This window comes from Brassica napus, chromosome C9 (genome assembly GCF_020379485.1).
Source record: "Brassica napus cultivar Da-Ae chromosome C9, Da-Ae, whole genome shotgun sequence".
NCBI lineage: Eukaryota > Viridiplantae > Streptophyta > Magnoliopsida > Brassicales > Brassicaceae > Brassica > Brassica napus.
In genome coordinates this window covers 12,531,050-12,601,376 of record NC_063452.1, presented here as the reverse complement: position 1 = coordinate 12,601,376, position 70,327 = coordinate 12,531,050, and the positions used below count along the sequence as shown (strand labels likewise).

The window sequence follows — 70,327 nt, the reverse complement described above, 5'->3', positions numbered from 1 at the left end:
TCAATCTTGTGTGAATGAATGTTTGGTCATGTCTCGAATATTAGATGATATAACTTTTCGGAGCTGGCCACACAAAATTGTAGCCTGATATTAATATTTTTAATCTTTTACGCAAAGTTTAGTCGTCTAAGGAAATATGTTGGCAACGTTTAGGAATAATGGCATATGCAATAAATTAAGCCAGCTAAAATCATACTTATCAAGATAATGAATATATTACACATCTATCTCAAACTCTAGCCGTATATTATATACTAGATTATTAGGAAGGATCATAGTTGCACAGCTATGTTGAACTTTAAGGGTATAGGGAGTGGGGGTTATGATATAGGCATATGGTTTTAGGGTTTGGTGTAATGGTTGAGAAATTAATTTAGCCAGCTAACGCTATAGTTATCCATATAATAACGACATTGTACATCTATGTTAAACTCTAGACGGCTAATAATCGGACGACATCATATACTGTATGATTAGCCCCATATGCGTTAGGGTTTAGGGTTTCTAGGTTTACATTTAGGGTTTCGGAATCCTATAAGGGTTAAGGGTTTAGGATTTAGGGGTTAGGCTTTAGATTGTATGGGTTAGGGTTTAGGGTTTCTTTAGGGTTTAGGGTAAGAGTTTACAAGTCCTATAAGTGTTTAGGGTTTAGGGTTTAGGAATTAGAGATAGGGTTTAGAGTTTATGGTTTACTGATTTGGGCTTTTTGATTCTTCAAGAGCTTAGGGATTAGCTTGTAGGGTTTAAGGTATAGTTCTTTATGTGGAATAAGTTGTTAGGGTAAGGCAATCAGTTTAGCCAGATAATAAAATTCCACTGATTTGCTATTCAATAAGTTAGCCGGTTACATAATTGGCAATCCAATCTTTTATATAGACGGTCCACAAATAGGAGAATAACATATAATTATTAATTAAATTAATTTCTAAATAAAATCCCACCGAAATCATTTTAGGATGCACCTGCACCTTTTACGTCAGAGTTATCCTCTTGCCACTGTATATTTTGGTTTACCGATGCAAATCCATCTAATGTGAACGCAATATTTTTACTATCTTGCTAAATCTAACTACAAATCTTGTGTCAGGTACAAATCCTAGAAACCTAAAATCAGGAAGCCAAAATTTCAAACGTCGAGGGTAAGTGCGTCTTTCTTTTTTTTTTTGTTGCCACATCAGCTGAAGTTTTAGGTCTTTGGTATTTTGCTAATATCACTATCTTCCTTGGTTTTTCACCTAAATTGCTCTACTATCTAACTCTTGATAAAAGAGTAAAATAGATGACAACATGTGGCAATTTGTGACAATAACAAAAGTTTGATATATACAGTAAACCTCTATAAATTAATAATATTGGAACTTTGAAATTTTATTAATTTATAGAGATATTAATTTACAAAAAATTTCTTATTTAGAATTCTTATTTTAAGATATATATTTATTGTAAGATAAGAAAAATATTTGATTTTAGTGTATAGACATTAATTGTTAGTTTTTGACATTTATATTAATTATATTATATTATTTAGTGTATTTAATATATATATATTGCATAGATTATAAATGTGGTTTTAGATATAATATTACTAAATCTCATCAAAAATATATTAAGTGTTAAGAAAATATAAAGATAATTTCATTGTGAATATAAAACAAACAATATAATAATAGGTTCTTACTTATATAAAATATGTATAGAAATAAATTATTAATTTATAATTTTAATGGGGTCATGTATTTATATAGAATTTCCTAAAAATATATTATCTTACTATTTTATCGATTTGTGTCAAATTTTGAACCGGTCTAAGTTGGACCGGCGAAATTTATTAATTTATAGAGATTATTAATTTATTGAGTATTAATTTATAGAGGTTCTGTTGTATACTGCAAGCTTGTTATTACATAGGAGGTTTGCGACAGTAACAATGATCTAAAGCACAAACATAAAACCCAACTTCTTCGCCTTTTGACTTGCATAAAGCAGCGCAAGCAGCAGGGTCACACCTCGTTTGAAGGGGTAAATCCACGTTTCCATCTTTAACGCATTGACATGAATTATACCTTCACACGTGATCTTTGTACAATCAGAATCGGTGTTGCAAGACTTCGAAAGAATTTGAGTGCCTGTGAGAATTGAAATGGTGTGTAACGTGTGTTGATCATGCTTATTGAGAGGAGGAGGCTAGTAATGAATTAATTAAACATAAGACGCAAGTGAAAAAGTAATCTTACATGTTGAGAAAAGTAGAAGACCGATGAATATCAAAGCTACTTTCTCCATTTTTACTGAATATAAGTTTGTATTTTCTTTTATCAGTTTGAGTTGTTAGTGGAACTATAGTGGAGAATTTGGAGACTATTTATAATTGTAAGACAGCAATTTGTTTTAAGACATTTTGTACAGGTTAATGTTTGCATTTCTTTCCGTAAATACCTTTTTGCAACGATATATTATACCAAAACCTGTAAAACGGTATATATTTTATACCTAAACATATAAGATATTACATATTTTATACCAAAATAAAAATTATATGATACGATAAGGCAGAAAAAGAATAACATGATACGATAAATTAAATTAAGGGAAATTTGCTAAACCAGAACAGAAAAACAAATACATTGTCCTTTTGCCATAAATTTTTTTTGGTTCATATTTTTGGAATAAATTGATAAGACAAGGCAGAAAATGAATAAATACGATAAATTAAATTAAGAGAAATTTGTTAAAATAGAACAGGAAAACAAATATATTGTCTATTTGGCATAAATCTCTTTTTAGTCTATTTTGGACTTAAGATATCCAAGGCCTACTTTAACAATTCATATAAATTATTTTAGAAACAGAAAATATGAAAAATTATACAAAACTTAGATAAGCAAGGAACAATCATATGAAAAATATTTTGGTTGAGTAATTATTAGTATAACAAAATTTTATTTTTTGATGTACGGATAGGAAAAAACTCAATCTATTGTCTACCAGCTCCTAGATTGTAGTTTCAGATAACTATATAGATATATGCAGCTCTTAGACCGTAATATCTACTTAATAGTCAATATTTTACAAGAGGATAATGAATTATCTGCTATTATAAAAAAATAAAAACAAATCATTATTTGACACTAAATCATTATTTTCTTCATATTTAAGCGTAAATAAAAACAACACAATAAAAATACCGAAGATGCAATCCAATCATTTTATATTATTATCTTCAAACCTAATACAAAGATAATATATAATTTGTGGTTTTGATGCTGATGTATGAGATTCATATTCTTGTATTTTATTTTTAGTTGTGCCTTTATTTATTTAAAAGTAAAATGTACAAATTATGTTTAATTGTTTAGGCTAAATGGTCAAGTATCTTAAATCTTAATATTATTAATATATTTAGCTAGTCTAATTAAGGAAACACTTCTGTTTTCAGTTTGGTTCAGTTTAAAAAACTGAACAAAACCGAACCATTTTGGTTGATAAAATCTTAAACCAAATAGTTTAGACATATACTTTGGTTTGGTTTGGCTCGGTCTGAGTTTGGATGGATCGATTTGGTTTGGCTCGGGTTTTTTCCACCCATTTACCAACATCCTCCAATTTATCTATACTATTAAAACACCTACCATGTTTTCTTATTTTCTTGCTATTTAATTCCTTATTAATACTTGTTAAAATAAACAATCTTACTATAAATCGTGGTTAGCAAGATTTTAGGAGCCTAACAAGATTTAGAATATTGTTTCTTCTCGATTTTATAAGAAATAATTTATACAAAAATCCATATAATTGTTTACGCATTAAATATATTTAAGATCTTTATATCTACAAAGTGTAAACATCCAACATCGAAATTTTGTGAAACTCATCAACAAGAATGATTACTATAAATATAGCATGCTCTTTCGGTTGGTTGAGTAAAATTAAATGGGCTGTAGTAAACACAAAGCCTATATTTTTGATTGGCTTAAAAAAATAAATTTTGCTATTCTTCGGTAATTATTCCGCGTAATAGAGCTTATTTTGTTAAATTCGCCATTTGAATCTTTACTGATTTATTGTGCTGAGCAGCCAAAATGGCGGCGGTTGGCTTTCGTTAAGCATTTTACCGGCTATAAAACGGGTAATTCGGTCGAGTTTTTAAATTTAAAATGGGGAATATTGTCACCATATGAAAAACATGAACAACTTTCTAAAACATTAAACTGTAAATTCCTTCCCGCATTTTGAATGAAAGTCTAAAAATAGATATAAAAAATATTTTCGCTTAGAAACGTTTAATAAATCACATTAAAACGAAGTTAATATTAAATGGTGATTCAACATTCCTAAACAAATACAGAAATATCAAAACAATTAATATGTTTTATCTATATTGAATAATCTACATAAACTAGCTAGCTGAATATGGTTGCATAATTTTAAAAAATTAAAATTAATATTCACCAAAACCTGACAAATATCAAAATAACTGTTTATTATTTATGATTTAGTATTTAAATAATTATATTAAGATATGTCAATCGAATATATGTTGCAATCAAATCATGGGTATCTTTTTATTTATTATCAATATTTAACATTTAAATAATTTATTATATTCAAATTATTATATCCAAAAATGTTGTAGTCTACTCCCTAGATTTTTTGTCTTATATATATTTTATATTTAAATATATGTAGTAGAACATCTCAATCAAAAAGTTTTTGCAATCAACTAACTAGATATATTCTCTTCTAATTTCATGCATTTAATATTTAAATTTTTATATTGAAATCTTTTAACCAAAATTCGGATGAAATCCACTCACGAGATATTCTCTTTTCTTTACTAACAAGCTATTCCAAAAATAATATTAAATTATAAACATAAAAATGTTTAGAGAATTTATTAAAAAATATTCTTTTCCAAAGTTTATCGTGAAAGGTAGGTCATTTAAAAACGTTACCGATCTACTATATATATGACATTCGCAGCAGAAAAGCGAAGCCACTGAATTTTTATGATGTTAATTTTTTTATGCTTTCAACTTAGTAATTTTTTTTAGAATATAAAGATATTATGTATATACATATATTTTTGGTTTGATGATTCTGGTTTTTGTTTATGTGCTGATGAACTATTATAATGATTCTTCATTTGAAGCCACATATGATTCGATCATTCTTCATTTTCTTTTGTACTGCTCATTTATTTCAATCATGTTATTTAACATGTCGACCTTTTGTGATGTAAACTATGATAAATATTTGTAAGTTTAAAACGTAGAGAATATTATGATAAGTATTCACATCGACTTTGTTATGAATAGAATGACAAATTAACTTATTGTACTTATGTAACATGAAAGTTCAATAATATATATATATATATATATATATATATATATAAAACATGAACTTACAAATATTTGATACATTTATGAGACTCGCAAAGGAAAAAATATCGGCGTTTTGAAAACGCGGGTCAAAATCTAATTTTTAGTTAAAATTAAAAACTCTTAATTAATTTTATACAACATAGCTTTATTGTACAGTATATTAAATTAAAGACATTGTTAACGAACTTTGGGAACTTTGCAACATGGAAGTAGTGCTTTCGTCCTTTATTACATAGATTTAGGGAAAAACATAAATTAGCAAATAACACATACATCCATACATACATACATTCACACCATCTCCTCATGAACAATTTATAACACTCATTACAACATCATACTGAAAGTAAAAACATCCGAAAACAACCTCTAAGAAACAAAATTAAAGAAGTAAACATATAGACAATTTAGCGTGAGTTGCTCTCCTGAGATTTATACAATAATTTAAAAAGAAGAGGGAAAAGAAGAAGACAAGGCAGAGGATTCCAAGGTCATTGATGGATCTTGGTTTCCAACAAGAGATGAACCTTCCACGTTTATGTTAAGGTTATCCCACAAGAAAAAATTAGAGCACTGTTGTGAATCTATCCATTGATCATAGCTTAGTTCTTGCTTCTTTAAACATTCGATTGTGGAAGCCATATCTCCATCTTGAGCGCTGTTGCCAAGTGGGGAGATGTTATCAACATTTCCCTCTACTAACGCCGGTAGATTGTAACTTATAACCGTCTCGGTATTTGAACTGGTAGAGTTGTTGAACAAATGTGACACCATTGTTGGAACTTGAAACGGTTCTTGTTGAGAAAGATTCATATCCCATTCTTCCGTGTTATTTGTCAGAAATGATTGCTCAAGAACGCCTCCTCTTCCTCCTCTTCGTGTGTCGTGATAATTGTTCTTCTTGTTATTGTTTGTGATGATGTTTTGAGAGAACATTCCTTCAAGGACAGGAAGTGTTTGGTCTACCATGAAGAGAGGAGTTTTATGGGAGAAAAGGGTTTCTTGAATCTTTGTATTAGCTTCTTGATCATTGGTGAAATTTAGTTGGTTAGGAGAATTCATAAAGCTATCAAAATGTAAGTTATCGATAGTCGATGTATTGGTGGTGGTAGATGGGACAGCAGTACCAGTTGATGTAGCGTCCACGTTCATTGTCACAGTAGTTATTGATGGTTGATGACGATTATAATGGTGGTGCGGTTTTCGTATCTTTTTCTTGATCCATGAATTCCAATAATTTTTTATCTCGTTATCTGTTCTCCCGGGTAAATGACTCGCAATGTGAGCCCACCTGAAACACGTATACAAGCTTTATAAGAGAAACATCAACCATTAAGCACGTACATGTGCAAATATGTGTCTATGTGTACGCTTTTCTTTTTGCTAAATATGTATACATGTGGACGCTTGTATTATATTTTGTGGATGTTCGATTAACTTGAAATGTACACTACTTAACAGCTCGAGCAAGTAAACAAAATTATAAAGATATGAATGAAACTACACGTTAAAGATTCTTTAGCCATCGACCGTATGCTAGTCATTGCTTCAGCCGTGCCAAACTAAAACATATAACAAGTTGATGTTTTTTTTAACTGATTATATAACGCTCTAATACACAATAATACAATGTTTTAAATATGTATATAACTGTGGTTAAAATTAGAAAAAATGGAAACCTGTTTCCTACAACTCCATGAAGGCTTATGATCAATTTTTCTTCTTCAGGAGAGAATCTTCCTCTTCTTATATCAGGTCGAAGATAATTTATCCATCGCAATCGACAACTTTTTCCGCATCTTTGAAGCCCTAATGTATCAAATATATATGCATTGTAAATAGTAGATTGAATCTATAAGTTAAATAGAAAAAGACCAATGTAATTGATTAGAGACAAAATGTAAGAAACCAAAATGAATATATAATAAGTACCTGCTTTTTCAGGGACTTCACTCCAACATCCATAGCCATGAGTCGTGATATATCTAATAAGCTTCTCATCTTCTTCTGGCGACCAAAGCCCTCTCTTCACCTTTTGCTGGTTGCAACATGAGTGATGACCCATGATTTAGCTCCAAATATTAATTAAATTAATTATAATTAAACACTTAACCACAATAATTATCTTAAATAATTTTTTTTATGGATATGTATACCACCCTTTCTTTCTTTCTTTCTTGTGTTGTGTTTTTGAGGGTTTGTAGCTATAGAAGAGGGGATAAGAAGAAGAAAAGATGGGGAGTTTTTAAAGGGGAGGACACAAAGGTCGGGTCGGGTCTGGTCCCAGGGGTGGGGTCTGAGATGCTTCTTCATCGATCTAACCTTAAAACGACGTCTCATCAACTTACTATTTTCATGTGTTATTACTCGTTGTACGTAGAGAGTTTTTGTTGTAGTATTATTACGTTAAGCCCTTATCACTTTATATGTTTTTTTCTTCACGTACCCTTTTGTCTCCCGTCAAAGTTTTTGCTTGCTTTTCTCGATGACTTTACGACGAATATTAGATTAATACGTAGATCGCCATTATACATAATAGATTTAAGGATTTTTACTAATTAAACCCCTCGGCTAAAGATAAATAGTAAAAAAAACTTCAGCTAAATATCATGTGAAATAAATCCTCAACTTTACTTGCGTTAACATATGTTACCCTCCGTCTAAAAAACCGCGACGGAAAGTGACATATGCTAACGGTTTATAAGTTGAGGGTTTATAATGTTGAAAACTTAGTTGAAGGTTTTTTTACGATTCAAAAATAGTTGAGGAGTTTTATCACAAAATATCATTAAATATTATTAAATTATTTATTATCATTTATAGATTGTTTTAGATAGATTTATAAGCCTTTAAAACTAATTTATAAATTTTAATACATTAATCTATTATAAAATTAATTTATACATCTTAAATTAATAATTTTCAACACTATTTACAACTTATTATAACTTCAAAATATTAAATTATTTGATATTTGGCAATAGTGATATAAAAAATTGTGTGTTTATATCGTCATTGTCAAATATCAAATAATTTAAAATTTTAAGTTATATTAAGTCTTAAGTAGTGTCGAGGATAATTCATCTATGAAGTCAATTTTTCTATTTAGAGTAGGAAGCACTTTTCCCTTTTAGAGTAGGACGCATTTTTTCCTATTTTCATGATTTCCGTCCTCCGGCTCATACTTTCCCCCTATCCCCAAAAATAATGCATGATTATTTTTATTCTCATTGATTTCTGAATAAATACGTTATATTTTTATTTATTTGATCAATAATATATTTGATATATTGTTCTTGATTTATTGTATTACTTTATGTTTTAGTAGTATCACGAATAATGTTAGATTATTTTATTCTAACAAGTAGCAGAAATTGTAAAAACTTATAAAATCATTGTGAAAACGTATTAATCATACGTAAAAGTATTAAAATATTTATGAAGCTTTATTATAAAGTAATGTATTAAAATTTATAAATTAGTTTAAAGGCTTATATCAATTTAAAATAATGTATAAATGATAATAAATATTTTAAAACATTTAGTAACTTTTAGTGATAAAACCCCTCAACTATTTTTGAATCGTAAAAAAAAATCAACTAAGTTTTCAACATTATAAACTCTAACTTATAACGTATGTCACTTTCCGTTACAGTTTTTTAGACGGAGAGTAACATATGTTAACGGAATTAAAGTTGATGGTTTATTTCACAGGATTTTTATTTGAGAGTTTTTTTTTACGATTAATCTTTACTTGAGGGGTTTAATTACTAAAAATCCTAGATTTAACGATGACATATAAGTTCCTCTTTGCTCTTTACAAAATGAGACCAAAGACCATTTGTTATTGTCTTGTGATTTCTAAGGAGAGATATGGAGGCAAATATTTGATCGCCTAGGGCCATCTACGCTCATCCTTTATACTTGGAGTGAGCTTATGTCTTGGATTAGAGGATCACATTCATCACCATTGGTAATCCTTCGTATACTCACTTCCCAATGAACTGTTTTTCATCTGTGGAAGCAGTGCAATAACGTCATTTATAACCAAATCTCCCTCTCCACAGCTGAGGTCTTCCGGTCTATCGACAGAGACATCCGGACTATAATCACTGCCAAGAAGAAAAGAAAGCACTTCAGTTCTCTTATGCCTCGTTGGTTTAGATAAAGATCTTTGGTCTTTCCTTAGCTCCACTTTGTTTTTCACCTTTATTTTGCCATGGTGGTTCTGTAAATGATTTTGTAAATCTAACTCTTTCATCAATATGAATATTAACCTTTTAGCAAAAAAGAAAAAAAAATCCTAATATTAAATGCTGAAAACATATCACATTGCTAATTAGAGAAAATCTTCATTTCATAATTAATATCCATATTGAGATAACTGGGCCAATAATAAGAAGAAACCAGTCTAAAATAAGTTAATTGAATTCTGAAATTTGTAATTATCGTCGTCGGACCAAAAACATACTTATATAATTGTATCAACCTGTAAATTTTGTTGACCCCACATAACACATGTATCTCTGTAAAAATAGATACGATTGCTGATTTAGAGAAGTGATATGGAATTTTAGCCGAGGATGAAATTTTAAGAAAACTCCTGAAGCCGACCGGATCTGGTGATAGAGTTTATTAAAAGAAAAACAAAGTCTCAGAAAAGTTAGTTTTGTGCCGTTCATTTATTATAAGATAAACATGTAGAACTTGATGGTCAGTTGGTCACACAACTCACAAGCCGCCGATCCCACCAGAAAAAAAAGAAGAAGCCAAAATAATTTTCTTTCTTAATCGCTTTTCGTAATGTTTGGTTCGCACTCTAATTGAAACTGTACGCAACTAATTAATAACCGTTTGCTTAGAACATTGTTTATCCTCATTTTCCAAACACGTGCAATACGAATATCTAAAGTATTTTTAAATTTGAGGACTAGAAAATTTATTTATCTGACATATCAAAGTAAAATTTGTATTGAATAATAGACAAATTCGACGAAAGTACTAGCGGAAACTTAAAGCGATATTAAATTATTAAAACTTACAGAGATAGGTGTTTTAAGTTATATAAACTAAAAGGAATAATACAGTAATAAATAAAAGTAATTTCATAAATTACTATTCTTTTACAACTTTGTGAACTTAGCTGATTTTTTTATTAGTTCGTCTCTCAAATTTTTTAACTCAGTCTCGGTTGAATTTCTCGACTCTCAATAAATTAATTTCTAGGAAAATTAGAATTCATATAAACTCTTTAAATAGGTTTAAAAATATTTTAAGTACAGTAAAACTCTATAAATTAATAATGTTAACAATTTAATATTCTATTGAAATTAGTAATTCACAAATTTTATTTTTAGATTTCTTTATTTTACAATATATTTTGTTTTGTAAAATAAGAAAATACTTAATTTCACAGGTAAAATATTATAAATTCGAGCTTCATATCATTTATTATATTATTTGGTGCATGTAAGATATATATCACATAATTTAATATAATTTATTGAATCATCAAAATATTTTGAAGTGCTAAAATAGAGATAAACCCATTGTTAATATAAAATAAATTTTACAATCTTTTGTTTGTACTTATATAAATTGTATATATATTATTATGTTATAATTTTAATGAAATCATATATTTACGTTAAATTAGTTTTACAAAAGTGTGATATTTTGAACCGGTCTAACTCGGAATCAACAAAATGTATTAGTTTTTCGTGTTTTTAATTTATATACTTCTCGCTGTATATGGACATAACCGTATCATCCTTCAGTGTTAAAAATGTAGTTTAAATTAACGTACGTCCATTACCACAAGTGTTTTTTCAACGATATTTGGAATGGTAATCATTGCAAATTACAATTACAAGGCTTCAATTAGTTAAGAGACATATCGGGAGACCTAGCCGAAAATGAAATCGCTTCGTTTGTAAATCTCCCCTTTATTGTTTTTCGTTTCGTATTGATAACTTGTAAAGATAGTCATGCAATACTATATAATAATTTATTACATTTATATGTCATATCAGGTTCGTTCCATCAAAGTAATAATCTATTAAACAATGAGATTTCGTATACATTTTTTGAATTACATTCAAGTGTGTCTAAAAATTATTGCATTATATTTTGCCTAGGTCACCTATATTTAAGCTTAATTCCATTCATCGTACTTCTAACATGCCCAAATATTTTATCATGAACGAAATCATCAGTTCGTCATTGATTAGACATTTTGTCAAATAGGATCCTAACGAAAGAAGTGTAGACGAAGGTAATACCCAAAAAAAGTGTAGACGAAGGTTTACATATAAATTTATTTCATTACACAAAAATTTGAGATGCATATATATATACTTAATATTAATTTAGGCAAATCGTCAAAATAACACATTTATAATTTTATATCACAAAAATAGCACTCAAAAACTAAAATGACCAAATAGCATCTTTGTAAGTTTATCCATTGAAAATTTTAATTTTTTTATTTTTCAAAATTTGAAATCTTATCCCCAAAACCTCATTTCTCAACTTTAAACCCTAAACCCTAAACTCTAAACCCTAAACCCTAAACCCTAAACCCTAAACCCTAAACTCTAAACCCTAAACTCTAAACCCTAAACCCTAAACCCTAAATTCTAAACCCCACTCTTTAACTCTAAACCCTAAGTTTGTGACTTTTGATAAAATATTAAGTGCTATTTTTGTGACTTTTGACCTTGAGTGCTAGTTTGGGAACGAAAACTTGATTTAGTGCTATTTTTGTCTTTTTCTCTGTTAATTTTGTACCGAAGGTGTAAAACACTCGCCGGTCACCATACATCTTTACACCATTGTTCATTTTATTTTTATTATGCTTATTTGCTTCGTTGATTCCGACTGTTCTATTCACTGGATACAACAAATTTATAACGTCGATGAACTGAAGATTCACTTATATTCATTAACGACGTCAAACTAACAATTTAAAACACTACATATATTATTAAACTCTTATTCCATGATTACTGTTATTTTTTTAATTTCATTCGTCCGTTCCGCTCAATATTTTATACAACTTTTTCTAAACACTCATTTCATACAACTTATTCCGCTCTTTAAACATTAAATTTTCTGGTTGAATCAAAGATAATTCGATGTTCCAAATGATAGCCTTAAAGTTCAAAAACTATATTACACACAAGTATGGCGAGACCCTATGTACGTAGATGAAATTGATGGAGAAGTGGGACCGTTGGACTGAAGCAAATCATGTACCAAACATCGATGTGAATATGATCACATAGAAATATGACTTTTGCTTCTATATATCGCAATCTTTTCTCCGCTATTTTTTATTCTACTCAATTTACCCGATTTAAAAAAAAAGAAGTGAAACAAACAAATATTAGCATTTAGCTACGTTTGAAACTGGGGAAAAACTTGCATATATGTATTTTATTTTAAACATTAATGCATTCAAGGAAACATCATGTCTCGATCGGAACGTAATAAATAACTAGGAACTTTCGTAGTTTTGGAAGAAAAGGATCATTTATTGGCACTCAACGATTCTGAACTTACATACATAACTTTTAAACGACATAACATATACTCCTTCCGTTTTTTAATATAAGTCGTTTTAGAATTTTGCACATAAATTAAGAAATCAATAAATTTTTATATTTTCTAAACAAAAACATCATTAATTATTTACCTAACCACAAATCAACCAATAATAAAATAGAAAGTATATTATCATTGGTCGTATGACATTAAGTGTTAATAAATTTTACATAGAAAACCGAAAACGTCATATAATTTGGAACAAATTTTTTTTTCTAAAACGACTTTTATTAAAAAACGGATGGAGTAATAAAAAAAAATAAAACTTGATAATCCAACTTAAGCATAGGTTTATATCTATCAGTGAAATCATTAAGGGCTTACCTTTAAGGAGGAGCAATGAAATGACCCTTTTAGTTTGGGTCCGCTATGTTTGATTTAACATTATATTTTTTGTTAAATAAGGTAATGTTTTGTTAACATAAATAATAGTTCTGGTGATTATTTAATTATTGATGCTAATGAAGCAAATGTGTTAATTAATTAAAATAATAGCCTTTCAAGGGGTAGTTGGTCGAGTTAATGATAATCATTAGACAGAGATGTCTCTACCATACATAGTTAGGTTTTCTTCTCCTTTATGATTTCATTTATTTTTAAAAACACAAGCATGTTTTTCTTACTACACGCAATTGTTTTTTTTTTAATTTGTTAAATTTATCATTTTTACCTTTATGTTTATGTGATACATTGTATTATTTAATCTTAAATTTATCACTACAAGAAAACATATTTTTTACGAGGGTAGTATTCGTTGTAAATTCGTCGTAAACGGGGTGTTACAATGAATTAACGTCGAAAGACGTTTCGTTGTTAAACGTCCGTCGTAACGGAGGTTTCGTCGTAAACGACTCGTTACGTTTACGACGAAATATATTCCTCATAAAGCGCAGGGAAAGAATTCGTCATAAACGACAAGTAAGATTTTGTGGTAAAGCCCACGTAATGATTTCGATGTAAAGCACACGTAAATACTTTCGTTGTAAATCACTCGTAAACATTTCGATGTAAAACCCTCGTAAATATTTCGATGTTAATCATTCGTAAACATTCGATGTAAACTACATGTAATGTTTACGAGGAGCATACATCGATTCTTATTATATTATTATTAATTAGTATATAATAATTTTTAATTTATATTTAATATTCAGAATTTAAAATATTTTAAATTTTAAAACAAAATATGAAATTGAAAAACATATTTTAAAAAGGCATTTAAAAGTCATACAATAATATTTAAATTCATAATACAAACATAAATATAAAAAAACTACATATCCTCGAAGTAGTTGGTGGGGTTGCACGGCTGTTGACGGTTTGGATCGGACTCTTCGGGATCTCGTACTGGCAACCCAGGAGCGGCTCGTCTCTCACTCAACATTCTCTGCATAGTCGGGTTTTCCACCGCCATCACGTCTAGCATATCCTCAAGAGAGTCTAAACGAACCTGCTGGCTATCAATTCGAGCTTTAATCTGAGAAGTCTCTTCATCCCGTCTCGAAGTGTATGACGAAGTTGTCCTTACAACTTCGTTAACAGAGCCTATGCCGACTGTCCGTCCCTTCTTTTTAGGAGCCACCTATACAATTAAAACATATATTAATATAGTTAATTATGTTAAAATATTAAAAATAATGTAAACAAAAATTTTGAGTTGTACCTCTTCGAAGATTATGTCGGCCTCTTCGGTGGTCAATGTGCTGGGTTAGTTGCGTCTCCTGTTCTTCAATCCGAGTAGCCACTGCATGGAATAGTTTCTCAGATGCAGGATCCACAAAAACTCCGTCGGATGTGGCGTGAGTCATCTTGAATAGCTCAGACAGAGATGGTAAGACTCTCGTCTTCTCTAACTACAAAAAAAAAAAATTAAATTAAATATTAAAATTTAAATTAATTGAAAATTTTAAAATAAATATTAAAAACAAAACTTACAGCTTCTAGACGGACTCATGCATGAGGTTTTTGTCCGGTTCTGTGAAGCATGGGCAAATGACCATCTTTATCCTTCGTCCTTCGAGAAGCCGAGCACGAATTGGCCTTTTTGATCGAAGAGGGGTGCTCCCAATAGGCGATGAGGCCATCCCACACATCCTTCGTGAGCTCAGTGGGCTTTCCCTCATACCCGTAGATCTCCCCACTTGTCCTTCCAATCGGAGACTGTGTTGCAGAGGCGGATCTTTGCCTTTGCAACGAATTCCGCCTTCACCCTCTCGGTGATTCCCAAAGACCAATGCCACTTTTGCTGAAACACAAAAATTTTGAAAAAATTGCAATTAGTAATAAATATTAAATATATATATATATATATATATATATTTTTTTTTAAAGTGAAATTTAATTAATTTAAAAATCTTACCGCAAAACATTTAAACCAAGTGATCTTAACGTGATTTGGTGTCTTGCTCCAGTTCGGATATGCCCCGTCATAGTAACCCTTAATCGTCGCCGAAACGCTCCGGCTAACACGGTTATTAGCCCCAAACCTGAAAAAAAAAAATTTAACCGTTAGAAAATAAAAAAAATTTAAATTTTAATGTAATAAAAATTAATAACTTACCAATAAGTTCATCGGGGTCTATCGGGGTCTAGAACATCCAAACCCTCCCGTCCAGGCTGGGCAAGCAAATCCTCCACCGTATATCTCGCGAATGGAGCATATGAAGGCACACGCAAATCCGGATGAACTGCACCTTCTGGGACAGGCTGAGGTGCAGCCGCTGGAAGAGGAGGTGGAGACATCTGCGGTGGAAGAGTAGGACTCGAAGAAACTCTCTGAGAAGTCTGAGAGTCTGGAACTGCATCGGAAGACGATGGACCGGAAGAAGATGTACCGGAACCATCGCCAAACAACTGGGCATAAGTAGGTGCTGCTGGTTTCCTCGTAGGAGCCATCTAAAAAAAATTAAAATAAATTTAATCAATTACGACATAATTTAAAAATTATTCTGTTACCTAACTAATCACCTAAACTATAGTATTCCGTCACCTAACTAATCACCTAAACTAATTACCTAACTAATTAATCACCTAAACTAACTTTAAAAAAAATAGAAGAGGAAAGGGAGTTTACCTTAGAGGGAGAGCAAAGGAATTTGGGAGGAATGAACGAGGCAGCCTCGCTCTCGGCGTCTCAATATATAGAAAACGTTTCGTCGTAAACGCGACGTAATATTACGACGAAGTTACCAGGCCCGCGTTTTTCCATTTACGACGAAGTTACCAGGCCCGCGTCTGTTTACGACGAAATTAAGTCGAATCGATTTACCAAGCTTTTCTGTTTACGACGAAGTTACCAGACCCGTCTTTTTCCATTTACGATGAAATTACGTCGAATCGATTTACCAGGCTTTTCCGTTTACGACGAAGTTACCAGGCCCGTCTTTTTCCATTTACGACGAAATTACGTGGAATCGATTTAACCATTTACGACGAAGTTACCATGTCCGTGTTATTTTTACAACGATTTTACAACGCTTAGCCCTAAACACCGAGAATGAAATCCCTAAACCCCAAAGTCACATATCATCTAACATCATATCTTCTTCTCTACTACTTCTTGCTCTTTCTCCAACTTAAACTCTAAAACCCTAAAACTCCAAATAATTTTTTAAAAACTAAAGAAATACATATTATATAAAACAACATTTGTTACACGCATACATTAAGATGGTAAAAAATAATATTTCTTTAAACATACGTTACAATAGAGAAATACAACATTTGTTACATATATTACATCACTTTAAATCATTTTCGTTCTCATCAATATTACATCACTCTAAATCGTTTTCGTTCTCATCACTATCATTACAATCATCATCGTCGCTTCTCTCGAACTTGTCTTCACGTGCTTCATCTGTCCCATTTCCGACAGGGGCAGAACATCTTACCGCTTTCCTGCGTGATCGGTGTACAGCCCGCCTGGTGCATGAATGTCTCTAGCCCGCTCAGAAATGCGTTCGTCACCCTCCCGTTGGAATCTTTGTGCAAATACATCCAACTCCATAACTCGTAAATACTACCGCCACCGGCCATTTTTTTCTTAGATTTTTTTTTGAATTTTTTTTTTCTAATTTTTTTTTTCCGTTTGTGTGTTGTGAGGAAGAGAGTTGTGGGAAATGACATATATATAGAGAAATTTTCGAGTTGGGTAGTTGAAATTTAATAACGATTTTACAAGGAATGTTTTACATGAATTTTACATGGTTTTAACATAATATTTACAACAACTTTACGACGAAATTAGGTAAGTTAAAGCACATTGAATATATATTTTCACCTAAATATAACGGTAACATGTTTCGTTGTAATGTCGATGTAACGATTACGACGTATTTCTCATTCCACGTATACTTTCGTCGTAAACTTACATGGACTTTACGACGAAAATATTTCCTCGTAAATTTACATGGAGTTTACGACGAAATTTGGTCTCCTCGTAACTGCGTTGTAAACACCATGTAAATTTACGAGGAAATATTTTCATCGTAAATCTTCGTTGTTATGGGGACGTTTTTTTGTAGTGTATAATAATCACTATTTTTACTGGTTTGAAATGAACAGCTCCTTAATGTTTCTCTTCAATTAGCTAACTTAAATGATAATTTGAATTCTAATTTATTCAGTTGAATGAAGATTTTGCTATTTAAAAATAGATTTACAGTTAATGAAACAATAAATAGAAATATTAGCACTAGATTTGGGTATTCGGATCCCTGAGTCGAGTTTAATTGGTTCTCATCGAATCCAGGTTTTTGGATATCAGATATTTGGAGTCTTATAGAGAAATGTAGTTTTGTCGACAAAAAGAAGGTGATGCAGCATCATGATACCTTCACCGCCAAGCAACTGTTTTTCTATTTCGGTTTTTAGAAGATTTCCTTTTCTAATTATGAATTCCTTTTATTAGATTTTGTATTTTTAACAGAGTTAGGTTATTATAAACCGTCTCTAGGATCCTATATAAGGGATTGTAAGTTGGCTTTGATAAGTAGTTTTTGAAAGATAATAAACTAGAGTTTCTCTAAAGCCTTGCATTGATTCGATTATGTCGTCAATACGAGAGCCTTGTATCGAATTTGATTAAGTTCTTCGATTCAAGAAGTCAGGTCTCTAAAGATTTAACCTAAATCTTTAGATTTGAGCTGAGTTACCGTTGATACGCTGCGCCAGGTTGGTATCAGAGCTTTGCTACGCTCCTCGAAAATTTTTCCATTCACCATGGCAAGACCTCGACGAGCACCTGTTCGAACCGAAGCAGAAATCACCCGTGATGCAATCGCAGAGCTTCAGGCTCAGATGCAAACTATCGCCGCCGCCCTCCACAACCTTAATGTTCAACAACAACCACCAGTTCGCGATAATGTTGAACGTGCGAGCAACAACGATGCAGAAGACGATGAAGAAGCAAACCTATTTGCCGCCGCAGCAGCAGAACATGCGAACCCCTTCGCTCCTCTCAACGACCGTGTACTCGGTCAAGATAACATTCGCGGTGCAGAAGCTGTTGTTCCATGGGAAACAGGATTCAAAACAGAGATTCCAGAGTTCCATGGCAACTCATCCGCCGAAGAACTTCTCGATTGGATAGACACAGTTGAAGAAATTCTTGAATTCAAGATAGCACCAATGGAACGTTGTGTTCCGTTGTTAACAATGTGATTCCGCAACAGAGCAGCAGCATGGTGGATACAACTAAAAACTACACGAGCCCGTCTTGGAAAACCCAAGATCATGTCATGGGATAAGCTTAAATCAAAACTTAAAAAGACATTCTTGCCTTACAACTATGATCAGCTAATGTTCCAACGACTACATCATATTCGTCAAGGAACTCGTTCAGTTGCTGAATATTCCCAAGAATTTTTTTTGCTGCTTACAAGAGTTGATATTCAAGATTCAGAACGACAGTTGGTTGCTCGATTCACTGCCGGCCTGCGTCAACAGATCCAGCACACTATCAACTTGTTTAATCCACTGACCTTATCAGAAGCTCACCAACAGGCACTCGCCATTGAATCTCAAACTAAAAGCAATTACTCTTGGTCTGCGTCTCGTACTACCCGACCTGTTCAGCAACAGCAGTCTACAAATTTAGCCGATGATTCGCTTCCTCAACAAGCTGAAACTGCCCTCGTGCCTTTGACGGATAAGACAACAACTCGACCATCTTCACTACGATGTTTCGCTTGCGGAGAGATTGGTCATCGACAAGCCAATTGTCCGAAAAGAAATCGCAGGGGACTTCTTCTTGATGCCGCTGGCAAGGACGTAGAGGTTATTTATGATGAGGAAATTGCAGAAAATCTAGAAAAAACAGAGGACCTGATCGCAGACACTGGTCCTTGTTTGATGATGCGACGTGTTTGCCTTGCTCCACGCCATATTGATGACAATCCACAACGCCATAACCTGTTCCACTCGAAGTGTACTATTGCCGGCAAGGTTTGCAAATTTATTATTGACTCGGGAAGTAGTGAAAACGTAGTGAAAACGTAGTGGCAGAGGACGTTGTCAACAAACTCAATCTGACAACAGAACTTCATCCATATCCATATAAACTCGCATGGCTAGACAAGAAGACAGACTTGACCATTACTCGACGTGCTCTCATATCATATTCAGTTGGTGGCACATTCCAGGATCAAATTTATTATGATGTAGCACCGATGGACGCTTGTCATCTTCTCTTAGGACGCCCTTGGCTATTTGATCATCGAGTAAAACACGATGGTTATCACAATACCTATAGCTTCCGTTTCAACGATAAAAACTTCACACTGCAACCCTCTTTACCTGAGAAGCAGAGTTTACCGTCCACACCAGTCCTTATTCTCCAACGCAAACCTTTTGAGCAAGAGATGCGAGAAGAGGGACGTGTTCTGATCCTGCTGAACTCACCAGTCAACACATCTTTACCGCAAATTCCGGATAGCTTTAAAGGTCTGTTGACCAAGTTTCAGGACGTCTTCCACGACGAGTTACCAACTGGCCTTCCTCCTCTAAGAGATATTCAACACCGTATTGATCTAGTTCCAGATGCTATCCTACCTAATCGAGCTCATTACCGTATGAGTCCAAGTGAGCATAAAGAACTGCGACGACAAGTTGAGGATCTTATCACGAAAGGATACTTGCGTGAGAGTTTGAGTCCGTGTGTAGTTCCAGCTTTGCTCATACCAAAAAAAGATGGATCATGGAGAATGTGTGTCGATAGCCGTGCTATTAATAAGATTACAGTCCGCTATCGATTTCCAATACCACGTCTTGATGATCTATTAGACCAAATTGGTGCTGCAACAACCTTTTCTAAACTCGATCTTCGCAGTGGATACCATCAAATCCATATTCAACCGGGTGATGAGTGGAAGACAGCATTCAAAACCAGAGAAGGGCTGTTTGAATGGCTTGTTATGCCTTTCGGGCTTTCCAATGCCCCTAGTACCTTCATGCGGGTTATGAATCAGTCTCTTCGGCCGTTTATTGGTAAATTTGTGGTGGTTTACTTTGATGATATTCTGATATTCAGTAAGTCATTAGCCGAGCATCTAGAACACTTGGAAGCAGTCCTTCTTATCCTTCGTCGTGATCAATTATATGCGACGATGAAGAAGTGTGAGTTCGTCTCTCCTAAAGTCCACTTTCTCGGCTACATTGTTTCCGCAGAAGGACTCGCCGTGGATCCTAGTAAAGTGGATGCAATTAAAACGTGGCCAACTCCATCTACATTGTCTGAGACACGAAGCTTTCATGGTCTCACATCTTTTTATCGAAGATTTGTGCCACAGTTTAGCAGCTTAATGGCGCCTCTCACGGATTGTATTCGACGGGATGGTGTCTTCGCATGGACTCCCGCCGCAGCCACCGCGTTTGAGATTATCAAATCAAAGTTGATTTCAGCTCCTATACTTTCTCTACCTGATTTTACCCAGGTCTTTGAACTCCATTGTGATGCTTCTAAGTTGGGAATCGGTGCTGTCTTGAGTCAGCGAAACCGGCCTATCGCCTTCTTCAGTGAAAAGCTGGCAGGAGCTCGTTTACGTTATAGTACTTATGATGTGGAGTTTTATGCCGTGGTTCAAGCAATCAAGCACTGGAGACATTATCTTTTTCATAAAGAATCCGTTCTCTATACAGATCACGATGCGTTGAAACACTTGAATAGTCAAGATAAGGTCTCGGCTCGTCATGCCTCGTGGGTGTATTATTTATAACAATTTACTTTTGTTATCAAGCACACGTCGGGTATCTCCAATCGAGTGGCTGACGCACTAAGCCGTCGTCGTTCTTTGCTTGGTGTTCTTCATGTTTCAGTTCCCGGCTTTGCAGCTTTTGCTGACTTATACGAGTCTGATGAATATTTTGGTCGGATTCTTCTTGATGTTCAGAATGGCGTATCACGCGATTTCACTCTTCATGATGGGTTTCTTTTTCGTGGCGACCGTCTCTGCGTTCCGGATTGTAGCCTCTGTCTTCAACTAATCGCTGAAACACATAATGAGGGTCATATAGGACGCGACAGAACATTGCATTTGATCTCTGCGTCATATTTCTGGCCGGCTCTAAGACGCGATGTTGAGCGTTTTGTGGAGAGATGCACGACATGTCAAACGTCGAAAGGACATGCTACAAACGCTGGTCTCTACATGCCGTTACCTATACCAACGCAACCGTGGACTGACATCAGTATGGATTTCGTCATGGGTCTTCCTCGTACACAAAAAGGGTTTGATTCAATCTTTGTTGTCGTGGATCGATTCTCAAAAATGGTGCACTTTGTTCCCTGTAAAAAAACGACGGATGCAGTTCAAGTTGCGACACTCTTCTTCCGTGAGGTTTATAGACTTCATGGGTTGCCTACTTCTATTGTCTCAGACCGCAATTCACGCTTCTTGGGTCACTTCTGGCGATCTCTTTGGAAGCTTCTCGGCACCAGTCTCGACATGAGTTCCGCTTATCATCCCCAAACGGACGGTCAAACAGAGGTGACCAATAGATCGTTGGGTAACTTGCTACGATGTCTTGTTGGTGATTCCATTAAATCGTGGGAATCAAAACTTCCTCAAGCAGAGTTTGCTCATAATCATGCACTCAATCGAAGTTCAGGTTTCAGTCCATTTCAGGTCGTTTATGGTCTTCTTCCTCGTGGTCCTTTGGATTTAACTACTCTTCCAGACCATACCCGTCTTCATGGAGTCGCTGCTGATTTTGTCGACAATATTCATCAAGTTCATGCGCAGGTTATCACCAATCTTCAGTCCTCCTCGTCAAAGTACAAAGCAGCGTCTGATTCTCATCGTCGCCGTGTCCTATTTGAAGTTGGTGATCAAGTTTGGGCGTTTCTCACTAAGGATCGAATGCCAGCTCATGCTTATAACAAACTCAAGGCAAAGAAAATAAGTCCTCTCACAGTCCTGGAGCGTATTAATGATAATGTATATCGTCTGCAACTTCCAGCTCATATCACTACCTCGGATGTATTCAATGTTCGTTATCTCTCTCGCTATGCTCCACCGGATCCGGTTCCTGATTTGAGGTCGAATCTTTCTCACCCCGGGCGACCTGATGCAGCATCATGATACCTTCACCGCCAAGCAACTGTTTTTCTATTTCGGTTTTTAGAAGATTTCCTTTTCTAATTATGAATTCCTTTTAGTAGATTTTGTATTTTTAACAGAGTTAGGTTATTATAAACCGTCTCTAGGATCCTATATAAGGGATTATAAGTTGGCTTTGATAAGTAGTTTTTGAAAGATAATAAACTAGAGTTTCTCTAAAGCCTTGCATTGATTCGATTATGTCGTCAATACGAGAGCCGTGTATCGAATTTGATTAAGTTCTTCGATTCAAGAAGTCAGGTCTCTAAAGATTTAACCTAAATCTTTAGATTTGAGCTGAGTTACCGTTGATACGCTGCGCCAGAAGGTAAATATAATTTTTTTGGTTTTGTTTCGGGTTCCATCGGGAATGGGTTGGTTTGAGTCTAAAATTTTAGAACCGTAAAGTACCAAATTAATTTGATTATGATTTGGTTTTAGTATTTAGTATTCGAAATACCCAAACACCTGGAAAAAACCCCAAGTATCCGGAAAAAGCTAAAAAATAGTTAGAAAAATAAAATTTTAGCCGAAAATCCAAAACTTAAAAAATATATAAAATACCAAAAATACCCAGAGTTTCCAAAATTCTAATATTTACATAGTTTTCAATTTATTCATGTACCAGATCGGGTCTTAAGTAGAATACAGATCCTCAGTTTTATTATTTAGTTAGATATGGGCATTCATGTCTGTTCTGATTCGGATTTTTGAATTCAGATAAAATACTCAGATCTAATTAACACAATAAAATTGAGGAAGGTAGTTTTGAGTTCTTTTTATTCTTCTTTGTCGTAAGATCAAGCATAAGGTGTAGTCGATGGACAATAGGTGAATATTCTTGTGTTGCCTTTTGTTGGTACCATAGGTCCGCTAACATAGAGCATGGAGTTGAGTCTGAACTGGCGAACTGAAGTCAGTTTTGGAACCATATTTCCCACATCTAATATGTGCCCAGTCCTGCAGAAAGGCGCAAATGAACATGATCTATTAAACCAAATCCTCGGCTCGCCAAATCTGTTTATCTCTTAGTTGGTGTGGTGCAATCTTTCTATATTTTCCCCTTAATCTCCTTTTTGGAGCCTCCAATAATGTTTTTGAAGTTGTTTATGTTGAGGTGAGTTTTAATTTTTTTCTTTTATTTTCAATTAGTCTGTAAAATGTATTGTACATGATAAATTAAAATGGATTTTTTTTACATTTTTTTATTTGATGCTTGTGACCAAGATAATATGGTTTTATCTTGAATTGTTTGGAATCAGTTGCTTGTTTATCCCATTTAGAACACCGCAAAATATGGATCTATGACATTTTTATTCATAAGAGTTTGGCCTCGCGAAGGGAACCTATATACATTAGAACCTCTATAAATTAATAATGTTGATACTTTAAAATTTTATTAATTTATAAAGATATTAATTTACAAAAGTTTCATTTTTTAAAATTTTTAAATTTTTGAATATTTTTATTAATAAAATAAGAAAATATTTGATTTTACCGTATATAAATTATTTAAATTTGACATTCATATTATTTTATTATCTTATTTGGTGTATATTTTTATGTTTCATAGAATTTTTATGTGGTTTTCGATATAATTTTACTAAATATTATCAAAATATATTAAAATATTAAGAAAAATAGAAGTATTTTCATTGTGAATATAAAACCAACAATATAATGTTTAATTTGTACTTATATAAAATATATATAGAGATAGATTATTAATTTATGATTTTAATGGGACTATATATTTACATGAAAGTTTTAAAAATATTATTATCTTATTATTTTATCGATTTGTGTCATATTTTACACCGGTCCAAGTTGGGACCGACAAAATTTATTAATTTATAGAAATTATTAATTTATCGAGTATTAATTTATAGATTAATTTATAGAGGTTCTACTGTGTATATATACGAACCACAATCTATGACAGGTTAGCACACAATCTGCTTATTCATGAGTTTTTTTTGTCACAAATTCATGAGTTTTTATCGAAAATACAAAACTTTTGATTGCACACAATCTGCTTCTAGGGTTCTTTATAGTTTATGAATTGAAACCTATACAAATAAACGATATTTTTTTTTTATTGTGCATGAATTTTTTGATTAAAAACCAATCTTTTGAAATACATACATTCTCTATTTTTGGGGTTCGTTTAGGGGTTATGAATTTGAAACAATGACACATGAAGCTGATATTTTTGTCTTGTACGAGTTTTTATATTGATAAGGCAAAGCTTTTTTTTTCTTTTTCTGTTTTGGCCTTTTCGGGATCTTTATGGTTTAAGAATTGAATCTGCTGAAAGGGAGCGACAGAGATTCCAAACTTACCATGCCTGCATAATATTTTAGATTTGATCATGGATGGTTTATCTAAAGTCAAAAGGGTGATTACACCGAGTTTAAATTTACATATAAAGTATTTTTTAATGAGAGTGAAGAATATGATAAAAACCGACTCACTTCTTCATGAGGAGAATAACAGTATGAGCTGCAATGCTTCTGTTTTCTCCAAGGCTATCAACTTTCTCATGGGTTTTAGCTTTTAAGTTCACAACAGAAGGATCTGCACCAAGAAGCTTGGAGAGATTGGATAGGATTGTCTCCTTGTGTGGACTAATCTTCGGTCTCTGTAGAATCAATGTGGCGTCTAGGTTTCCTATCTCGTACCCTGCCTCGTCCATGAGTCTCACCTGGCACATAAAGACAAACAAAACCTCGTTTCAAGCTCAATGAACTCAATCCTTTTTCATGACACATTTTTTCTGCTAAAAATACGCAAATCTCATTCCATCACCAAATTAAAAGTGAACAACACTCAAAGTTTATAGCTTGATTTACATTAGCAAGAATGCAATCAACATTCACAGTAACTAATAAAAAATAAAAGTAAATACAAGAAAGAAACTGTATAGTTTCAAACTAGAGCAGCGATACTTGGAATCAATCATATATGTTGCCTCCTAGGAAATGTAAGAGTACAAGAACCCTTCTATAATTCATCATTCTATACACTTAAGAACCTAATTTAAGAACCTGAGTTATGCCAAGATAGAACTCATGTATGCAAATGCAAGCACGGTAAGATTCTATATAGCTTAAGTGATCACTACAATTAAGAAGGCAGCTGGACTAAAACGTTTAAAGCCTATTCTTTTCTTCACAATCAACAACACCTCGTCTACTTTCTACAGGTGACAAGATTATACTCAAGACTATTACAGAACCTTGACATAAACTAACCAGCAGCTAGGGAAACTAAATCAAACATATAATTTAATATGAAAATCTGAACCACTATACAATACCATAAGCTTAAAGACTGTAACTGGTAGGCATAAGGGAAGTCTCTGCATACAGAAATGAACATCAAAGGGAAGGTACAAAAGCTTACAGCTTCTTTGATGAAGACAGAGGATGCAGCTCCTTTCCACTTAGGATCAGAATCAGGGAAAATCTGGCCTATATCAGGAAGCCCTAACGCTCCCAAGATCGCATCCACTACACAATGGAGTAACACATCCCCTGCACACAAAGCCCCAACATCACCACACAAACCTCAAAGCTCTATTCAAAAGCTCAAAACTTTACCATCGGAGTGAGCTTCGCAGCCTCTATCGTGAGGGATATCAATCCCTCCGATTATCAGAGGGTACCCTCGCTCTAACCTATGCAGATCGAACCCGTGACCTACTCTAAACGGAAGCGTTCTCACTGATTTCTTCACTGGTTCAGTGACGTCGACGGCGGAAGAGGCAGCCGAAGCTGAGACAGAAGAAAAAGAGAGAGACTTTGGCCTCCGTGTAGAGAAACCATGAACGCTGATCGGCGCCGCCGCCGGTGGGAGAAGGAAGGGCTTTTTTGTAATTTGAGAGTGAAACAAAGAAGAAGATAGCTGAGTCGAAGTAGCCATAGCCATCACTTCTCTGATCTCTCTCCCCAGTCAACCAGCCACAACATTTTACTTTATTATTTTTAATTAATTTAAATAATAAATACTTTAAGCTGGGCTTTTTGAATTGAGCCTATACTATAGCCCATTTAAAATTTGATTAGATCTCTGCTAGCCGTTCGAGTACCCGTTCGGGTTCGGGTCGGATATTTCAGATTTTCGAGTATTTCGGTATAGAGGTATAGAACCCGTTCGGGTATTTATGTACTTCGGATCGGGTTCGGGTATTTTTAGTTCGGGTTTGGTTATTTCGGATCGGATTCGGATATTTAGATTTTGAAAAAAAAAATTAAATTTTTCATTTTTCAAATTTTTTGTATTTAAAAATATAACTTTCACTTGACTATTTTTTTTATTTTTAACAGATTGAATTGTTAATAGATTTGGACATAACATTTTGAAACAAAAAAAAAACATTAATTTGGTTATTGTTTCTAAATTTTGGACGTAACTTTTTGCTAATTCTTGAAATAAAAAGTTTGACATGCATTTTAAGTGAGTAACAAATCATTTTCTCGGTAATTCAATGTATATCATATGAACTTAAAATATGTGTAATATCAATATAAATATTTTATATAAAACGAGAGATGTAAACTAGGAATATATGGTTAATTATACATATGTTCGGTTATCTTCGGATATCCATTCGGGTTCGGATATTACTATTTTGGGTTCGAATATCCAATCTCTCCTAATTCAATATCCGTTCGGATATTTTGCTACTTCGGTTCGGATTTCGGTTCGGGTTTTTCTGATCGGGTACGGGTACGGCTTCAGATATCGGGTAAAGTGCCCACCTCTGATCTCTACCGTCGATCGGGTCGTCTTTCCACTGAACGTTTCAAAAGACCGCGTCGTAGAGTATAATTGCTAATCACTTCTTCTTCCGCTTTAGGTTTTCTTCAAACTCCCTCTTTCTCCTTAGAGCTCCAACAAAACGGCGACCGACTGTCTGCGAAGAGAAGATGGCGGCGCCGGAAGCTCCAGTCAAGTACGTCGGAATCCTGAAGGAATCCGCCGCTTTCCGCCTAATGAAATCAATGGTCAGTTAAATTTTGCTAAGCGTAGAGATTTCAACACAAAGATGTAACTGTTATATTTGTGTGCAGGGATGGGAAGAAGGAGAAGGACTAGGTAAAGATAAGCAAGGGATTAAAGGCTATGTCCGAGTCAAAAACAAACAAGATACAACGGGTTCGTTTTCTTCTTCCTAACTCTCTCTCTCTCTCTCTATCGCATAGGTGAATGTAATTTGCTTTTGCAGGTTTAAATTTGTGGAATTTAGATTTGATCTAACTGAAAATAGAGCATATAAGTAATGTGGCTAAATATTTTGAACTTTGAGAGCAGGTGTTGGTGTTGACAAGCCGAATCCATGGGCATTCGATACTACTCAGTTCGATAACATTCTCAAGAAGTTGAAAGTGGTTAGTGTTTCTTTTTTTTCTTCTGGTCTCTTTGAAAATCAAATGGAAGTGATTTCAGTTTCTTTTGTTTGTGTGTGTTATTTGCAGCAAGCAGCTCCTAGCAAGAAAGATGATGGTAAAAGTCTACTTCTTTTTAACTTTACTCATTTTTAAATCATTTCACTCTAGTTAGCCTGATGACTTGTTGTTTCTGCTGTAACAACTTCGGACAAGGAAGCTGAAAGTGAAGATGAAGCTGTCAAATCTGAACCTGCCGTGTCCAAGGTTGCTAAAGTTACTCGTCCACAAGGAAGGTTGTTTCATCTTTTTCTTTTCTTATATATATATATATATCTCTTTAGAAATTCTCTGTCGCATTGTGTTTGAGTGTTTCCTTTTTGTTATGTAATTAGGTATAAACGTAGAGAGAAGGGGAAGCTTGTCAATTCTTACTCTTCTAAAGATCTTGAAGGAATACTTGTAAGATTCTCTTTCCAATTCGTTCGCTCTCCTTGTTTGATCCGATTATGGCCAAGATTCATGTCCATTAGCATTTCTTTATGGCTTCTACATGTTATTGGATTTTTCTCTACTGTCACCATTATTTAAACATTATGAAAGTAATAATCTAACCTGAGCTAAATTGTTGATTGCTGTTTTGTAGGTTAAGCGAACTGAGGATCCTTCTCCTGCAGTCTGTGACATTGCTGATACTATGGAGATTGAAATTATATCTGAAGACCAACATGCTAGTGTAAAAGGTGATTAGACTGTTCTGAAAACTTGAAATACTGTGACTTTATTTTGGTTATCCTTTGAGCCGAAACTGTATCGATCTTTTGGACTGAAACAGAACAGAAAATTGAAGAACCTTCTTCAGACTGGTGGGGATTTAAATCCGGGTTTGTCTCGGGTGGTCTTCTTGGAGCCAAGTCTGGCAAGAAAAAATCATCGAAGTCTAACGAGAGAAAAATGTTTTGTGAGGACGATCAAGAGAATCTTTACAACATGGTTCAGGTATGTCTTTGTCTTGCTATCCACTCTTCTTCTCAAGCTGTTCTTTGAAAACATGTTTGTGTATATGATATCTTAATGCTGTGAAATTATGTCTGCAGGATAAAGCCACAGCTGGAAAACAAGGACTTGGTATCAAAGACCGTCCAAAGAAGATAGCTGGTGTTCGTTACCAAGGGAAGAAAACATCTTTTGATAACAGTGATGATGATGATGATGATGATGATGAAGAGGAAGAAGAAGAGAGTGAAGAGGATGATGACAAGGACTCTGTTATCGAAAATTCTCTCCCAGCAAAAAGGAAGCGAGAAGAAAGTGAAGAAGAAGAAGACAACAAGGACTCTGTTATTGAAAACTCTCTCCCAGCAAAAAGGAAGCGTGATGAAATCATTGAGCCTAAAATCAAGTTAAAGAACCTATGCAAGCAGATTCTTAAAAAGGTTTGCTGTCAATTTACTTTGAACAGTCAATAATAGTCTTCTTCTATAACCTCGCTCTCACACATCTTACATTTTCAGGTCGCTGGTAGTAGCGGATCAATGAAGCTGAAACAGCTTAAATCTATGATTGATGAACAAGCACCATCAATTCTCTCAGAGTTCTCTTCAAGGAAAGATGCTATTGCTTACTTGAAACTTAAGGTAATACTAATATTTGCTCATCTTATGTCAAATCTATCCTGTTACTTCTTGTGCCGACTCCTTCACTGAGCTGTGAAATTCATCGAATGTGAGATACAGTATACGTAATGGTAGCGTTGGTACACCTATTCATTTTTATTATAGTTTTTCAGTTTTACTATAGAATGTTCAGTTTTTTTTTTACTGATGTTGGACTTGACATCTCTTTGTTGCAGCTGGAGCGAAGTGAGAAGTTTATTGTGGAGGGAAAGAAAATCAGTCTCGTATCAAAAAAGAAGTGAGTGAGGACAAATATCACTATACCTGCCTGCGTAGGAAAGTGGAGATTAGGGCAAGTTTTGTTACTAATCAACATCAGTATGTATAACAAGTATCATCCTTTAATTTTTTTTTTTTGATGTGTTTTATTATCTATTAATACATTATATGAGAGTTATGCATACAAACTCCACAATAATCTCTTCTATTTAAGAACATATAGAATACATGATGTATTTCAACATGGCAATTGTTTAATCGGAAAACGGTAATAAACAAGATATGAATTTTAACAAAGACGTCTTATTTATGGTCGGAGAAAATGTTCAGTCGGTTACAAGAGAAATGAAGAGAATGCAACAGAAAGGAAGCCGGTGGCTCGATGAGCTACCGGAAAAGTACAACTAACGGCGAGATAAAGCAAAGGTGAAAACTCTAATCTAGCCGCCAAGTGTTAGTCAGTGATTTCGGATCCTTCTCTCGTTGTCTCCCCTTTCCCTTATATAGACGTCCTGATGCTTCGTCCTTGACTTAATTTACGCCATCTTGGTGGGCCTCCTCAGCTGAGCCGAGAAGCCCGTAGGCGTCCGAGCAGCCGCTGAGCCGAATATACTTTAGTCGATGACGATCGACTAAAAGTACTCAAGAGTCAAGCCGAGAGACCTGACTCTTGAGCCGACCGATCGAGCCGTCGCTCTACCTAATCCGGGCCAGGCCTTTCTATTCCTCGGGCCTTGTGGGATGGTCAAATCCATCCTCTACAGTAAGTCCCCCCAGTCCATTAGTGAGCGAAGTGCTTTCTGGCTCGTGATGGATTCTAAGGTTTGAAGGTTTGAGGGAATAGAAGGCCTGTCGGAAGGTTGGAGCGGTTGGTCGACGAGTCGCACAGCGTCGTTCTTTCGGAAGTGAGCAGCAGAGGCTTTCTCGCTCCTTATGGTCGTTGTGTCGCAGGGAAGGTTCTGGAATATTTCCACTTGAGGCCGATTAGTCGCGGATATTCAGATCCCGACTGACATGTCTAGATTAGCCGTTGGTTTATTCTGATTTTAAGATGACCGACGTCTGATTTAGACGAGAAGCTGAACCATCGCGAGGGTCCGCTGGACATTTTGGAGAGTTTTGAGGCCCATTTAGGCCCGTTTAGGCTTAATGACGACGCCTCGAATTCCCCCCCTTTTTTCCCTTTTAAATGCACCGAGAAGTCGAAACGTCGCGAGGGTTTGCTGGGTTTTTAGGGAGAGTTTCGAGGCCTATCTAGGCCCGAATAGACCTAATGATGATGCCTCGAATCCCCCCCTCTCTTGTCCTTATAAATACGCAGATCCCTTCTCATTTCTTCAAGTTTCCTCCGCGATCAAAGGTACTTTCTCTCTCTCCTTCTTTTATCTCTCTAAGTGTTATAGCCTTCATTCGACGCGTTCTTCGCCGCCTTGTTCTACCATGTCGTCAGCTCAGAGGTTATCGAGGCATCAAATGGGGAAATCAGTCGCGGCGGCATCAGCTCCGGCAAGGAGTCCTGACGGAGGTTGTATCGGGGATCTCGAATCGACTCATCACGAGGCGATGATGGACACAGTTGATTTGTCTCGCTCCCAGAGGCTTTTGGTCGCAGATGCTACGCGGCTTGCGAGAGAAGGGAGCGAGAACGTCGCCGTGAGGGATGCGACAGAGTGTGCGAGAGACGGACAGAGCGGGGCGGTGCCCGTTGACTCGATTACCTTGAGAGCTCGAGCAGTGGAAGACGATCCTTTGGAAGACGACGATTCTGACGCCGAGTTGTTTCCGACGACCTTCTATCCCGAAGGGATTTTCGAGGAGCTTCCACGACTACATCCTGACTTATTGCGCCCTGCTTTCGTGGCTGGTCAAGATTGGGACGGTGTGGACGAGACTAAGTCGACCCTGAGGAGCGTGAAGAGGGTTCTTCGGGCCAATAAGGCTACAGGCGTGACCTTCCTCATTCCTACGAAGGAGCAAAGGCCTTGGTCTCCTCCGATCGGGTACCAAACGGTATACGAGTCCTACTTCCAGGATGACACTCGCTGTTGGTTCCCCATCCCGCCACTGATCACCGCGTATGCTAGGCGGCGAGATCTCGCGATTAGTCAGTTACTGAACGGCTCGCTGCGACTAGCCGTCACTCTATCAGTTCTAGCGGAGCAGATTGACGTGCCGATGAGCGTCAGGTCGTTCGAGGAGATGACCTCGATAACCGACATGAAGGACGGAACCTACTCGGTGAAGATGCGACCAAAATGCAATGTGTGCGCCGGTCATCCAAACAAAATGCAGAATTGGCAGCGTTCCTATTTCTTCATCAAGTCCGACGACTCGGCTTTCGAGGAGCCTCCTCGAGAGGACTATCGGGTCTTATGGAACCGTTCTTGTGGTAGAATATCTTGTCGCGAGCTACGTCTGATTTTGTCGATCTTAACGAAACTTTCTTTTTGTTGTGCTCGCAGTTGGCCATCCCACGTCTCCAGTTTATCCTGAGGATTTCCTGAAGAGCGTTCGAGCCGTCGCTTTGCTTCGAATCTACCGTTGGTCCGAGATTACCGTCGAGAGGATTCGCGAGCTTAAGGACCGGATCGCCCGAAATGCGTTCTCTCGCCGTTTCTGGTTATTCTTTCGATCGCAAAGTTTATTTGTCGCGTCCTGACCTTTCTGCCTTATGTTTTCAGGAGAGTGGAGATCTGATCTTCCGACTGTTCTTCCTATTCGCACCAAGCGACTAGACATCTTCCCGAAGGACATCCAGAAGAAAGTTTCTGAAGCAAAGAGGATGGGAACTCTTTCCTGATTTGAGCACGATATTAGCTGCCCAGCTGGGACTGGCCAGCGAGGAGGTACCCTCGACGACGGTTCCTCGCGCTGGTGAGGTTCCCCGTTCTGGTGCTAGAAACGCGGGGATGGGTAAAAAAGGAAGAGGGGCGGCTCGGGAGTCGAGGGTAGCGCCGAGGAGGCGAGCGACGTTCCTCCTTCTGGCGAACCTCAGAAGAAGAAGAAGAAGCCCGTTGACGAGCAGTCGGAGAATCCCGAAGAACCGACTGAGATTGAGGAGGGTGATGTTCAAGAAGAAGAACTTCAACCCGAAGAGGAGGCTTCTGAGGCTGAAATCTCGGGAGAACGGGACGATGCGGCGGAAGTTGGTGAAGGGGAGGAATCTGAAACTCCTCTTAATGCCGCCCGTCCGGACGGTTCTGAAGAAGACAGCGGAGAGTCGCCGCTTTTGATCAGTAGGCATAATGACAAGGTTGGCGATAAGGCGAGATCTCCTATTCTGGCGTCTTCTCGCGAGGGAACTCCGGTTCCCATTGGAGAAGGGGTCGCTTAGATCGGCACTTCTTCTCGCGGCTCCGCTATCTTGAGGAGGGTGCCCGGAGTCAACTTTCCAGACAAGGTTTCGTTTCACTACGAGGGACCGGCCCCTCTAGTGTACGTTCCCGAGAAGTGCGGAGAGTTCCTTCGCCAACTAAGGGGGAGGGCGAAACCTTTGCCCGCTGTGAAGGACCTCATCTTCGGGAGTGAATACGAGGAAGCTGCAAGGGCCAAGCTGCTGGTAAACGGCTCGGTCTCTTCTCTTTTTTTTTGTTTCGTTCCTTAACTTTTTCTTTCAATTTTCATCTCCTCGTCTGCTTAGGGGGATAGTGCGACGAACGTCGTGATCGATAAGTACGACACTGCCCTGAAGGGAGCTTTGGGCGAACTCGAGCTGGCTAAGAAGGAGCTCGCGGAGAAAGAGGAAGCTTCTGCTCGCCAGCTGAATGCATCGAGGGCTGACATCGAGAGGCTTAACGGGATGGTTGCACGCATTATTGCTCGAAGAGACGAGCTCAAAGCCGAGTTGGAGGTATCCCGAGGAGTCGTCCGTGAGCTCGAGCGGAAGAACGCCGAACTCGAGAGCGAGAAGGTTTCGCTTGCTGCGTCTCATGAAAGAGAGATGAGGCGCCTTAGAGATTCCAGAATCCTGGAAGTGACGAGGGAAAGAGGAAGAGTTGAGGCCGAGATGGCCGCGAAAGTTAATCGTCGCTTCGCTAGGATTCGCTCCCGAGAAGAGCGACGAGGTCCCTATGAGGAGGCCCGGTTGCTTCATAGCCAAGCATTTGGAACCAGGAAATGCCTTGAGGCTTTGAAGAGGGCTGGGAGCGACATCTCGTAAGCTACTATCGAGATATTCGCCGAGCAAGAGAAGAAATACGAGGAGGAAGCCGAGAAGCTTAGGGTGGGCGAGATACCCGAGGAAGATCTCACACTTTCTCCTCTCGTATTGGACTCTCAGTTTGTGGATGCTCGAATCTTGGCGAGTCTCGATCCGTATGGGTCCAACGCCGGCTTGATCGATCCGGAGACTGCAGCGAGTCTTCACGTTCCGCCTACTCATCCGACTGAAGAGCGGCGCGAAGACCCGACGCCTCTTCTTGAAGGTCCTTTGGCTGATCCAGAGATCGTCCCGAGATCAGATGAAGTGCATGTTTCTCCGGCTGCTCGTGAGTAAAGCGTCAGGGCTTCGGAGCTCTCCGTTCTCAACGATCGCGAGAGTGATCGGGATGCTTAGTCTTTTTTGTTTGTTGTTTCTTTTGAGTCCCGGAGGACTTGTGTTGTTGCTTTTTAGACTTTTGCCTTTTAAGACTTCTACTTTGTTGTTTCTCTTTTGTTATTTCCAATTCTTCGAATCGTATTAACTGTTTGTCTTTTATCGTACTTGTCTATCAAATGCATGATTACTCAAGATTCGAAGTGACTGTTTGTTTAGTATAAACGTTATTCGAGATATCGAATCATTGTTGTGTTAAGCTCGTCATGTCTTTGTCTCGGTCGATTTCTTTGACTCGCGATCGTCTGTCATTTGAGTTTTGTTGTTAATTATGAGTTCACGACGTTGACGGTTCCAAATCGACCCTAACGTAATTTTCAAGCGTTCGGTAGGTCAAACCTTACTTAGTAAATTACAGGGTGAGTTGGAGTCATTGTCTCGGCCGTGTTGGTTTAAATCGCAACACAGTCGACTCCCGTGAATACGTGTCTGATCAGGACATATCCAACGTGGGATGCGAGTACCGATACGCTTGTTTGAGAAGCCGGGGCATGCTCGTGTCGGCATCGCTTAAGTGATCGTCTGCTTCGGAGATCGATTCCTCGGGGAGGAGGTTTGTTTTTTTTTTTTTTTCCGGCTGGACCCCCCTTTTTTTTTGGCTGCCTACGTATCCCTTTGCGGGAATCAAGCCATTTGTAGTTCTTAGATTGTGAGTAAAAGTGGCCTTAATGGCGCATTTACTCGGGTTTTTTATTTTTTTTTATTTTTTTTTGAGCGAGAGAACGTGACCGTTGATCGTTCTATCACGGTTTTTTTTTTTTTTTTTTTTTTTTTTTTAGAGAGACCGAGTAAAAGTGGCCTTAGTGGCGCATTTACTCGGTAAGGTGTTCGTCTTGACTAAGGATGGAAGAAGAGGCGGAGATGTTTGGAGTTCCAAGCTCTCGGTACTGCTTCGCCTGTTGAAGTCTCGAGGCGGTATACTCCTGGTTTGATGAATTCGACTATCTATTATGGTCCTTCCCAGTTGGCTCTAAGCTTGCCGACTTTCCACTCCTTAGTATTTTCGAAGACCTTTCTTAAAACAAGATTGCCCATTTCGAGGGGACGCGATTTAACCTTTTTGTTGTAATAGCTCTCGATTTGACGCTGGTAATTCTGGATTCGGAGTAGTGCTTGGTCGCGCTTTTCCTCGATGTTGTCGAGTGCGTCGAGCAGAATGTCGCGGTTGAGTTCGACGTTTTGTGGCATTCGCGATCGGCGCAAACTCGTCACGTTCACTTCTGCGGGACCCATTGCCTCGACGCCGTAGGCCATTGAGAAGGGCGTAGCCTTCGTCGCTCCGCGAGGAGTTGTTCTGTGGGACCACATGACACCGTCTAGTTCATCCACCCAGCAACCTTTCTTTAAGTCGAGTCATTTCTTCAGACCGTCGATGATGGTCTTGTTCGTCGACTCGGCTTGGCCGTTACTTTGCGGGTTTCTCGGGGTCGACATGTTGAGTCGAATTCGCCATCTGTCGCATAATCCCTTGAAATGATGCGAGATGAATTGTGAACCGTTGTCTGTAATGATCTCGTATGGGAGCCCATGTCGGCAGATTATGTTCTTCCAGACGAAGTTTTGCACCTCCTTGTCGGTGATGTTTGCGTAGGCTTCAGCTTCAACCCATTTGGTGAAGTAATCTGTGAGGACCAGGATGATGTCCATTCCCCATCGCATGAATGGGTATGGAGCAGTTAGGGTATGAAGGAACTCCGTTGGGCTGTGTAAGGTGGAAGCATGACGCTGGCATTTGTCGCACTTGCGCACGTATGTCTCGCAGTCGGCGTTCTTGGTTGGCCAGTAGAATCTGAGATTCTTTACTTTTAATGCAAGAGCTCGTCCGCCCGAGTGATTGCCTGCTGCTCCTTCATGTGTTTCGGCCATGACTAGTCTCGTTTCTTCGCCGAAGATACATTTGAGTAGCACCTTCGTTGCGGTCAATCGGTGTAGTTCCCCGTCCATGACAACGTAGTGTGTGCTACGTCACTTCAGTCGCCGCGCGTCCCATTTCTCGGTGGGCAATAAACCTTCAGCGAGGTAATCGATGAGTTCCTTGCGCCAATCTGTTGGCTGATCATCCTGCGAAGGAGGTTCTGCTTCGTCGATGTCCATCGCTGCTGCGATCGCAGTCTGTTCCGCCTTCGTGTCGATGCTCGGTTTCTCGATTTTATGGATTGGGATTGTCCTCTTGACTTGATCGTGTAGCTTGCTTCCTAGAGCAGCGAGGGCGTCGACACAGACATTTTCTCCGCGAGGAACCTTCGTGAGTTCGAAGAACTCGAAGTCTCGCGTGAGGTCTTGGACGAGTTTGAGGTAGGCGTCCATCCTTTCGTTGCGGACGTCGTAATCGCCGAGGTACTGGCTTACGACAAGTTGAGAGTTGCAGTAAGCGCTGATTCTTTTGGCCTTCACTGCCTTGGCGAGACGGAGCCCTGCGATGAGGGATTCGTACTCAGCTTCGTTGTTTGACGCCGCAAAACCAAAACTAAATGACTGCCGGATGAGTTCTCCTGTTGGTGATTGCAGTTGCACTCCTGCCCCCGACCCTTTACTCGTGGATGAACCGTCGACGTGTAGGATCCAGTTTAAACTTGGTAGGATGAGGTCTTGCTCCAGCTCTGGTGTTAACTCGATCAAGAAGTCGGCAAGGACCTGTGACTTTGCTGCTGTGCGATTCTTGTACACGATGTCATGTTCGCTCAGCTCCATCGCCCATTTAGTCAACCGTCCTGACTGGTTAGTATTCTGCATAACCGTTCGGAGTGGTTGGTTGGACAGTACTTCAATCGTGTGCGACTGAAAGTAGGGTCGCAGTTTCCAGGCCGAGGTGACGACAGCTAAGGCCATCTTTTCGAGTGTTGGGTATCTCGTCTCCGGCTCGGTCATTCTTTTACTTGTGTAAAAGATTGGTTTCTGTTCTCCCCGATCTTCTCGAATGAGCACGCTGCTGACGGCGGAGGATGTGACGGCTATGTAGAGAGACAATGTGTCGCCGGCTTCTGGCTTTGATAGTACTGGGGGGGGGGGTTGTGAGGTAATGCTTGAGTTGATTGAACGCCTCCTCGCACTTTTCGTCCCAGACGAACCTCTTGTTGCCCCTTAGTAGCTCGTAGAAGGGAAGACACTTATCGGTTGATCGCGAGATGAACCTGTTGAGAGCTGCTATGCGTCCGGTTAGTCGCTGTACTTCGCGGCTGTTCTTTGGGCTTGGAAGGTCGAGGATCGCCGAGATCTGCTTGGGGTTAGCCTCGATTCCTCGTTGAGTGACAATATAGCCGAGGAATTCTCCCGAAGTGACACCGAAGGTACACTTGGCCGGGTTGAGCTTCATCCCGTAGTCATTCAAGATCTTGAAGCAGTCGCGTAAGTTGTTTAGGTGATCGTCGGCCTTGAGCGATTTGACTAACATGTCGTCGATGTACACTTCCATGGTGTTGCCTAGCTGATCAGCGAACATTCGGTTGACGAGTCGCTGATAAGTCGCGCCGGCGTTCTTTAGCCCGAAGGGCATCACCTTGTAGCAGTAGGTCCCTCTGTCGGTGATGAATGCCGTCTTCTCGCGATCGTCGGGATGCATCAAGATCTGGTTGTATCCCGAGAAAGCGTCCATGAAGGTAAGGAGTTCGTTACCAGCAGTTGATTCGACGATCGATATGAGGGAGTGGGTAACTGTCCTTTGGGCACGCCTTGTTGAGGTTCGTGAAGTCGACGCATATGCGCCATTTGCCGTTTTTCTTTTTGACGACAACCGGGTTAGCCAACCATTCGGGGTATCGGACTTCGGTTATGAAACCCGTGTCGAGGAGCCTGTCGACTTCTTCGTTTACGGCTTTAGATCGTTCTGGACCGAGTTTTCGTCGCTTCTGTCGGATGGGTTTGAACGTCGGGTCGACGTGCAGTTCATGGGAGGTAACTGCGGGGTCGATCGCCTTCATGTCGGAAGTCTTCCAGGCGAACGTCGAGGCGTTGTCTTTGATGAAAGAGATGATCCTTGAACATACGTCGTCGGACAGGTAGACGCCAACTCGGATGATTTTCGTCGGGTCGGATTCATCAATTGCGACTTCGCGAACTTCCTCCTTCTGGGGTATATCTTGTTGAGTGGTTTACTGACGGAGTTGACAAGGGAAGCTTGTTGCTGCATCTTTACAGTTGCGATCAGTAGTTCTCTCGCGGCTTGTTGATCTCCCCGAATCGTCTGAGTTTTGCCGTCTTTTCCGGGAAATTTGACGCATTGATGATAAGTCGAAGGGACGGCTTTCATGGAATGCAGCCATGGTGTTCCGAGTATGGCATTATAGGGTGCTTTGGCGCGGATGACGGAGAACTTGACGGTGCGGGTTATACCACCTGCGTAAACTGGAAGGCGAATTGTCCCGATCATTTGCTCCGAGGCTCCGTTGAAGCCGGTGAGCGTGCGAGAGGAAGGCTTCATATCCCTTAAATCAACTCCCATTTTGTCGAGTGTGTCGCGAAAGATGAGATCGACTGAGCTGCCGGTATCAATAAGGACTTTTGCGACCAGACATTCGCCGATGTCAAGGTCGACGAGGAGAGGATCGTTATGTGGCATGTGGACGCCCTTGGTGTCTAGTGCCGAAAAAGTGATCTGGTGATCATTTTCGACTGGAGAAGGCCACTTCTGAGAGGTGGTTGCTTGACGTTTGTAATCTTCGACGGCTCGAACCGAGTCACCGCAAGGTGGTGATCCGCCCATTATGACACTAATGTGCGGGGCTCGGGTAGCTCGCATTGATTCGAGTTGCTTCCTTAAATCGTCAGTTGTGTTCTCGAATGTACAAATTTCTGCGGGCTGTTTCTTTTTTGATTCGAGACGCCGTCGCAGATCGGACCCTTTCGAACGGTTGAGTTGGATTCGCAGGTCGTCGGCCTTCGAATTGAGCTGGTCGCGAAGGTCGCCAGTTTGACCGACTCTCAGAGCGTTGCATTTTGAGATGGTCGCACGGAGGTCGGCGGTTCCTGTGTTTTCGTTCGTGGCGATTTTTCGCTTCAATAGAATGCGCATGTCTTTATCTGTTTTCGAGGGAGCGAGAGACTGCTTATCCTTGCTGTCCAATTTATCGCGCAGATCTGGTTGCACTGTCGGGACGTCGTCATCAGAGGAGTCGCAAGGGCGAGAGAGTATGACTTCCACTCGTCGCCGGCGACACGGGTGTTCGTCTTCTGACGAATCGTTGGCGGGGCCGACGTTGTTGACGGGAGTGCGCTCAGGGCTTGCTCTTTCCTCGCTCGGGGCCGTGTTCTTTTGAGACTTCTGTGCCTTCTTCTCCTTGCTCTTACTCCAACTTTTGGTGTTTTTCGGTGTCGTAGGAGAGGTGGGCATTTGGATTGTCCCATTAGTGATCCCGTCGAAAAACTGCCCGATGAGGACCTTGCATTCCTTCGTATCATGGGAATCCCTTTTGTGGTAGAGGCACCATTTTTTTGGCTCCTCGGAGTTTGAACTCGCTGGTTCGGATGAGGTTGACTGCTTCGGAGCGGAGTCTCGATCCCAGTGGTTCCAGCCTTTCTCTCGCGTGATGGCTGCTGATTTTGGAGATTCCTCATCACCGACCGAGCTAACGTAGCCTCGCTTCTGAGTGGTATTTCCACCGGAGGAGTGCTGGCGGGGCTCGGGGCGGGTGTCGTTTGTTCGGGAGGGTCGCTGTTTCGCTGCTGCTTCTTTTGCGAACTTTGCTCTGGTGTCTTCTTCCATGCGGATAAAGTTGTGCGAGCGAGCGATGGCGTCGGAGACAGATTTTTTCGGGTATCGGTAGAGATCCTGACGGAATGTGGAGTCGACGTGCAAGGTGTTCATCAAAGATTCGACGGCGATATGGTCGGGAAAATCAATCTTCGAGACAATAGCTTTGAATTTCTCCATGAAGTCGCGGAGACTTTGGTCGCTGGCGTGAGTGAGGTTCCACAAATCTGACACGGTCGCTTCCTGGTTGGTGAACATGATATAGTTCTTAAGGAAAGCCATTGAGAGGTCGTGGAAACAGTCGACGGAGTTTTCTCTGAGGCCGGTGAACCAAGTAAGGGCCGGTCCTTCTAGGGTTTCGACGAAGAGTTGGCAAAAGCCGGCGTCTTTGTCTTCGTCGGTCAGGTTTGCGCGTCGCATCGCTATGTTGAAAGACGCGACGTGAGTAGAAGGGTCAGAGAGACCTTTGAAGGTTGGAAGACGGAGTTTCTCCATCTTCTGGAGCCGCACGCCGGTAACCTTTTGCGTGAAGGGTGTACGAAGAGATTCCGCGAGTACATGCTCGATTTGGGGTGCGGACGTCGTCACCTGGTGGATCTTCGAATTGATGTCAAGGACCGACTGTTTCAACGCGGCTAGTTCGCTTGCGGTGTGCACGTTGATGTCGTTACCGGCACTTTGGTTATCGTTATCCCGCGTAGGTGCTACGTCGGTGTTTCGTTCTGTGGCGAACAGGTGTCGACGATACTGCGCCGTTGAAGCTTCGGCGTTTGCAGCGAGAGGAGCAAGGATCTTTGCTATCGCCGTGATTTGGTCAACTGCCGCCTTCTGCGCCGCTTCTTGTAGGGCGAGGCGTGCCAGGATAGTTTCCATAGACGCAGGATGGGGAAGTGGAGTTACTGGTGTAGGCGTAGGTGTCATCTCTGGAGCCGGCGTCACCTCGAGAGCTTCGCGCTCCTCGCCTGACGAAGAACTGTCGTTGTTAACGACCATAGTTCTGACGTTACTTTGCTAGTTGCCCCACGGTGGGCGCCAACTGTTTAATCGGAAAACGGTAATAAAGAAGATATGGGTTTTAACAAAGACGTCTTATTTATGGTCGGAGAAAACGTTCAGTCGGTTACAAGAGAAATGAAGAGAATGCGACAGAAAGGAAGCCGGTGGCTCGATGAGCTACCGGAAAAGTACAACTAACGGCGAGATAAAGCAAAGGTGAAAACCCTAATCTAGCCGCCAAGTGTTAGTCAGTGATTTCGGATCCTTCTCTCGTTGTTTTCCCTTTCTCTTTGTAGACGTCCTGATGCTTCGTCCTTGACCTAATTTACGTCATCTTGGTGGGCCTCCTCTGCTGGGCCGAGAAGCCCGTAGGCGTCCGAGCAGCCGCTGAGCCGAATATACTTTAGTCGATGACGATCGACTAAAAGTACTCAAGAGTCAAGCCGAGAGACCTGACTCTTGAGCCGACCGATCGAGCCGTCGCTCTACCTAATCCGGGCCATGCCTTTCTATTCCTCGGGCCTTGTGGGATGGTCAAATCCATCCTCTAGAGCAATAGAGAGCTTCAATTTCAGTTCTCTTATAATGAGTCAGAGATGAATTGCGCGTGATGTTTTTCGCTGGACTGATCTACGGCAACATTACATATAATCACAAACTGTGCTTTTAGACTGTATGTCGTATCAATCATAGGAAACCGACATGCATCCGGTATATAATCTAAAGTTTTTGCTGTGGTTAAATTTAATATGCAAAATCCAAACTTGTAAAATTGATTGCGCTTGTATCTATTCTGCAATATAAAACGTGAAGCTACATATATATAAGTAAATATATGTAGCAGTGATCTTTTTTTTTTTTGAGATCAAGTGAATTTCAGTTGATCTAAGATATTTACATTGATGTATGTGTAGCAATAAGTTGAACCGAAATTTTACGAAGACACATGTTAAAACGCTAGATCTATTAACATTTGATTTATTATATGAACTATTATGAGAAGCTTCCACGTGCTTGCAGGAGTTTTGCTAGGGGTTTTTTCTTTTATTTATGCTAATTTATTTTTATTTTTATTTTTATTTTTATATATTCGATTCCTAACAACTACAACCACGATAATCTGCTTAAGTTCGTTTATCCATATCTAATGCCCCAACACTTTAAGCGACTTCATCATGTCTAGTACTAGTTTGATAAGCCTAAACTATATATTTCATATATGAAATAAACTTTAGTATATATGTATTTAACCAAAAAAACAAACTTAGTATATATATATATATATATATATATATATTATATATATGTCAGTTCCTATATATAAATTTCAGAACGCATAAACGATACCAAAAAGGGAATGTGAATCTATATACATGCTATATCCAAAAGGACAAAGAAGCCATTACAAAACATTCCCTTTGTCATGGGAAGACATCAACAAGAACGTTGACCACTAGCATATATAAGCGGATGTGTTTGATTGGTTTTTATGAGACACACGCATGTGGATACATATATAATCTTTCACAAAGTTAAACATTAAATAACCATTATAATTTCCAAATGTTAAACTCAAATACATTACCGTAATATAAAACTTTGATTTAGTAATCAATTTATACCACTATTTATCAAAGTTGCTTTATGTTCCTTTTTCTTAATACAGATATATACTATTTAACTTTCCACTAATTAATTTGGTATATTACATACATTATAGGGTATATATATGAATCCAAATAATAATATTGATCAAAAGCTTTGCTAAGGCAGTTGAACAAAAAGTTAGGTGAATATAGTTGGCCTCGATGTTATATACCCTTTTACTCTCATTTATCTTCTTTCTTCCCTACAAATATCCTTATCACCTTTCTTCTTCTCTTCTCCTTCTTCTTGATATCCACAAACATATACATAAACAAACTTACATATAGCGTGAGAAAGAGATAAATCTAGATAGAGGAAGCTTCAAAAACAAATGGAAGGGATAGACAACACACACTCGATGTTAACACTAGAAGAAGGCGAAAACAACCCTTTTTCTTCTTTTGACGACAAACAGTTAATGATGATGGTTCCTTCCTTAATGTTTTCCGGCGATATGGGCACATCTTCTTGTTCTCCAGCGAGTTTTCATATGTCTTCTCAGCCAGAGAACTTTCAAGGCGGAGGAGGAGGAGAGCCGATGGAGATGGGAGGATTAAATGATCACAATAATAAAGGGAAAGGCAAGATATCGTCGGCCTTGCAGAGAATTGCGTTTCATACGAGGAGTGATGATGATGTTCTTGATGATGGTTATCGGTGGAAAAAATACGGTCAAAAATCTGTCAAAAACAATGCTCATCCCAGGTTCTTCTTTTAATTACATCTAAATATATATACATTTATGACGTGTTTAAAAACATATTTGACATCTTAAAAGTAGATTTCGAAATTGACCTAAGATAATATATTCACACACACTTGGTCACGTGTCTATCTTGGTTGGAAACATTAGCTTAACAACCTATAACGATCGAATTCAGATTGTGTTAGTCCGGTTGATTTAGGCTAGGTTACTGCTCGTGTCTTTGAACTAGAGTGTTATGTATAGGCTTTATCCCCAGCAAAACAGATTGATTCAAACCTTTTGTATAGGTTTTATTTTTAAAGAGTATATGTAGGAATGAGTTTTAAAAAATTCAAAAACTTAGGAGATAACATATATATTTCACTATACCTAAAAAACAGCATAACATATAGAATAACCTGGCATGGTAGCTTCGTAGCTAACAATATCATATAGGTAACAGATTTATTATTCATTTGTGTTTGCTACGTAATAAATTGCAGGAGCTATTACAGATGCACGTACCATACATGCAACGTGAAGAAACAAGTGCAAAGGTTGGCAGAAGATCCAAAAGTTGTCGTAACAACCTACGAAGGTGTTCACAATCATCCTTGTGAGAAGCTCATGGAGACTCTTAGTCCTCTCCTTCGGCAACTTCAGTTCCTCACCAGAGTTTCTGATTTGTAAATGTAATTTAGTTGTGTAACTATGCATATTAATCATTATTTCATCACTCCATTGACAAAAACACTCCCTTGACCCCAATCGATTTCCCAATAGAAATGTATAAAAAATATCTTAAATTATATGATTTTCATGTTTATTGAGATGGTATTTGTTTGATTTTTTTCTTTGTTCTCTCCTTGCTGTGTAGCATTTATCGAAGACTGAATAAATCGGCTTAACGAAACAATTTTAAAAATATAAATTTTAATATTCAAACCAAGTGGTGGTAGCCTAGCGACAATTTATTGCGGCTTAGTGTGTACCCACATCAATCATGGGTTCGATTCTCCTGGGAACTAAATTATCATCATTTGGCCAGTCTGGGTTTAGGATTCGGCCCAAGTGGTTTACAAGGTGAATTGTAACAGATGACCAGTCTACTCTGTAGCACTAAGTACGTTCCTTCCGAAGCTGACCGGATCAGCCGATAAGGTTTATCGAAGAAAAAATCAAAAAAAAAAATTCTATAAGATTTATCATAATAAGAAAAAGACAGGAAATTCTAATGATCACTTTCTTCTCCTTGCCTGCAGAGAGAACAATACATTTTCCTTCAACAATAACTCAAGCTCTTATTCTCATCATCAACGTTCACATTGTTCATATAAATCCCACCTTGCTTCAAAATTCTCCTTGCTGCAGATTTTCTCTCAAAAAAATCCGCAGAATTATTTAATTGTACTCTGTTTATAATCTGTATTGTTACTGCTTTTTCTTGCTTCATGTTGTTTGTATTGTCTAATCATCAATTGCTTAACTTTGTGGTGCACCAACACCGAGTTGAGCCAGTGGTAAAGAGGTTGCGGCTGTAACTACTCTCATTTGGGTTCAATTCGCGCTGGAATGAACTAATTAAGTACAATGATTAGGTTCCCGACAAAGAGGTAAAAACCACCTTTTTATTTTACCAAAAAATAAACTTTGTGGTGCCAATTGTTTAATTTATGTGTTATTCTTCTTTGTATTTTGTTTCAATACAATATATATCATATTACATTTGTTTTCCGTAAGTATATATAATTATGTATGAAATTATTCTCTTTTTCTGAAAACATTTTATTCTGAAATTGTTATAAACATTTTATTTGCTAGATAAAGATTTACTGTTCAAATATAGATAAACAAATACTGTAATTCAACCTTTTTTTTTTTGTTACAAAAGTATAGTAGCATTTAGTGCGTTTAATCCAATTTGATAAATCGTTTAATATTATACGATAAAGTAACTTTGTGGAAATTTTACAAAAATTCAAATGTTGGATTTATAGTAGAGATCGTGTGATTCATCTGTTGCAAGAGATAATCAAAGGATGCTTGGAAATTAATCCTAAACTATACTGCATGTGAAGAAATGATTCAAAATAATACTTAGTCGAGGAGAACCAAATCTAAGTGAATTAAAATCATGAACATTTAAAAAAACTCGGCTAAACAACAATAAATTAAAACCCAAACCTAGAAACAGCAAAATTAATACAAGACCTAATCAGATTTGGAAGGATCGAAGATTTGACCAACAAATAAAACAGTTCCGGTTCGGTCTTCTCTAATCAAGAAAAAAAATGGATGATCTGCCACGAAATCTATCATCTTCGGACGGCCACCACCTCCGCCGAAGGCAGTTGCAGCTGCAGCTTCAGTACCTACTTCATCGATCTCAATGAAAGCTTTTTGGTACAATGACACATGTAGCTCAAAATCATCAAACGCATTTGAAGCTTCAAACCCAAATTCGATCTTAAATTTTGGAATTCTGAATTTACCAACTCGATCTTTGTATCTCGGAATGTGACGGTCCAAAAATCCATGAGTAGATGTTAATCTCTTCAAAAGATTATCCAATCCATCTCTTTTGTCAGGTAGATAGAAGTACATTGAGAATTGACGGTCGGCATCATCACGGCCTTTTTGATAACCGAGCCTCAGGACCTTGAAATCATCATAAGCCTTTACATATTGGTTCTTATGGCTGCTCATGAAAGGCACAGAGACTGATTCGCCATTGACAAGGTGAAATGGTTTGTGCTTAGTCAGACACTTATCAAACTTCTTTTCCCAAGCTCCTTTGAAGTACAATGCATTTCCATAAATCCATTCGGTTTGGCTTGTCACGGATAGTCGAGGAAGAAGATCTTGGATGAGATTATTTGTGTGACGCGAAGCCCACGCATTCACCTCCGTACGCACTATTTCCGCCTTCAAAACAGCAAAATCATCAATCAATAACAAAAAAGTGTATATTGTTATAAAATTATCAAAATCAAACAAAACAACTGCCTTGAAATTCCCCCAAAAATACATAGAGAATCCCAAAAAAATTAACAAAAAATTTAAATCATCAACCGGAGGAGATTTTGTTTCAGAAATAATCAAAACCCTAGAAAATCCCAAAAATTATAAAAAGTAAAAGTACCTTGGTACTGAAGTCAACTTGAGCGAATTCAGCTTTGAAGAAGTTTACTAAGAGATCGTTCCACGAGGAATCAACCGAGAGTGATTGATCGATCCAGACTCCATTGACTGCTGCGATTTTAGGTCCACCGCTCGCACTGCCGTCTGCGAGAACCACAGAACAGATCTCACCGAACACAGCGTTGAGCTCGTCGGTTGAGGAAGACCTAAGAAAGGAGAGGATGAAGGATCTTACTGTTTCTTTTTCTTCTGGCCTATTAGCCGCCATGGTGAGCACGGCGTTTATTGATGCCGGTGAAAAGACCAAGTTAGAGGTTTTGGCTAGGGTTGAGATTACTTTCCCCGCGAGGAACATAGATACGTCGTTTTGCTTCTTCATCGCTTCTGCCAAATCAATCTTTGATAGGGAAGGACTTGAGGTTACTTGTGATGCACAAAGTTTTTGTTTCTTCTTTGGATTTGTCTCTTGGATAGGGAGTTCTGCGATTTGTGATTTGCCAATTTTTTCTTTCATCTTTATGTTATCCATCACCGTCTTTAGGGTTTTTGTTTATTTTGTGTGAGCACACATTAATACATGCACATATATATACTACTTCTTTCTTGGACTTGGAGGTCGCCCTATAGTCGGTTTAGCTCTTTTTCTTAAGGAAAAAATATTAGGAGATACGCCGGTCAAATTTTAAGGTAAACCATAATTTATGGGAGCGGGAAAAGAGCACACACACAAAATTGTTAACGGAGTTCGGCCAATGTTGCCTACGTCTCCGGACCTACTACAGATTTTTTATTATCAACCCGGGAAATTTTACAAGCTCACAACTCACACCCCGATCCCAAATACACTCAAAAATTACTCGTAATTTCTTAAAGAAGATTTTTTTTGAGATATTTTTTTTCTCTCTTCTTCTCTTTCTTTGTTCTCTCTGCGTTTTTTTCTTGTTTTGGGATGAATAAAATGGTTCATCATAGCTCTCCTTCTATAAGCATGAAGAAGGTGTTTGGTGAGCTCACAATCTTTGACAAAACCAACGTCAACAATATCAGCCGCCTAACATCACCGTCCATGCCGACCATCATTGTGAAACACGTGCTTTGACTAACAATCTCCCACTTGAAGACTGATTTCAATCTGTCTTCACACCTTGATCAATGTAGCAGGTCTTCTCAGCTTGTTACTCCGACAAGCCAACTGAGGTTGCACACAACCTCAGCTTATCATATGGCACGACTTTCGTCAACATGTCTACCGGATTCTTGCTTCCTGGGATCTTCTCAAGCACTAACATTTCATCTTCCAACGCTGATCTGATGAAATGATATCGACGATGTATGTGCTTCGTCCGAGCATGGTAAACCGGATTCTTTGCCAAATCGATGACACTTTTACTATCACAGTACAACACACTTTTCCCTTGGTCATGGCCTAGCTCTTCTAGAAAAGACTGTAGCCATATCATCTCTTTTGTTGCCTCCGTTACCGCAATATACTCAGCTTCACAGCTTGATAGAGATACAATTTTCTGCAACTTTGAAACCCAACAAATTGCAGTACCGCCAAAGGTGTAGACATACCCGGTTGTGCTCTTCGTGCTGTCAAAGTCACCTCCATTGTCAGCATCAACATATCCCTGCAATCATGTCTTAGACTTCGTGAAACATAGCGATAAACTTGGATTTCCTTTTAGATATCTGAAAATCCACTTAACGGCTTCCCAATGTTCTTTCTGGATTGCTCATAAATCTGCTAACGACTCCCACTGCATGTGCAATGTCTGGCTTTGTACATATCATCGCGTACATCAAGCTGCCAATAGCATAAGCATATCGAATTTTATCCATATATTTCATCTCGTCTTCAGTCTTTGGAGACTGTTCTCTGGATAACCGAAAGTGACTTGCCAGGGGAGTACTAACTGGCTTCGCTTCATCCATGTTAAACCTCTTGAGGACTTTCTTCACATACTCCTCTTGTGATAACTTAAGACCTTCCTTGCTTCTACTGATTCTCATCCCTAGAATCTGTCTTGCTTCTCCAAGGTCTTTCATCACAAACTCTTCTGAAAGTTTCATCTTCAAGCTATTGATCTCGTGCAAGTCTGCTCCTACTATCAGCATGTCATCGACATATAGGAGCAATATCAAGTAGGACTCTTCAAGCCTCTTGAAGTAACAACAGTGGTCAGCTTCACACCTCAAGAAACCGACACCTTTAATAAAGTTATCGAACCGTTTATACCACTGTCTTGGACCTTGTTTTAAGCCGTACAAACTCCTTTTCAGCTTTCAAACAAGGCTTTCCTTCCCTTTGATCTCAAAGCCTTCGGGTTGCTTCATATAAATTTCCTCATCCAAATCACCGTGAAGAAATGCTGTCTTCACATCCATCTGTTGAAGATGCAGATCTTCTTGTGCTACCAGCCCAAGAACCGTTCTGATGGTCACCATCTTGACTACAGGAGAGAAGATTTCAGTGTAGTCAACGCCTTCTTTTTGTTGGAATCCCTTCACAACAAGCCTCGCTTTATAGCACTTACTCCCATCAGGTTCTTCTTTTATTCGGTAGACCCACTTGTTATGCAATGCCTTTTTCTCCTTAGGCAAATCTTCTAACTCCCACGTGTGATTGGATAACAACGAGTCCATCTCGTCATTCATTGCAAGATCCCACTTGATCGACTCATCAACTTGCATAGCTTCCTCATAACATTCAGGCTCGCCTCTGTCTCTGAGCAGAATGTAGTTGAGCGATGGAGAAAATCTTACTGGCTTTCTGATGATTCTGCTTGACCATCGTAACTCCGTGACTGGTGTATATGGGACCACTTCAGAATCATCACTTTCTTCAGCTTCACCACTCTCATCTTGAGAGATTTCTTCATCTGCTGTTGTGCAACTCCGGTGTCAGGATCTCTTCTAAGTCAACAGCTTCAGGCTCTTTCCTCTCCGAGCCTTCTCTTAGCTTATCCTTATACAGCACTTCTTCGTTGAACACAACATTCTTGCTGCGGATGATCTTTCGATTTTCATCATCCCGAAATCGGTAACCAAACTCCACGTTACCATAGCCGATGAAGTAACACTTCTTAGACTTCGAGTCAAGTTTACTTCTTGCAGCATCATCATTATGAACATAAGCTAAGCATCCGAACACCTTTAGATAAGAAAGATTTACTTTCTTTCCGCTCCAAACTTCTTCAGGGATCTTAAATCCCAACGGTACATACGGTCCTCTGTTTATTAAGAAGGCTGCGGTATTGATTGCATCTGCCCAAAACATATTTGGCAATCCATAGTGCAATCTCATGCTCCTTGCACGCTCATTCAAGGTTCGGTTCATCCTTTCCGCTATTCCATTCTGTTGAGGCGTTCCAGGAATAGTCTTCTCCATCTTGATCCCATTATTAGCGCAATATCTCTTCAACTCGTCGCTGATGTACTCTCCACCATTATCAGACCTTAAACACTTCAACTTGAGATTCGTCTCAATCTCAACCATGGCTTACCATACTTTGAAAACCGAAAACACTTCATGCTTGTTCTTCATGAAGTAAACCCACACTTTTCTTGTGGAGTCGTCGATAAAGGTCACATAGTAGTATGAACCTCCCAGCGATGCGACAGGATCGGGTCCCCACACGTCAGTGTGCACCAGCTCTAACTTCTCAGATTTTGGCTCTCTTCCTCCTTTAGAGAAACTAACTCGTTTCTGTTTCCCAAGGATGCAGCTTTCACACATCTGATGATCCACCGTCTTCAGATCCGGAAGAGCGCCATTTTCCACCATGAGTTTCATTCCTTTCTCACTCATGTGCCCCAACCTACAATGCCACAACTTGGTATGTTTAGCATTCTCGACAACAACAACAATGTCTTGATAACTCGCCGTCATGTAAAGAGTGCCTCTTTTATGACCTCTAGCCACCACCATGGAACCTTTCTTGACTCTCCAGGCTCCACCACCAAAATTAACATCGTACCCCGTATAATCAAGTTGACCTACTGAGATCAAATTTTGCATCAACTTTGGCACATGTCTGACCTTCGTAATCTTCCACACACGTCCGTCTGACATCTTCAGGTTGATATCTCCAATACCAACTATGTCCAAAGGTAATCCATCAGCAAGATATACCTTTCCGTAATTTCCCGCAACATAATTTTCCATGATATTATGGTGCGGTGTGGTGTGGAATGATGCTCCTGAGTCAATCACCCACGAATTGACTGGGCTATCGACATAGGAGATTGACGCTTTGGTGGTATTTGCAGTTGCATCACGAACTTCAATTTTCCTCGGGGAATCAACAGAAACTACCAATGCATCAGCGATTTCACGTGTCATTGCATTGGCTCTGCCTTTAGTGTTGTCTTCCTTCTTCGGTGGTGCTCGGCAATTCTTCTTAATGTGACATGTCTTTCCACAATTCCAGCACTCTGCAGCCTGTCTGAATTTGGACTGACCCCGTCCATTCCTTGACTTCGATCTGCCATTACTCCGGTTATTTCTATCTGGGTTTCTCCCTCTGTTTTCCAGGTTGAAAGCAGAGCTCGTTGATGCTTCCCAGAGTTTATCCTTCGAACTTCCTCAGAAAGGATATGATCTCTAACATCATTGAACTTAAGCTTTTGAGTACCCACAGAATTACTAACCGCTGCCCTCATCGGCTCCCAACTATTTGGCAGAGATGCCAACAGAATCAGTGCTCGCACTTCATCGTCAAACTCGATTTCAACTTATGACAGTTGGTTGACAATCGTGTTGAACTCGTTCACATGTGTGGCAACCAGGCCACCTTCTTCCATCTTCAAATGAAAGAGTTTCTTCATGAGAAACACCTTATTGTTTGCCGAAGGTTTCTCATACATATCCGAGAGAACTTTCATGAGTCCTTCCGTGGTCTTCTCCTTCGCAACGTTGTGAGCAATGTTTTTCGACAGTGTTAACCTTATAACACCCAGAACTTGTATGTCAAGGAGCTCCCACTCATCCTGATCCATCTTCTCAGGCTTCTTGCTCAGCGGTTGATGAAGCTTCTTTCCGTACAGATAATCTTCAATTTGCATTCTCCAAAATGCATAATCTGTACCGTCAAATTTCCCGATATTGTGCGCCGAACCGTCTTCACCTCCCATCGTTTCTGGAACCACCGTGTATTAGAACACCTTCGTCGACAAACCGATGTTACCGACAAAATTTGACCGATCACTGTAACTCAAGCTTTAATACCAGTTATTAGGAAATACGAGGTCAAATTTTGTGGTAAACCAGAATTTATGGGAGCGGGAAAAGAGCACACACACAAAATTGTTAACGGAGTTCGGCCAATGTTGCCTACGTCTCCGGACCTGCTACAGATCTTTTATTATCAACCCAGAAAATTTTACAAGCTCACAACTCACACCCCGATCCCAAATACACTCAAAAAATTACTCGTAATTTCGTAAAGAAGATTTTTTGTGAGAATTTTTTTTCTCTCTCTTCTTCTCTTTCTTCGTTCTCTCTGCGTTTTTTCTTGTTTTGGGATGAATGAAATGGTTCACCATAACTCTCCTTTTATAAGCATGAAGAAGGTGTTTGGTAAGCTAACAATCTTTAACAAAACCAACGTCAACAATTTCAGTCGCCTAACATCACCGTCCATACCGTGACCGTCCATGCCGACCATCATTGTGAAACATGTGCTTTGACTAACAAAAAAATCAAAAGGAATGTTTTTAAGAAACAAAAATGTATATGTATAAGATAGAAACAATCGAAATTTGGAAACTTATCACTTTATTATGTATATATCTAGAAGATTTTTTTTTTTAACAACAAGACACTCACAGACTCTTATTGACTCTGCAAACCAAAACGGTAACTCCGCATCCATGTGAACGACGAAAGACGGTTGTTTCCTGGCATTACGTGCCAAGCTATCCGCCTGTAGGTTCTCCGTTCGGGGTACGTAGACGATCTCGGAGTTGAGGAAGCTTCTACGTAAAAGCTTGATATCTTCCAGATAACTTTCAAATGCTGATCATTCTTCTGGTTCTGAAACCATCTTCACCAATTGAGAACAATCTGTTGCAAACATTACCTGAAACTGTCGTAAGTTCTTCATACATTCCATTGCCCAAATCAACGCCTCCACCTCCGAGTGAAGAGGTGATAGGCATGCCCTTACGTTTCTTGCTCCTAATAAACCATCAAAGCCGGGTAAGGTACTATACCATTCTTGTGCCGAAAATAGTTTCTTCTCTTTCCAGGAACCATCTGTAAAACACCATCGTCCTGAAATTCCTAATGAAGGTGTAGTCAGAACTTGCCGCTCCCTCCTTTGGTCAGTGAGTACCTGTGCTTCAGCCCAAAGTGCTGATTCTAGTTCTGCTAGTTTAAGAGTTTCCCTTGGATCAATATTCAGATTACTAAACACTTTATTATTCCGACCTTTCCATATATACCATAATATCCACGCAAATTGATGGTCCTCCATTTTTGGGTTGACTCTCCAAAAGAGATGATGATCCAAGTTACCAAAAAACGAGCAAGTAGGGAAAATAGTCGGGTTCGATGGTATTTTAGATAATGCCCACACTTGACGTGCTGGAGGGCATTCAAAAATTTAATTTTTATATTTAAACTAATTATAGTTTACTGATAGTAATAATATCTAGAAGATTATTATTCCATAATTTAATTTTCCTAGAAGTTTCCATTAAATTTACTTTTATATTAATATCTAGTAAAAAACTTAATTTAGTTACCCTTTTCTACAAATGCCCATAAATAAGAAAAAGGAAACATTTAAAAATATTTATAAATATACAGATTTTTATATTTAAACTAATTAAAATTTTACTGTTTTTATATTGGGAGATTTGCCAAATATGACTCACAACTTGATTTTAAACACAAACTTATAGCCAAAATTGAATCAAATGCAAAACTAACCTAAAAGCCTTGTGAAATTACAGCCAGCCCCTTGTGACCAAACAAAAAAACAGAAGCCATTTTTACGAATATAGCCCCATTAAGTCGTCTGAATCGTCTGAAATGATAGAAGTCGTCTAGACGATTTCAAAGTAAGTCTTCTGGTGTAGCTAATCTTAAAAATAATTTATAAATGTTTTAAAAAATATTTTGATAAGTGAAAAATTAAAATCATGTAATTATAAACAGTTTTAAGTGATATAAATTAAAATATAACAAAATTGAATTGTTTTCAACATAGATAAGTGTAGGTAGTAAATCATGGTATTCTTTGGTCTAGGGTTTAGCAACATATGTTGTAGTATTGAGGATGATTGGTACCAGCTGTGGGATCGGTAGACAGCACCATTTAAGTTCAAAGCACTCAATCTAAAGCAATCAAGATTTATCTTTCCTTTTATGTTCACAGCACTTTGTAAAAAAATCACACCACTTTTTTAAAATCCTGCTATATAAAAGGGATTAAATTCAAGGCTTTTGGAACTATTCACCTCAGCCAAAATATTCTCATCCAAAAAGAATTAGAAATAGATGTCATTTAGAAGATAATTAACTAACACACGACTTTTGATATTTCTAGAAATTTCAAATTTGTAACTGCTAATTCATTAATAGAATCATATATCTATATTGAATTATGTTCTATTTTTAATCGTTAGACTTCAAGGATAAATAAATTATTAATTTATAATATATATAGTTTATAACATTATATTGTAGTTATAAATAAAGAGAAAATAACCGGGGAGGGTGAAGAAGCTCATGTAAAATTATGTAATTAAAATGGTAAAATGGTGAGTATGATGAGGTGAATCTAAGAAAATTTGTTGTACAAATTATGGTGCTTTCTTCGTCCACTATAATGATTTAAAATATCCTACTATATAAAAGGGACTAGATTCAAGGCTTTTGGGACTATCCACCACAGCCAAAATATTTTCATCCAAAAAGAATTAGAAATAGATGTCATTTAGAAGATAATTAACTAACACACGACTTTTGATATTTCTAGAAATTTCAAATTTGTAACTGCTAATTCGTTAATAGAATCATATATCTATATTGAATTATTTTCTATTTTTAATCGTTAGACTTCAAGGGTAAATAAATTATTAATTTATAATATATATAGTTTATAACTTTATATTGTAGTTGTAAATAAAGAGAAAATAATCGGGAAGGGTGAAGAAGCTCATGTAAAATTATGTAATTAAAATGGTAAAATGGTGAGTATGATGAGGTGAATCTAACAAAATTTGTTGTACAAATTATGGTGCTTTCTTCGTCCACTATAATGATTTAAAATAAAATATATATTCACATAAATAAGTCAATATTTGTTGTTTTTTTTTGGTAAGATGTTAAGATTATCATTTTCTGAAAGGTTACACTGTTGTTTTTAAACAACTTATTACAGCAACGAACCAAAAACAACCAACAACAACTCAAGGTAAAAAAAGCCTTAAGGAGGTCTTATACAAGAAAGATAAAAAGAAGTAGAGAAGAGGAGAAAGAAGAACTTGCCGGGTAAGAGAGGAGACGGTCACGCATCATACGGTCGAGAGAGGCAAGGATGACTGATGAAGATGAGGAGACAGCTGTGAACACACGAGCATTACGCTCTTTCCACAGCAGGTAGATGGCTGACTGAAAGTAGAGCTTGATGACTGGAGTAGCATGCGCATCTGCGTTGACGCGAGGTTGATTGATCCAGGCTGCAACAGAGTGTAGATCAGCCGGAGGAGAAATCCAAACTTCAGCAGCAAAAGGCTCCCATATCAAGCGAGAGAAAGAGCACTCAAAGAAGAGATGATGGTGAGTCTCTATTTCCAGATTACAAAGGACGCACGTTCCTGAGATATTTAACCCCCAACGCCTCAAGCGATCCTTGGTTGGCAGTCTTCTCCGCAAAGCCAGCCATGATATAAACGGATTACGTGGAATATGTTCCTTGAACCAAATAGTCTTGTGCCAATATTTGTTGTTGATAGTGTTTATATTCTTTTCTGACATTAGTATCCATATTTTTTAGTAAACTGATCCAAAGAGATTAGTTTGTGGAGCTAACCAAACGAGGATTATAGTGTTTACTTTGGAAAAAGTAATAGGTTGAATGGTAGATGACGTGCGTGCTTTTTCACATGGAAATCTGCACATATATTAAAATTGCAAGATTTGAATCATAGAGAAAATATAGTGTATATGACTGAAGTTGGTCCATTCCGAAACTAAAGATGGCTAAAATTCTTCTTTGTCAAAATGCATAGATGTGAATCTTATATGAATAGAGTTCTCCATTGCTTATAGCAGTGTAATAAACTCTGTGTGTAAAGGAGAAAAAATGTTATATAAGTGAAAACAAAAATTATGATATTTTTTCTTGTGTCTATAGGCTCTTCGCAATTTGAAGAAGAAAGAACATATTGTGTGAAAATCTTTGGCTCGGTCAAATTTTATCCAGTTGTTTATAAAACTATTGTTATCTGATTCATGTAATTTTTCAGTGTTGATTTAAAAGCCCAAAAAACCCATCTACTGACTTTTTGATATTTTTTTCTGTGATTTGAATTTAAAAAGAGATAAAACTTTCGATAAGTTATGTAAACTCAGAACAAGTATTTAGCTTTAGAAAGCATTTACATGTTTCAAACTTATAATATATACATATATAATGTTTAAAATTATGCATATAAAACCTGTGTAAAATGTGCATGAATATGTTTCTCTTCTTTAATGTGTTAATCGTACTATATATAACATTATTTTAAAATTTCAAAAAGCTTATGTCACATACACAAAACCATCAATAAAAAATATAATTCTCCATCTACAACAAGAAAAATGAAAAATTATAAACATATAAATTTAAATTAAGAAAAACTAACATTGGAAAAATAAGAAGTTAATGTAAAAGAAAAAAACCGACAAATAATATTATAAATAAAATAAATTTATAAGACACAATCCGCGCGAAGCGCGGAAAAAATCTCTAGTCATGTTATAATAATTGCTGTAGAGACATACGTACCTACGGCCAAAATTTAAATGACTCTTAAAAATTATAAACCTAAAGCCAAAGCAAAAAAACCACAGCTATAAATCTACAGCCAAAAAAATGAAATCACATCACTTACCAATCATGCAAATTGTATGTATTCTTAGGGTTAGATTTTGGAAAGCTTGAATGTTTTTTTGAAAAATTAAAATTTTACGTATACATGTTTATTTCTGTGTATAGTAAACACTTTTGAAGTTTAATTTGATTTTACGAAGTGTTTAGTTAGTTAATAAAGTTTAGGGGTTATGTTTAGGGTCTAGACGACTTCCATAGAAATCGTCTCGTGAATAATTTTAGATGGACGACTTACAGAGAAGTCGTCCATACCGGGCTGAATCCTTTATTTTACCAATGTACTTTTAAACCTAACCGGATCATTTACCAGACATATAAATACCATTTATTCACTTTTTCACAACTTTACAAAACCCTAGCACCGTTTCTCTGCAGAGTCGATTTCGAAGGCGATTATTTTCTCAGATTTCTCCCCGCCGGTAATCTCGCGTATTCCGTAGTTCTCACCGTCGGTAATCTCTCCTCTTACGACGAATCTTGTTTTTCCTTCATGGCGTAAAGTTTTTAGTAGTTTAAACTGACCATCCGCTTCCTTTGTTTCAGATCTGAAACCGCGTCTCGTTGAACTCCGCCGCCGGTAAGTTATTTCTCTTGTCTTAAGGCGTTTAGCCGCCGTAAAACCCTAAAAATTTTAGTCTTGATTCTTCTTTTCCCGTCGATTTTTGCAGATATGTAACCGCTGGTGTCATTGGAGACCATATCTTCTCCGACTGTAAGTCATCCATCTTTTAAAGAAACAGTTTTTGTATTTATTCAGAAAGACTACTCAGACGACTTCCTGGAAGTCTTCCAGAGTGTAAGACTTCATAGAAGACTTCCTGAAAGTCTTCCAGACGACCTAAGTCGTCGTTGGAAGTCGTCCAGAGTGTAAGACTTTGTAGAAGACTTCTTGGAAGTCATCTCAGTAGTCTTCTCACTAAAATTTACATGCAAGTCTTCCACTTTTTGTATTTAGAAAAGTGTGCTTGTTATGTGTTTGAGATGCTTGTTTTTGATTGTTTTACAGGCCGGAAAATGGATTTACCAGCACTCCCGCAGTGGATGTATACATTAGGGGAAGAGCCCCCTGCACTGAAGAGCATTTCTTATCACACTGATGACTCGAAGCTATTTACTGCACTAAGGCGAGCTCTAAACGCTGACGAATATGAGGAGCTAAAGGAGTCAAAGTTGGGAGTGTTCATCAAGTTCAATGAGCTGAATTTTGGTTGTGCTTCAAGGCTGGTTCATTATATGCTCAGTTTCCAGCTTAACATCAAGAAGAAGTATGAGCTCTGGAGTCTCGTTGGTCCACAACCGGTGAGGTTTTCACTGTTGGAGTTTGAACACCTCACTGGTCTGAACTGGGATTACATCGAGGACCTGGAAAATCCAAGGGTTGAGGTTACGAAGGAGATGGCTGCTTTCTGGGAGATGATGGGTGTTGATGTCGATGCGGAGCCAAATACTGAGCATATAAAAGCAACATTTGGGAGATGCGAGGAGTGGTCTCGGGAAGATCGCATGCGGCTCGGTTACCTTGCCATCTTCAATGGATTCATTGAAGAGAGAAAGTACTCAACCGCTACACGGGCTAGTCTTGCAAGGCTAGTGATGGATTTAGAAAGATTTGATAACTATCCTTAGGGGAGAGTGGCGTTTAAGGTGCTGATGGAGTCTGTGAAATGTGTAAATTTGGATTCAAATTCATACACTGTTGATGGGTTTGTTCAACTTCTCCAGGTGTGGGTGTACTTTGCTCTGCCAGAATTTGGTGCTAATTTTGGGCATCCCCTACCAGACAGACCGTCTCCGCTGTTGCTGGCTTACAATGGTGGCAAAGGACGCAGATTTTTTAAAGAGGCCATTTCCAGACATGTATTTAAACTTCAATTTCTAAGACTTCACAGAAGACTTTAAAGTAAGTAGTTTGGTAAGTCTTCCATAGAAGACCTCGCAGAAGACTTAAAGTTATGTCGTTTGGGTGACTTTACTTTAAGTATTCTGCGAAGTCTTCTCTGGAAGACTTACCAGACGACTTGTTTTAAAGTCTTCTGCGAAGTCTTCTCTGGAAGACTTACCAGATGACTTTACTTTAAGTCTTCTGCGAAGTCTTTTCTGGAAGACTTACCAGACGACTTACTTTAAAGTCTTCTGTGAAGTCTTTTCTGGATGATTTCAGTCTTTGTTATCTGAGTTGATATCTTTTATTTTTGCAGACTAGCATGATCAACTGTGTCCGCAAGGACTATGCTGAGATGTTTCCACGATGGGACTTTGATATGGAGGACCCGGCCGCGGAGAACATAATCATAGTCATGTTTAATGCGAAAGCTAATTGGAACTGGACCATGAATTGCTGGGAAGTCACCGGTACTAAACCGAGAGTGAAGAAGGAAGAGAGGGCAGCGGAGACAGAGAGTGGTGTGAAGGAGGAAAGTAGAGTACGTCGGAAGAAAGCTCGTAAAGCGGCTTCTCTTGAGGCTAGTAAAGTGCCTTCTGCTGAGGCACGTGCAGAGGCTCGTTCAGAGGCTTCTACGTCTGTTGGTGGGATGACCAAGGAGCATATTGAAAAAAGCTTCAAGGGCATAGCTGATGTCATGAGGGATGGGTTTGGGATGTGCCTTAGGGAGATCAAGTTGCTGGGGGATAGGATAGAAGCTGTGGAGAAGAAAGTGGGAATCACCAAAAAGGGGACTGCATCTAATGAACTTCAAATGACAACTTCAAATCAGGAAAAGCGTGGGCACGAACCCAGGGTTAGTACCAAAACCTCTCCCAAAATCGCAGAGAAGAGATTGACTAGAAAAAGTGCTAGGAATAAGGAATGATGTGCTTTGGAGAGTGAGAGTGTGAATGGAGAGAAAGCAGGACAGAATGGGGCGAAAGCAGGACAGAATGACCCCCAAGAACCGAGTTCCTCGAAAGACCTGAGTCTTGTGATAGCAAATGAGCCTCCAGAATAGAGTGGTGAACCTAGCGTTCTTGTATTGGACAAAGAAGTACCCACTGATTCAGATTTACAGAAGGAGAAACTAGGAGGCAGAGAAAGAGGAAAGCTGCTATGGCACATGTTTGTGGAAAGAGTGAGCGAGCAAGGAAACTTGCTGCCTCACAGCAAACTCCTTTTAAGGGAAACAGCACTGCCAAATTGATCATTCCAAACAAAAGGGTTGGCCAAGGCTATGATCTTTTTGCACCCTTTGCCAAGAAGATGTCGAAGGTGCTCACTGACTGGGTGAAACTTGATCCGTAAGTGAGAATGTCTCATAATAGCTTCCTTTATTATACAAAAATATCATGTTTATCTACATTTTGTGTTTGCAGTTATTTTAAAACACCTATGGCCAAAAAACCACGTAGATGTCCAAGTCTGTTTTATTTCACCCTACGAACTCCCTTAGAATGGCTGAACGACGGTGTAAGTCTCCTGCTATGTCTTCTAGTTTCCCCTTTACCAGTAGTTATGTCTTCTCAAGAAGACTTAACAGACGACTTACCAATTAGTCTTCTGTTAAGTCTTCCAGAGAAGACTTACCAGATGGCTTAAGCGTAAATCGTCTGATAAGTCTTCTCTAGACTTAACAGACGACTTACCAATTAGTCTTCTTTTAAGTCTTCTAGAGAAAACTTATCAGACGACTTACGCTTAAGTCGTCTGGTAAGTCTTCTCTAGAAGACTTAACAGAAGACTTACTAGAAGACTTAAGCGTAAGTCGTCTGATAAGTATCTCTTACTTGTACTGTTTTATATGCAACATATGGATGCTTTTATTAATGTACTGAGGCAACGGTACCAAGATAATCCACATCATTTCAGGAGCGAGAGATTGTGCTTTCTTGATCATGTATTTTCTCGTCAGTGGTCCCACCATTACCCGCAATTTGAGAACGACGAGGGCGACATCAACGGCTTAGGAAGAAGACTCCCTGGTGGGGCGTGGAATTATCACGCAGGCATTGTACCATCATTTTGCCAATCTATGAAGGTTTGGGGGTCGGATGTGGATGATATTTATGCGCCAGTGAACTTCAGGAACGAGCATTGGATTACTATTTGGATATCGATCCCTAACAGGCACATAGTCGTCTGGGACAACATTTTAACACATATTAGAGCTGCAGACCTCGATGTGCTCATGGAGCCTTTTGTCAACATGGTCCCTTATCTGCTCGTTGATTGCGCTGGCTCAGACGAAGAACGTGTCAAACACACACTGGAGCCATACACATATGAGAGAGTTACCGTTGGAGTACCTCAGTGCCGAGCTGGTGATTGTGGCATGTTCGCTCTGAAGTACATTGAATGTCATGCTCTTGGGATTTCATTTCCTCCAGCGCTTTGTAACAAGAACTCGAAGGCTATAAGGAAGAAGATGGCGTTGGATATATTTAACGAGACTACAGAAGGCCATGCAAAAGAGAACGAAGACAATGATGAGAACCTTGCAACTTATGACCAGCAAGGTTAATGATGTTTTATTTGTACTTGAACTTGTGGGATGAAATGTCTTTTGTATGACAGATTAGGAAGGTGATGTTGTTGTAACAGAGTCAGGATAGGATGTAGTTTTTTGTAACCTATCCTCGTACCAAACTATCATTTTGTAGGAAATTAGTTTGGTAGTGTTGTAACCTTTCGGATAATCTAATCTAATGGTCTAATCTAATGGTGGAGTTGTTGTCTTTTTAAGTTGCAATTAAGTTCATAACACAGATTCATAATACAAAGTCATAACAGAAGCCGATTCATAACACAAAGTCATAACAGAAGCAGATAAATTGCAATACAGAGAAGTTCATAACACAAAGTCATAACAGAAGCAGATAAATTGCAATACAGAGAAGTTCATAACACAAAGTCATAACAGATACGCAGATAGATAGACTTCTGGACGACTAATCAGAAGGTCGTCCAGGAGTTAAGTCTTCTGGACGACTTACTAGAAGGTCGACCAGAAGTTAAGTCATCTGGATGACTAATCAGAAGGTCGTCCAGAAGTTAAGTCATCTGGACGACTAATCAGAAGGTCGTCCAGAAGTTAAGTCTTCTGGACGACTTACGAGAAGGTCGTCCACATCAGTTATTACAATGTGGACGCGTATGGTCAGTTTTTTTGCAGACCGAGCATCTATAAACCATGTGTTGCTTCCGGGGCGTGCGTCCTCTTATCCTAGATAGCTCCAACCAAGATTGCCATCTTGATTTCTTCTGTCTCCCCGGACCACGCTTTACTTCCGGAGGAAAGAATGTGTGTGCCTCAACTTTTTGTCCAACACAAGGATAGATATTCTCTGAGTATCCTGCAAACAAAGTCTCTTTTGAGTAGATCGGGCATACAAGTGTGGAGATATGCAAACCAGCATATGATCCAACTGCTATAGCATGAGAGCAAGGTATCTTCTCGACACCATAGACACCACAATCACACTTTCGATGTTCCAAATCGACAACACAGCTCTTTTTACCACCTTGCACAAAGAATCGCCATCCATCAATTTGTTGGACAGACATTGTATCCGCTATCTCCGATCGAACAGCAAGCAAGTATTCAACCCCCCGACTATGTTGAGTTGTGAGACTCAAAGCATCTTCTCTCCTTTTCCAAAACAACCTTGATATCTTATCCCTTATGAACTCCAACAGGAAATGAATCGGAAATCCTCTAGCTCGCTTCAGTATAGATTCAGCGATGTTGCTAGTTTTTATGTTGTACCGGTCTCCCTGACAATGAACCCTTGACCATAGGGTCACGTCGGCATTCTCCAAGTAGGTTGCAAGTTCCGGGTTTGCACTCCTTATCTCATCCATGTACCGGTCAAAATCGTAAAGTGTATGAGCATAAGCAGCACCTTTCACCAAGTACAAGAGATGTTTCCCTTTATACTTTTTGACAATGTTCTATTGAAGGTGATAATAACATATTCCTCGGGTAGCCCACAGAAACACCTTATCACACACATTCTTAATGCCCGTGTGCCGGTCAGAGACTATCACCAGAGGATACTCATTAGATACACAACTCGCCAATTTTGTGAAAAACCACTCCCAAGATTCATCATTTTCACCATCAACGATCGCAAAAGCCAATGGAAATATCTGAAAATTACCATCTTGTGCGGCTGAAACTAACATAACACCTTCATACTTCCCACTTAGGTGAGTGCCATCTACCATAATGACCCGTCTCTGATACTGAAAACCTCGGATTGAAGCTCCAAAGAAGAGAAATAGATACTTAAATCTATTCAGAGAATCAAGTTCTAGACCAGTGATAGAACCCGGATTTGCTAAGGAGATTTGCTCCAAATATGAAGGCAGTCGCTCATACCCATCTTCCGCTGATCCTCTCACCTATTCTTGCGCATATAACAATGCTCTGTATGAAGTGGTGTAATAAAATGTCATGCCAAACATGTTCTTCATTGCATCTTTGATATGATGCGGATTCAACCCATCAATGATTCCAACACGATCTATGAAAAGCCTACCAACATACTTCGGAGTACAGTGTTTCCGCTGGGCGATTCTGTCTCCCACAGAACATGTATGAGTTTCCACATTCTTGGTTACCCAAAAAGTGTTTGTCTCATGTTTCACACTCGCTCTGATCTTCTATCCATAACCATTAACCCGACATGTTGCCACAAAGAGAGTTTTCGTTGACTTGTATATTCTGAAGGAGAACTTACGCCTCGCCACTGTTAACCATAACTCTGAAACCAATGCATCTTTACTAACAAACATATGGTTGACATATATCCTGCTACCATACGATCTTCCTCCTGCACTACCATATGTCCCTTTGAAATCTTCAAAACACATATCATCATCTTCTTCCTCATCTTCATCCTCATCTTTAACCTTCCCATACTCACTGTAATCCTCAGCATCATCAATCGCTTCAGCAACTACAGGGATACCAGCATCCTCGTCCCCATCATCCTCCTCCCCATCATGATTTTCATCTTCAGCCATATCGTCATCATCTTCATCCCCTTCATCATATTTATTCCCTTCATAAGCTTCATCCTATTCATCATCCTCTTCCCCTTCCTCTGAAACAGCTCTCATCTTGCTAAGGCTTGATACACGAAGACGTACTTCATGCGTTTTAGCTATCTCGAGCAAGTTCTGAACTTGTCTATCACTTGTAACATGAATAGGAGGGGTGTCTGGAGCCATCTGTTGCATCATTGCCTCTGGTAATGAGTACGCTAACTGCACAGACTCTGTGTTCATGTCCAGGTTATAATCTTCTTGAGCCATTGCAACAAGTTCAGCATGTGTCGAACCTTCACTCAAAAAGAACAGCCTCGCTCCTTTGAACTTATCAACCACAAAATTCCAACAGCCATCTTTCAACAACCATTCTCCACACACTGCATGTAACTGACGATCCATCTGAAAAAAACAAAACAAAACACATTAGCAAACATAGAACATGTATGAGTTAAAAGCACATTAGCTATAAACTAATTAACATGAATGTTGGTAACCTAATAAATATCACCAATTAATTTATAAATTTCATTCAGTAGCACAAATATACATTAATAAACATGAATTAACAAGAAAATGTTAAAAATTCTTTATAGTTTTAGAGAAAATGCAAGTTTATTAAACATTGATACAGACGACATCATCAGAGGTCGTCTAGTAGACTTCCAGAGAAGTCGTCACTTTAGGTCATTTTTGCATTTAAAATTTTACAAAGGACGACTTCCATAGAAGTCGTCTATACAGCAGACTTCTTTGGAAGTCTTCCTTTGTAAATATTGGCATACTTTTGTTTAAAAAAAAATCTCGAGAAACCCAGAGACGTCTGGGATAAACAGGTTAGTTTTGCAATTGACCGGATTGTGTCAGAAATTTGACTTCGTCCAGTAGAAAATCAAAAATTCAATATTTTATTATAACGAGACGACTTCCATGTAAGTCGTTTCAGGTTAGTTTTGCAATTGGAAAATAAAACTTAAATATATAAGTCTTCTAGACGACTTACCGGGAAGTCGTCCAAGATAACAAAGGTTTGACCAGAATCTCGGAATAAAATCGTGGACGACTTCTATGTAAGTCGTCTGTCGGTTGACTTCCGTGTAAGTCGTCTAGAGTAAATTAAATATTTAAGTTTTATTTTCCAATTGCAAAACTAACCTGAGACGACTTCCGTGTAAGTCGTCTCCTTATAATAAAATATTGAATTTTTGATTTTCTACTGGACGACTTCCTTGGAAGTCGTTCATGGAAAGTCAAATTTCTGATACAATCCGGTCAATTGTAAAACTAACCTGTTTATCCCAGACGACTTCGTCTCTGGATTTCTCAAGATTTTTTTTTAAACAAACAAAGATGGACGACTTCAATATAAGTCGACTCTAGAAACATATTTAAAAGTCAATTACAAAATTAACCTCTCCTTTGACCAGACGACTTCCAGGGAAGTCGTCAACGCGAAGAAGACTTCTGGGGAAGTCTTCTTCGCGAACAGATCTGGATAAAAACTCGATTTCATACCTTAAATTAGTGAGATAACTTCCTTAGCACAAAGAAGTCTTCTCCAAGCACACAGAAGCTCAAATGAAAGTGACCCACCAAGAATCGTGACCTTCAATGCCTTTATGAACCATAAAAATTTTAGAATCAAAATCTTGGATTTTTTTGGATGAATATGGAGAGAAAGTAAAGAGATATTGTTTTAGTTCATAAGAATTGAGAAAAGAAGAAGTGTAAATCGATTTTAGGTGCATTAAGAGCTTCAAATTGGCTGTTCATGGTGGTTGGTGTATTGATGGCAATAGCAATCTTGTAAATACTTGAAGATGATGAGGTTGAGAGAGTAAAAAGCTCATTTTCGAAAAAAAAAAATTAATGGCATTTTCGTAAATAATTTGAATTTGTGGGGTGAATAGGGAAAATGAAAATTCCAAAAAAAATCATAGGTTAGTTTTGTGGTTGACTTTGAGTTGTGGGTCACTTTTGCAAAAAGCACTTTTATATTTTCTCAAAACAAATAAAAAATAAAATATCTAGAAGTTTTTAAAATATATACTTATATTTTTTTTTTTGATCAAAAAAATATATACTTATATTTATATATATAACTTCACAAAACAAATCGAAAAGAAAATTAGTTTAGATATTCTTTTCTGAAAATAATAATACATTTTCCAAAAAAATTATATAACATACAAAATTCTCCCGATCACTCATACATTTTATATTATCTCATTGTCTGATGAAGAAACTGAAAGATGATTTAAAACAAAAAAAAACCAATGCTTTTTCCTTCAAAAATATTATTTTATTTAACTCTCTTCATCAACTTTCAAACTGTTCATATCAATCCCACCTTGCTTCAACATTTTCCTTGCTGCCGAGTTTCTCTGAAACAAACGCACATAATTATTTAATTGAACTTTGTTTATAATTTGTACTGTTGTTAATTGTCAGGGCATGTTTTTTCACGATCAAAATGTATCATTTGGATGGAAATGAGATTATTGTTTTATTAAGTTTAAAATTACAAATCATCTGAATGATGAGCCATCAACATAAGTTTTAAAATTTTATTGCTTCATCATGTTGTTTGTTTTTTTTTGACGTCAAACTCCATATGCATTATCAATTCAGGTGAAATAGTTAGCCTTTGAATCCAATTTCACCGGAATTAAAGAGTTTACGTGAGAAAAAATAGAGTTTTGTGAACGGCAAAAGATCCGCTCTTACATTGCACTCTCTTGCTATGAAAGAAATAGAAAAAGAACCTTAAAGGAGGAAACCAAATAAATGAATTCATTCCATTTCGAAGCCAAAGAAGACCATCAATTTGTACTGTTGTATTGCCTAATCCGGTCGCTTTCTTAATTTTTGTGGTGTTTCTTTGTATTTTGTTTCAATTCAATATAAATTATTGCATTTTTGTAATGATACATAATTATGTATGATGATATTATTTTGAAATTGTTTAAAGTCGAAAAGTTTAGTTTTAAAAAAAAATCTCAACACAAATCAAAGTGATTTGAACAGACTCCTAAAACCCAACTTTGTGATTGTAATTACGAGAGTATCACTCGATGATAGCGTGAGGAAATGATACTTTCATTCTTCTACAAGAGTTTTAAGAAGAGCAACACTAGCTTCTAGATTATCCTCATAGAGATAGACCCAACGCTTCCAGCAAATACCTTATTTTTTGGTCAGGGACCAGATAAGCGATCGCTGTAGCTTCCCTGGCTAAAACGGGATTTCAAATAGCTTCTCCAGCTAGTCTCAAAGAAAAAGTGAATATATGCTGAATGACTTTTGTCACTCCCTTGCTTGATGATGATAGCTTGAACTTGAGGGAATGAGCCTCATAGTCATGTACAAGATTTTTAAGAAAGAGAAACACTAGCTTCTGGATTCTCTTTATAGAGACAGTCCCAGCGATTCAGCGAACAAAGTTTTTGGCCAGCGACTACATAGCGATTACTGAAGCTTCTCTGGCTAAAACAGGACTTCCTTCTCCAGCTAATATCTAAGAAATAGTGAATATACGTTGAATGAATTGACTCCGTGGGTTGGCTGATGATGATGGTACACTACAAGAAAACATCAAGGATTCTGAGGGAAAAAATCGTCGGAATTTCGTCGGAATATCGTTATTCCGACGAAATTCCGACGAAACACGTCGTCGGAAATAATTCCTCGGAATTTCTTTTTTCCTCTGAAATCCCTCGGAATTTTCCGACGGAATTCCGAGGAAATAAATTTCCGAGGAAATTCCGAGGATCCCTTGTTTGTCGGAAAAGTCCTCGGAATATACCGAGGTAGAACTTCGTCGGGATAATTCCTCGGAAGTTCATCGATCGATGCGTGTTTGGACATATATACATCGATCGATAGGAGTATACCGACGGACTTTTTCCTCGGTTTATTCCGAGGAACTGTTCCCTCGGTATATTCCGAGGGATCCGTTCCTCGGAATTTTCCGAGGGAGTTGTCCCTCGGAAAATTCCGAGGGAAATGTCCCTCGCTATATTTTTTTAAAAAAACGGATCGATCGATGCGTTTTTGTTCAAAAACGCATCGATCGATCTAGTGAAAAATATAATTAATTTCCTCGGAATGTAAAAAATATTAATTTTTTTGAAAAAATAAAATTTCTGAAATTTAAATTCGAAAATATGAAATTAAAAGTAAAATTGAAATCATATTAATTAATATTCAAAGTTTCACAAATAAAAATAAAACATTCCGAGATTGGGGAAAAAAAAAACTACGGGTCTGGCACGTCCGGGAACACCTCGTTCGGGTACATCCTCTGCATCATCTCCATCATTTGCTGGTTCAGCCTCCTCTGTGCCTCATAGCCCGCCTGTTGAGCCGCCATCTGGGTCTCCAACAAAGATATTCGATCATCTTTGTCCTTCAACTGAGCCGTAAGTACTTCTGGATCAACAAAGGGCGGTGGTGCAGAAGAAGGAGGAACCGACCGGGTGCGACGACCCAAACCGAACAAACGTCCCTTCTTCTTTGGAACCGACTGAATAGAAAAAAGCCAAATTTAGAAATTTAAACCAAGAAATAAATGAATTGAACTTTAAAAAAAAAAGAACTTACGGATTCAACGATTTCGTTGATTCGAAACCGGGACAAGTTGGTCGAAGCCGTCGAAGCGTCATCCTCGGTTTGAAGCTGAGACACTTCGTCTACCACCTGAGTTTGGACCAGGTCGACCACGTCCCTCACAAGACCGTCATCAATCTGGCCGGTCTTCTTGTTGGTATACGCCCTCCTCATTAGGGCGAGATCATCGACCGGCTCGCCATCATTTTCTTCCGCCTTGAAAAAAAACATAAAATTAAAGAAACATTAGAAATTAGAAGAAATGCACAATAAATTTAAATTCTGAAACTCAAATAATTGAAGAAAAAGCGGTTGAACTTACCATGCGATCTCCGAGAGTGGCAATAGATTGAGCACCCAAGTTATGCTTGTAGATGCCCTTCCTTTACGGTCGCTCCTGCGGTTGGTGGAGTTGGTGGAAGAAGTTTCTTTCGTCTCCTCCTTATCCCAATGCGCACACAACTCCTTCCAGACCGTGTCGTTCATCGACTTTGGGACCTTTTAATTAAAAAAAAAAGAAAAAGTTTAATAAATTAAAAAATAGTTTAATAAATTAAAAAATTGTTTAATAAATTAAATCGAACCTTATTGATTTCCCACTTCTTCTTCCACTCGTGGATCTGCTTCCCATAGTTGTCCATTACTTTATGGACGAAGTGGTGATAGATAAAGAGCGTCTCATCGGAATTCCAGTTGAACTCTTGCTGAAAAAAAAACACAATTAGTAGAAAATTTATATTAAAGATTAAAAATATAAGTAAAAAATTAGAATACTTACCGCAAACTGACGAAACCACAGAACCTGCTTGTCGGTTGGGAAGTGAGTGAAAGTCGGATGTCCACTGTCGAGGGCCGAGTACATAATACGGTTGATCCATGTGCTGATCCCGTTCCCGTTCCCGGATCGGTTGAACCTTATTAAAAGAACAAACGGTTAATAATGAATCCAAATTTAAAGAAAAAAAAATGTTTAATTACCATGTTTGACTCCGTCCATGTGGATACGGAGTGAGATACGGAAGATGGTCACGACCGGGCTGTTGAACCAACTCCGCAACCCTCATCACTCCCGAAGGACCCGGAGGAACATGAGCGGATGCAGCAGCGGGAGCGAGAGGAGCATGAGCGGGTGCAGCAGAGGGAGATGTATGGTTGGAGCTGTGGGGCGAAGGGGAATCCTGAAAATGGCTTGAATCCCGAGACTGGCTCCCCGTACCACCACGACCACGACGCTGTCGAGGCCGGGTCTGATCATCATGAGACATGTAAATTAAAAAAATATATTTAATAAATACAGAAATATATAAATTAATTTTTTTTATTAAAAAAAATCCCAAATAATTTAATCACAGAAAAAGATTTATATATATTAAATTTTTTAATAAATATATAAAAATAGTTCTAATAAACAAAAAATAGTTTTAATAAATAAAAATTGTTTAATAATTACAAAAAATAGTTTTAATAATATATATATATATGAAAAATATTTTTAAATCCCAAATAATAGTATTTAATCACAAAAAAAGTTTTATAGATATTTAAAATGTTTTGTAAAATCCAAAAAATCGAATTTATATAGAAATTTTTTTTTGTAAAATCCAAAAAATCGAATTTATATAGAAAAATCGTTTTGTAAAATACAAAAATCGATTTTATATACAAAAATCGATTTTATAAATACAAAAAAAAAAAAATTATAAAAAAATTCTAAATCAATTCAACAAAACAAATTATTCAACCAAATCACAATTCTAAACCTATTATACAACCAAATCACAATCCTAACCAATCACCCTAACAAAAATCTATCAAAACTACACAAAAACCTAACAAATAGAACCTAAGAGAGTGGGATAGGGTCCTTACATGATTTGTGTAAGAGAAGAGGGAGATCGCCGGAGATATCGTCGGATTTCAGGGGGAAATCGCCGGAGAGAAAGAGAGGAGTCGCGCAGAGGAAGAAGAGAGAAATGGGGAAGAAGAAGGGGCTCGTGGTTATAAAA

At 38.1% G+C, this 70,327-nt stretch overlaps 7 protein-coding genes and 1 pseudogene across 11 annotated transcripts; 4 read left to right on the top strand and 4 right to left on the bottom strand.

Moving 5' to 3' along the window:
• Window positions 1-1,805: 1,805 nt before the first annotated feature.
• Window positions 1,806-4,686, bottom strand: LOC125593414 (annotated as a pseudogene).
• Window positions 4,687-5,579: 893 nt separating this feature from the next.
• On the bottom strand, window positions 5,580-7,605 carry LOC106395578 (transcription factor MYB46). The gene is made up of 3 exons (XM_013835991.3): window positions 7,317-7,605; window positions 7,064-7,193; window positions 5,580-6,675 (listed from the first exon to the last, which is right to left on the bottom strand). The coding sequence occupies exons 1-3, from the start codon at window positions 7,447-7,449 to the stop codon at window positions 5,829-5,831; spliced, it is 1,110 nt and encodes a 369-aa protein (XP_013691445.1). The 5' UTR covers window positions 7,450-7,605; the 3' UTR covers window positions 5,580-5,828.
• Window positions 7,606-23,286: 15,681 nt separating this feature from the next.
• On the bottom strand, window positions 23,287-26,577 carry LOC106392209 (2-C-methyl-D-erythritol 2,4-cyclodiphosphate synthase, chloroplastic). Of its 2 annotated transcripts, none has more exons than XM_013833008.2 (4): window positions 26,191-26,577; window positions 25,994-26,124; window positions 25,063-25,292; window positions 23,287-23,548 (listed from the first exon to the last, which is right to left on the bottom strand). In XM_013833008.2, the coding sequence occupies exons 1-4, from the start codon at window positions 26,516-26,518 to the stop codon at window positions 23,389-23,391; spliced, it is 849 nt and encodes a 282-aa protein (XP_013688462.1). In that variant the 5' UTR covers window positions 26,519-26,577; the 3' UTR covers window positions 23,287-23,388. The 2 variants fall into 2 exon arrangements, with proteins under 2 accessions (XP_013688462.1, XP_013688463.1); XM_013833009.3 differs by lacking the exon at window positions 23,287-23,548 and adding an exon at window positions 24,661-24,935.
• An 811-nt stretch (window positions 26,578-27,388) lies between these two features.
• Window positions 27,389-30,091, top strand: LOC106392210 (G-patch domain-containing protein 1-like). Of its 4 annotated transcripts, none has more exons than XM_013833011.3 (11): window positions 27,389-27,597; window positions 27,664-27,748; window positions 27,905-27,981; window positions 28,069-28,096; window positions 28,199-28,274; window positions 28,374-28,440; window positions 28,625-28,721; window positions 28,814-28,977; window positions 29,076-29,414; window positions 29,493-29,615; window positions 29,831-30,091. In XM_013833011.3, exons 1-11 carry the CDS (start codon window positions 27,520-27,522, stop codon window positions 29,894-29,896), a joined length of 1,200 nt encoding a protein of 399 aa, XP_013688465.1. In that variant the 5' UTR covers window positions 27,389-27,519; the 3' UTR covers window positions 29,897-30,091. The 4 variants fall into 4 exon arrangements, with proteins under 4 accessions (XP_013688465.1, XP_022566044.1, XP_048625967.1 ...); XM_022710323.2 differs by having other exon boundaries at window positions 28,190-28,274; XM_048770010.1 differs by having other exon boundaries at window positions 28,184-28,274.
• A 1,222-nt stretch (window positions 30,092-31,313) lies between these two features.
• LOC125592477 (meiosis-specific protein ASY2-like) lies at window positions 31,314-34,368 on the top strand. The gene is made up of 6 exons (XM_048767666.1): window positions 31,314-32,262; window positions 32,336-32,492; window positions 32,796-33,180; window positions 33,292-33,432; window positions 33,514-33,937; window positions 34,034-34,368. The coding sequence occupies exons 1-6, from the start codon at window positions 31,314-31,316 to the stop codon at window positions 34,366-34,368; spliced, it is 2,391 nt and encodes a 796-aa protein (XP_048623623.1).
• A 6,962-nt stretch (window positions 34,369-41,330) lies between these two features.
• LOC106395680 (probable WRKY transcription factor 56) lies at window positions 41,331-44,785 on the top strand. The gene is made up of 2 exons (XM_013836069.3): window positions 41,331-43,501; window positions 43,985-44,785. The coding sequence occupies exons 1-2, from the start codon at window positions 43,128-43,130 to the stop codon at window positions 44,169-44,171; spliced, it is 561 nt and encodes a 186-aa protein (XP_013691523.1). The 5' UTR covers window positions 41,331-43,127; the 3' UTR covers window positions 44,172-44,785.
• Window positions 44,786-45,585: 800 nt separating this feature from the next.
• Window positions 45,586-47,394, bottom strand: LOC106395691 (serpin-Z2). The gene is made up of 2 exons (XM_013836079.3): window positions 46,624-47,394; window positions 45,586-46,406 (listed from the first exon to the last, which is right to left on the bottom strand). The coding sequence occupies exons 1-2, from the start codon at window positions 47,149-47,151 to the stop codon at window positions 45,693-45,695; spliced, it is 1,242 nt and encodes a 413-aa protein (XP_013691533.1). The 5' UTR covers window positions 47,152-47,394; the 3' UTR covers window positions 45,586-45,692.
• Window positions 47,395-52,157: 4,763 nt separating this feature from the next.
• LOC106394317 lies at window positions 52,158-59,541 on the top strand. Its single transcript, XM_022709274.1, has 7 exons — window positions 52,158-52,203; window positions 57,275-57,308; window positions 57,400-57,443; window positions 57,738-57,955; window positions 58,052-58,303; window positions 58,358-58,588; window positions 58,930-59,541. The coding sequence occupies exons 1-7, from the start codon at window positions 52,158-52,160 to the stop codon at window positions 59,539-59,541; spliced, it is 1,437 nt and encodes a 478-aa protein (XP_022564995.1).
• Window positions 59,542-70,327: the final 10,786 nt, after the last annotated feature.

Coding starts and splice junctions, on each gene's coding strand:
- LOC106395578 (XM_013835991.3), bottom strand. CDS start 7,449: ATGGGTCATCACTCATGTTGCAACCAGCAAAAGGTGAAGAGAGGGCTT. Junction 7,194..7,316: donor TGAAGTCCCTGAAAAAGCAG/GTACTTATTATA, acceptor TTGATACATTAG/GGCTTCAAAGATGCGGAAAA. Junction 6,676..7,063: donor CATGGAGTTGTAGGAAACAG/GTTTCCATTTTT, acceptor TACGTGTTTCAG/GTGGGCTCACATTGCGAGTC.
- LOC106392209 (XM_013833008.2), bottom strand. CDS start 26,518: ATGGCTATGGCTACTTCGACTCAGCTATCTTCTTCTTTGTTTCACTCT. Junction 26,125..26,190: donor CTGCGAAGCTCACTCCGATG/GTAAAGTTTTGA, acceptor CTTTGTGTGCAG/GGGATGTGTTACTCCATTGT. Junction 25,293..25,993: donor CTGTCTTCATCAAAGAAGCT/GTAAGCTTTTGT, acceptor TTTATGTGCCAG/GTGAGACTCATGGACGAGGC.
- LOC106392210 (XM_048770009.1), top strand. CDS start 27,520: ATGGCGGCGCCGGAAGCTCCAGTCAAGTACGTCGGAATCCTGAAGGAA. Junction 28,978..29,075: donor ATCTTTACAACATGGTTCAG/GTATGTCTTTGT, acceptor TTATGTCTGCAG/GATAAAGCCACAGCTGGAAA. Junction 29,616..29,830: donor TTGCTTACTTGAAACTTAAG/GTAATACTAATA, acceptor TCTTTGTTGCAG/CTGGAGCGAAGTGAGAAGTT.
- LOC125592477 (XM_048767666.1), top strand. CDS start 31,314: ATGTCGTCAGCTCAGAGGTTATCGAGGCATCAAATGGGGAAATCAGTC. Junction 32,263..32,335: donor CTTATGGAACCGTTCTTGTG/GTAGAATATCTT, acceptor TTGTGCTCGCAG/TTGGCCATCCCACGTCTCCA. Junction 33,181..33,291: donor CTTCTCGCGAGGGAACTCCG/GTTCCCATTGGA, acceptor TTTCACTACGAG/GGACCGGCCCCTCTAGTGTA.
- LOC106395680 (XM_013836069.3), top strand. CDS start 43,128: ATGGAAGGGATAGACAACACACACTCGATGTTAACACTAGAAGAAGGC. Junction 43,502..43,984: donor AAAAACAATGCTCATCCCAG/GTTCTTCTTTTA, acceptor AATAAATTGCAG/GAGCTATTACAGATGCACGT.
- LOC106395691 (XM_013836079.3), bottom strand. CDS start 47,151: ATGGATAACATAAAGATGAAAGAAAAAATTGGCAAATCACAAATCGCA. Junction 46,407..46,623: donor AAGTTGACTTCAGTACCAAG/GTACTTTTACTT, acceptor GCTGTTTTGAAG/GCGGAAATAGTGCGTACGGA.
- LOC106394317 (XM_022709274.1), top strand. CDS start 52,158: ATGGTTCACCATAACTCTCCTTTTATAAGCATGAAGAAGGTGTTTG. Junction 57,309..57,399: donor CTCGTTGAACTCCGCCGCCG/GTAAGTTATTTC, acceptor CGATTTTTGCAG/ATATGTAACCGCTGGTGTCA. Junction 57,444..57,737: donor AGACCATATCTTCTCCGACT/GTAAGTCATCCA, acceptor ATTGTTTTACAG/GCCGGAAAATGGATTTACCA.